The sequence below is a fragment of the Carettochelys insculpta genome, chromosome 26 (assembly GCF_033958435.1).
Source record: "Carettochelys insculpta isolate YL-2023 chromosome 26, ASM3395843v1, whole genome shotgun sequence".
Lineage (NCBI taxonomy): Eukaryota > Metazoa > Chordata > Testudines > Carettochelyidae > Carettochelys > Carettochelys insculpta.
Genome location: NC_134162.1, coordinates 5,123,557 through 5,178,687, shown reverse-complemented (window position 1 = coordinate 5,178,687; position 55,131 = coordinate 5,123,557). Strand labels below are relative to the sequence as shown.

Below are 55,131 nucleotides of genomic sequence, written 5' to 3'. Positions count from 1 at the left end.
TCTCTTGGTGGCACACATCCGAGCATGCTTCAGGGAATATAAACTTGATTCCACACACGGGTGGAAGAAAGTGAGAGGGAATATCAGAAGGGACTTGTGCTCCCTGTACGCGGTGCACTCATGCAGCCCCCAGAAGGCATTCAAATGCTGCCCCACTGATTAGCACAGCGCCCACAGCTAGGTTTTGTGTTTCTCTTGGTGGTGTGCATTCGCACACGCCTTGATGCATTTGGGATGTAAAATCCTCGTTAATTGGTTAACCGGTTAGCCAATGGGGGAGGGGGAGGAGGCTGTGCCAGGGACAGGGCTGCCCTAGTCCAGCTGGAGCTTCTCTGCCCATTGCATTGCTGTGAGTAGGCACACCCCAGCACAACTGGAGCAGCCCCTGTCCATGGCAGGAGGGCTGCTCCGGCATGGCTGGGCTGGAGTGGCCTCTCCAATGCCCCCAGACACACACCTGCAGCACCCCACAGGGCTGGAGCAACCCACTGCTCATGCCGAGCTCCAGTCCCTACCAGTTAACTGGGGCCAGTAAGCCTCCTCCTAACTGGTTAACCACTGACATCCCGATTGTGCACATAAAAAATTATTCTACATATGAATGGAAAACATTAGCGGCCACATTGGTAGGGTCCAAGAAGAGAAAGCTACATCCTGGAGGTGAATGCTTGGCTGAGAAGCATGGGGCCATTAGGAGGACTTCAGCTCCCACAAGATGCTGTTGTGCAAGGGATTGCTACACAGATATCGGATCCACCCACGGAAGAAGAGGAGCGCTGCCTCTGGATTACAGACTGGCTAACCTAGTGAGGAGGGCTTTAAACTAGGGGGCAAGAGACAAAAGCCCAATGGTATGCCAAGAACTTGGAGCACTGGGAGAAGGGTCAGTATCTGGAGGAAGTATGGGCCAGTGTAGCAGGGGAAAGGGAGAGGCAAGAGGGAATGCAGAAGGGAAATCAAATCAGTATTTTAGATGTCTGTATACTAATGTGAGACATATGGGGAACAAGCAGGAGAACTAGACATGCTAGTCAATAAACGACTGTGCAATGGTTGGCATCACAGAATTTGGTGGGTTAATACACAACTGGACTATTGGTACAAATAGTACCACTTGCTCAGGAAGGACAGGCAGAAAAATGGAGGAGGTGTTGCCTGATATATCAAAAAGGTATATATTTGGACTGAGTTGGAGCTGGAAATACCAGACCGACTTACAGAAAGTCTCTGGGTATGTCTACACTACAGCCATCATCGACAGAAGTTACTGTTGGAAGATATCTTCTGACAAAACTTCTATTGACAGATTGTGGGAACACACGAAAGCAGATCGTTCTGATGATCCACTCTGCCAACAGGCAGCAGCAGACTGCCCAGCTGCTCTTTTGACAGAACAGCCAACCAGAAGCACAGCAGCTAGGGCTGCCTGGTGACCCAGAAGCCCTGTCTGTCGACAGAGGACCCCCCTGGACATCCACACAGCTTTTTTGTTGACAGATTGTCGTGGAGGAGAGGCAGAATTCTGTCAACAAAAGTGCTGCCTTCTGTTGCATTACTATCGAAAGAACACATTTTTAGCATGGACGCACTGTCCACCAAATTCTCCAGCGTAGGCATAGCCTCTGGGTAAGGATAAAAGGGATAAAAAAAATCAAGGGTGATGTCTAGAGTCCTGGGCAGGTACAAAATTTGTATCCACATCTGTATATGTGAAAATGAGCCGTGGATATCTGCATCCATATCCACCTATGTGGATAACGGTGGATATACTGAGGATATTGGTGGATTTGTAGGGCTCTAGTGATGCCATAGCAAGAAGATGAGGCTTTTTAAAACAACTAACTAAATCACTCAAAGCACAGAACTTAGTCGTCCTATTGGAGACGGGGAAGTTGGGGGAAGAACCACTGAGCCCAGGCAGAGAACTTGATGATGATGGGGGACTTCAACTACTCAGACATTTGTTGGGAAAATAATCAGTGCCTTGCTGTGTTACCCAACACATTTTTGGAATGCACTGGGGAGAATTTCTTATTTCTCAAGATGGAGAAAGTTTCTGGGGAGAGGCTGTTCTTGATTTAATTTTGACAAATCAGGAGGAACTGGTTAAGAATTTGAAACATAAGACAGCTTGACTGAACATGCTTACGAAATGATATGGTTCATGATTCTAAAAATGATAGGAGGGAAAACAGCACAATGACAATAATGGATTTCAAGAAGACAGACTTCAGTAAATTCAGGGAGTTGGTAGGGAAGATCCCATAGGAAGCAAGTCCAAGGGGAAAGAGAGTTAGCAGTTTTGCAAAAAGACATTTTTAAGGGTACAGGAGCAAACTACCCTACTGTGTAATAAAGCTAAGAAGTATTATAAGAGACTGCCTTGCCTTAACCAGCAGATCTTCAATGATTTGAAACTCAAGAGACCCACAAAAAGTGGAAGTTAGGTCAAATTACAATGTATGAATATAAACAAACAATACAAGCTTGTGGGGATAAGAATTTGAAAGGCCGAGGCACAAAACAAGATTAAAATATCTAGAAACATAAGGGGTACCAAGAATACATTCTACAAGTACATTAGAAGCAAGAGGAAAACTAAGGACAAGGTAGGCTTGTTGCTCAGTGAAGAGGGTCATTGGGTGGCTGGGGAACAATAACAGAAAATGTGGAAGTGGCGGACATGCTAAATGGCATTTTTTCTTTCAACTTTAATCAAAAGGGTTAGTAGCGATTGGACATCTACCATAGTGAATGCTAGTGAAAATGAGAGAGGATCTGAGATTAAAATAGGGAAAGAACAAGTTAATTATTTAGACAAGTGTGAAGTCTCCAAATCACCAGCATGAAAGACATCCTAAAATACTCAAGCTGAGTGAGAGGATATCTGAGCCATTAGTGATTATTTTCAAAAAGTCATGGAAGGCAGGAGAGATTCCAGAGGCTGTGAAAAGGACAAATATGGTACCAATCTATAAAAAGGGGAACAAGGACAACTGGAGGAATTACAAACCAGTCAGATTAACTTCAGAACCTGGAAAGATAATAGAGCAAATAATCAAGCAAACACCTAGAAGAAAACAAGGTAATAAGTAATGGTCAGCTTGGATTTGTTAAGAACCTTATGGCTTTCTTTGAGAGGGGAAGGCTGGAGGAGAACACCACTTGCCCCCCGTTCCCTCACCCTTACTCCCAGAGTCCTGTGGTCATTTCTTCTCTGCTCAGTCACATTTCACAGTATCTTTAGTGTGCACATGGATGAGTAGCATGGGATACGAGTCAGAGGCTCAGATGCTCCTCAACAATCCCTCCATAACTTCTCAGATACAGGCCCCAAGAAGGCAGCATATCTCCTGGGAGGGCCATGTCAGGCTGACAAATGACATCACCGCATACACGTTACAGGGGTCCTGCAGTAAGATGGCAGGGTGTATAACAGCGATGGGTAACCTACGCTAGTGAATGGGCCGCATGAGTGGCCCTTCTTCATCTCAGTGGGACGCAAGATTGTCTTAACCATGATGGTCTCCCAGAACAGGGGGGTTTTGTTACCTGATCTTGCATATGTAGAATATGAAGAGTGTGCTGATTGAACTGCTTTGATTGGATGCAGAGGGAGTGCATGATTATTACAATCAATGTTGCATGCAGTCAACATGCACCTCACGTCACAAGCCCGTGGTTTGCAGAAATGTCACTGCACTAACCCGGGTAGGAAACAAGCTATCTGAATGGGAACCAATGGAACCTGGCAACCCTGCAGGGCTCCTTCCCCACTGGTACACCGAGTGCAGAAAGTGGGGGCCTGCAAAAACTTAAAAACACCTTGCCTATATATAGGCTTTACTTGAAAGCTGCCCCAGGTCGCAGATCCCCTGGACCCTGGAAGATAAGATGCCACCATCCCAGTCCTCCGAAACCCCTTTAACTCAGGCAAGCACACTGGGGAATGCCCACTGTGGGGAAAATTCCAGCCCCATTCTCCCCTCCACAGAGGGCTTGAGAACAGCAAGCTAACTTGATAGCTATGTGGCTGAAGGCAGACAGATCCTTCTCAGTACACAGGTATCAGATTAGCATCAGAGAGGTAGCTGTGTTAGTCTGTAGCTTTGAGAACAACAAGAAGTCTTGTTGCACCTTACAGACTAACAGATATTTTGGAACATGAGCTTTTGTGGGCAAAGACCCACTTCATCAGATGCATGAGTGGGTATCAGATTGTTTGCTTAAAAAAAGAGATAGAGAGATTAGTTCACAAGAGAAAATAAATGATAGGGTTTGACACAGACAAAACTATTTCCCTAGGATTTAGCTTAAAAGCTACAGAAGGAGAATCATCAAGTCAAATCAACAAAAAAGAACAGAGCAGCAAACAACAACACAAAGCAACAAGCAAACAGCAGACAGCCAGTCCAACCGAATTCAAAACAGCCATAACCTGATTGCACGTAACTATATATGACCCTTTTACTTACACCTCTATGTCTGATTTTGAGACAATCAGAGTATTTATGATCTTCATTACAATTACCTGAGAAACATCTCCTCTTTCTCTCTGCCATCCCAGCACACAAAAAATCCCCCAAACTGCAATTGTTCTCAGTTCAAAAAATGTCACTCCACTCTCAGTTGTCCACCTGGGCTCAAGTTACCTCAGGAAGAGCTTAACCCCTTTCTTATTCATTCATGACACCCGCACATGGGCAAAGGAAAACAAAATATCTCCAAGGCCACACCCGGAGCCCTTAATGCAATTTAGATAGAATGTGAATACTGTACGTGACTCCCTATTTTTCAGCTAATGGCTGCTGCTCTTTCAATTTGGCACAGATGAAAGCCCTACGGCCTTCCAATATGGCTACAGGCCATATCCTTACAAACCAAGATAACCTCATGGTCCCTTTTGACTTTAGACTCTCTTAATCTATGTATATGTTATGTTACAGTAACACAGAGATGGAGTTAGGACATAGGCTGGCACTGCAGCCACAAGGCAGGGCATAAAGGTTATGGTAGGACCTACAATAACACACAGGTAGGGACAGGATATAAATTGGCACTGCAGCAAGGAAGCAGTGGGTGAAGGTTATGGGAGGACTTACAATAAGAGACAGGTGGGGACAGGGGGATGAACGTCCTGCCGCAGGTATCCAGTGCACTTGTCATGCGTGGGCCCTTGGTGTGTGCATGTTATGGAGACCCTGCAATAAAGAGCTTTCCTTCCATGGAAATATGCCCCCCCTGCAATCTGTGCACAATGGTATTTCCCGCCACCTCCGTGTTCTGGATTAGGCCGACTCCCCTTTTCCTTTAATGATGGTTCCTTCCCCGTCGGCTTTGACGCCAGACAACGTGATGCTCATAACCGTCCTGTTCCTAGTCACGTGCCTCCAGGAACTTCCGGCCCGGGCCCTGACCCGGAAGAGCGCCCTGTCTCTGGGCAGCCCCTGCCCCGCTGTTGTTGCCGTGGAGATGGCAGCTGCCGCCGCTCGCCCCGGAGATCCCCGCGTGGCCTCCTGCGGCACGGAGCCGGAGCCGCAGCCGGAGCCGCTGGAGGGAGCCGAGTCCCTCTTCTTGGTGTTGGGGGCCGGTTTCACGGCGCTGAGCCACCCGCTGCTCTACGTCAAGCTGCTGGTCCAGGTCCGGGCGGCATGCCGCCCCGGGGTGGCGGTGGCGGTGGCGGTGGCGGGGAAGCCTGGGAGGAGGAGGAGGAGGAGGCAATGGGGGGGCAGTAGGGATGAGGAGGGAGGGGAGCCCGTTGTCAGGCTAGCTGGGGCAGGCGGGGAGGCCCTGCTCGAAGGGTGCTGCTGGGCGTGGGGGGAAGCAGGGGGACTCCCAGTGGAAGGGGCTGGAGCGGGGAAGCCCTGGAGTGAGTCGGGGACACCAGTAGCGTCTTTGAAACACTCACTGGGAACTCGGCATGTTGGTGGCAAGGGGGCTGAAGGCATCCTGGGCTCTGTGGCAGGGAGAGTTGCAGTGGGTGACTGGGCAGGACGTCAGTTTTGGGGGACCTTGGGATGGCACCCATAGGCTCCTCTCCAGGGCTGCAGCGAATCGAGGATGGGGAGAGGCCTTTGAGGGGACCTTGGTGCACAGGGGTGGATCTGTGGCATTTTGTAGGAGTACTGCGAGTGCCTGGAGAATTCAGGATCATGCAGATAGATTTCTTTGTCAAGGGACTCTCTGGGGCTTAGGCTTACAAAGGGGAAGCAGGCACATTCAGGGCCACATGACTGAACAAGATTGAGGTATAGGGTTTTTCTGGGACATGTGCGGAGAGTGAGACAAGATAGTGGTTTGAATTGGGCATGTGCAGGGCTCTTTGAGCGTCTTGAGAATTGGCGAGCAACTCCAGAACTCGGTGCACGATGTGTGCAAATACAGGAAGGCAGCAGCGGCATGTAAAAGTTTCCAAGCTTGCTGCATGTAAGCGTTTCTAAATGTACTTCTGCAGGAATCTGTGGTACATGTGGAGGGGGCAGTGTTCCCTCTAGTTTTTTTTTCATTCATGGGCAGAATGAATTTTGTTATGTGCACCAAGACATTTACAGATATGCACCACCAGTAGAAACACATGCTGCCAGCTGTGGGTGCCCAGATTACAGGCAACACTGCTGGGTGGGAGCATGACCTATGTTTCAGCTATGTAAGGGTGAAAGCGTTGTAATGCTGTGTGGAATGGGTAGATGAGTGCCAGAGGTCTGTGAAATGTAAGGGAAAGAGTGGATCTTTCCCATTCGGTTGCACTGGATCTGGGTGGAGATTAATACCTGGGCCGCATATCAGAAATATGGCTTATAATATTCTTGAATAATACTAATATTGGTGTCTTGGCTTCATTCATGCATTTGTTCAAGAAAATGAGATGTTTCTTTAAGCACAGGGGAACCCTTGGGGAAGGAGTTTCGGTATGGACAGTGGGACACAAGAGTGGCCATACTGGGTCTGACCATCTAGTTTAGTATCCTGTCTTCGACAGTGGCCAATGCCAGGTGCCCAACAGGAATGAACAGAACAAGTAATCATAAAGTGATCCCTTCCCTGTCATCCATTCCCACCTTCTAAAGCTGTGTCTACACCAAGTGTCTGCAACCTGCATCTCTTTAAGGACTTCTTTGTGACTCCCGATGCTATAATTGCACAGTTTAAAAAACAAAACAAAAAACCTTCTTGACTATTTTTGATAAACGATGAACGTCTAAAAGCCCAAAAATAAACAACTTATATCTAAATGGCAAACAACACTTGATACCAAAATGTAGGATAACTCCTTCTAATGTCCTCCAGAGAGAGAGAGAAGGTTTGGGACTGAAAGTTAGAAAGAAGATGGTAGAAACACACATAAAGTGTAAGGAAATAGAATATGTGAAAAGTTTTTGCACATTCTGCAGTGAATATGTATCACATTACAAATCATTGTGTGTGCACTGTTCTTAAAATAGAGGTTAAAAAAGTACCATTTTCATTCTTTATTAAGAACCATCTTGTATTCATGTGCATCGCGGCTCTTTAGTTATTGAGTTTTTCACCGAATTGGAAAAATGGCTCTTCTTCCTATTTTGGTTGCCAACCCATGGTCTATACTATGAAATAAAGCTGAATTTATTGAAGTTGACATTTTACCACTAAATTTTATAAAGTCGAAGGTGAGTATCCACACACATCCAGAAAATCAACATAGAGTGTCTCCATTGCCTTAGTTAGGTTCAACTGTCTCAGCAATGCATTGTGGTTACCTGTCCCACAGTGCCTGCAGCTCCTTTGCATTCTTGGGTTTTTTTTTACCAGTGCATTGTGGGGAAAAATGTGCTTGTGGGTGTTTGACATCATCATCCCAGAGTTTAATCCCTCCCCTCCCACCCTTCGCCATTGGAAAACAAATGTCCCAAGGAATTTCATGCCATTTTTGGGCCATTGTCCCAAAGCATGCCCCTAGTGCACACTGCTGCATGGTGCTCGCATGGATCCCAAACAGCTTAGAGCCATTGCACTCTGTGTTATGGCCACTTCCCAAAGCGTCGTGTGGAATGTTATTAGACAAAGCCAGTGGGAGGATGAGGGGATGTGGATGATTTGGGTGACATTGAAGGACTGGGGACCAGAAATGCAGAGCTGCTTGCTGTCCTGGATGCAATGAAAAACAGATCAGCCTCTTAAGAATAACAGAGGGAAAAAGAAAATATGCTCTTACTGCGTGAGCACAGGGCTGGAAAATTTTGTAGAATGCTGTGTGGTGCCATGATGCCAGATTACACACTGGTGGCTTGGCATGGAAAGATTGGCTATTGTGGAAGCCACAATAGATCAAGCTTCCCCAAAAACCTCCTGCAAAGAATAAAATAGTATCTGACTGACTGAGACCTTTATGGAGCTCCCCAAAACAGGATAAGCACTCCAACCCCAGATCCACCTCATCCCACTTGCAACCCACCTGTAGCAGTTTAAAAAAATGCACTTAACAGAAATAAACCTATACCCCAACCCAGACACAACCCACTTGTAGCCATTTAAAAAAATATACTCGCCAAAGAGCCCACTCGAGCATTGGCGGACTCTGGAGCATCAGGTGTCAATGAGGGAACTGGCTTCAAGGTGAGAAGAGCTCCTGGCTGGCAGGATCAGCTGCCTTGGGGGTGTACTGGCTGGCAGCATCTTTCTCTTAATCAGCCTCTGCCGCCTCCTCACCCTCTTGGCTCTCACTGGAGAGCCAAACGCTGTCTCCTGAGGAGTCCAGGCAATTTTTGGCTACCATGGTTGGGTCTTTCCCAAGAATCTCATTGAGCTGCTTGTAAAAGTGGAATGTTTTGGGACATGTCCCAGATCACCCATTGGCTTCTTTCACCTGGTAACTCTCCCTGAGCTCCTTGATTTTGACTCAGCATTGCTGAGCATCTCTGGTGTACCCATTCTCCATCATGCCCGGGAAGAGCTTTCCATAAATGTCCATGTTTCTTTTGCTGGTTTGCAGTTTGCTCAGCACAGATTCGTCACACTACACAGAAATGAGATACTGCATCTCCTGGTGGCTCCATGATAGGGCTCTTTTGTGATCCTGAGAACTCTGATCAGAACTAGAACCATGAGAACTCAGCATGGCTAGATGTGATCACTCCTGAGGTGCGCTGAGGTCGACACTGGTGAAAAATAAAAAGAATTCAAATTCCTGGGCTTCCTGATGGCTAGCAGTGAAGGTGAAAGTGGCCAGAACAGACACCTGTGGGGTATTGTGGGATATCTCTGGAGGCCAATAAAATCTATTTAATGTTGTTCCCACACTAGCATTAATTCAACCTTTTAAATTTGAACTTAGAATTACGCTGCCTGGGAGGGGCAGGGTGTGAAAGTTGACCTTACCGCCCCTTAAAATTGACCTAATGGTATTTGCAGTGAAGACAGTCACATTGTAAAATTGAGCTAATTGCCTTAAAATCGACTGTATGCTCTAGTGTAGCCAAAGCTTAACAAGCATAGTTTAGGGGCATCATTCTTACCCATCTTGCCAATAGCCATCGATGGATTTATCGTCCAAGAAGTTATCTGGCTTTTTTAAAAAGACCTGTTGAAGTCTTGGTCTTCACAACCTCCTCTGCGAAAGAATTCCATAGCTTGAGTTTGTGTTATGTCAAGAAATACTTCCTTCTGTTTGATTTAAACCTGCAAGCCACTCATTTGCTTTGGTGACCTGTAATTCTTCTGTTATGGGAAGAAGTAAATAACTTTTGCTTATTTATTTTCTCGATACCAGTCATGGTTTTATAGACCTCTGTCATGTCCCCTGTGTTTTCTTCTTTTCTAAGCAGAAAAGTCCCAGTTTTTGTAATCTCTCCTTATATGGCAGCAGTTCCAAACCCCTTATCATTTATATTGCCCTTTTCTGAATGTTTTCCTATGCCAAGAGATCTATTTTGAGTTGAGGTGACCATATCTGTATGCAGTATTCAAGATGTGGGCATAGTATGGATTTATATAGTGGCAAATAGATACACTCTATCCGTTTGTAATGATTCATAACATTCTATGTGCTTTTTTGACTTCTGCAGCACATTGAGTGGATGTTTTCAGCGAACTATCCACAGTGACTCCAACATCTTTCTCTTCAGTGGTAGTAGCTAATTTAGTCCCCATCATTTTGTGCCAGTATTTGCGATTGTTTTCCCACATGCATTACTTTGCATTTATCAACATTAAATTCATCTACCATTTTGTTGCCCAGTCATCTAGTCTTGTGAGATCATTTGAAGCTCTTCACAATCTGCTTTGGATTTAACGATCTTGAGCAATTTAGTATCTTCTGCAAATTTTGCCACTTCGCTCTTTATCTGTTTCTCCAGATCATTTATGAATATGTTGAATAGGATAGGTCTCGGTACAGACCTTTGAGGACACCACTAGTTACTCCTCTCCATTATGAAAGCTGACCATTTATTCCTACCCTTTGTTTCCTTCTTTTAACCAGTTATCAATCCATGAGTAGTATCATTGCATTGAGCTCAGTACAGATGGGAGATTTGGCAGGACATAGCTCTCCTATAACCCATAATTCAGGTGATCATGTTCTTGTGATCCAATGACTTCGGGGAGTCCTTGTGAAAAGTGAATATTAGGTGACTGGTGTTTCTTTTGAAGGTCGGGCATGAACCTCTACCCCCAACCATTGGGAGAAACGTTCTGGGAAGAAAAGTATTGTACCTACCTGGCTTCTTCACGTATGGTGAGTATATCTCAGTGATAGCTTGAGACCCTATTTTAAAGGGAAAGATGTGAAAACTGCCCATTCGGGACCTATTTAAACTTACTCAAGTGACCATTCTCAGTTCCACATACAATATAGTTATGTCTTGATACAACTGTCTTACCTCTGATGCATTCCCTAGGGTTCTGCGTCTTACGCTTTGGCAGTTCACACTCAACATACAGTTTCATTTTAATGGTACTGTTGAGCTCAGCTGCAAGCAGAGGTGGAACCAGAAATGTGTTGGCCAATTGATGCCTCAGTCTTTAGTCAAAGCTTTTGGCTAGATTTCTGTAACATTTGTTGCAAAGAAGAGAAAACTACAGGTTGACCCTCTCTAGTCCAGCATCCTTGGGACCGGGCCGGTCCCAAGCAAGAGAATTTGCTGGACCACAGGTAGTCAGTATTGTCTAGCAGCACTACCAACATGTCCGCTGCTTACTGGGCTCTTAGAAGACATTTAGGGGTAAGTTAGAGCTAAATAACAGCACAAAACATTGAAAGCCAGGACTAGTGACTGCAAACAAACTTTATCGGACCACAGGAAACTTGGCCACACTCATAAGTGGTTGTCTGTTCAACTAAAATAATGCTGGATTGCAAATGTTGCTAGATGAGAGAGTTCCAGACTGAAGAGGCTCAACCTATAGTTGTTGGGATGAGCTTAAATCCGAAGCATGCCACTGCAGTTTACTAAGCTCTTAGATATTTATGATTTTACTAATGAGTCGGGGTCAAGATTGTTATGGCGATGGCTTTACATTAAGATTTGCTCTGCACATTTAACCACGTCACCTAATGCTGCTTTTCCCTGGGCCACTTAACAGTCTGTTTTGTAGGTAGAGAATGGAAATTGAGCATATAGCTGAGCCAAATGGAACTTTGATGAAGGATTTAGCCTGTTTTAAGGGAGAGTGAAACTCTTCCGTACTGTACAAAATATGGCTTTTTTGTAGCTTGATCCACTAGACTGCATCTGCCCTACATTTCCCCTTTTGGAGAAGGAAAGGAAATGAGGGAGATTAAAAATGCAAATGAAGCACTCGTTTACAAATTTTGCACATCATTTGCATAATCTCACACAAATTGTGTTTCCGGAAGAGACTTTTCCAAAAACAAAAACAGCAGTGTACACAGGGTTCCTTGGGGAAAAAAATAGTTTTTGAAAGAACCCTTATTTCTGAGGGGGGGGAAGGGTTCTTTCGAAAATTGGTTCGTTTTCCGAAGGAACCCCATCTACACTGCTGTTTTGTTTTCAGAAAAGTCCTTTCCAGAAATGCAATATCATGAGAATATGCAGATGAAGTGCAGTATTTGTAAATCAGCACTTTGTTTGCATTTTCGATCTCCCTCATTTGTATTCCTCCTCCAAGAGGGGAATGTAGTGTAGATGCGACCCTATCATGCTTTATTAGTAGCGTGTAGGTAGTCTGTCGTGTCCAACGATGACATCTTGAGCTTGCACTGGCTCATCGGTTGCGGACTCGCATGTGGCTGAGGAGTCCAAGCTTTGAATGGCATGGGTGTTCACAGTGGGAGCAAGGGAATTGTCCTGGCTCTGTTGGTGCGGCTGCTGCTGCTGTTAGTGTAGTTTAGGCCTTAAAGGGAAGAAGCAAAGGAGGGGAAGAGTTCAGAAGAGAAGTGCTTTAATTTCTCTTTTGAGGAGAAATTCTCTTACACCTGAGCAATAACTCCAGTGAAATCAATGCTGTTACACCAGGGATCAATTTGATGTGCTTTTTAAGTGCATCAAGGAAATGTGGGAGTCATAAACTTATGGACCCTGTGCTGATAGTGAGTTTTGCTGTCCTTAGGTACATTGCTTTGCCCCCTTTGTAAAATCCTGAAGAGGCAGGGAGTGACAAGTATGGAGAAAGGATCTGTAGAGAGGGCTGCATTAAAAGGGGAGAGAGGCAGCTCTAAAAAGCAGAATGGGCCCTGGATATTTAAGAGAGGGTTACTTCAGGGCATCCAGGAGCCGCTGACCTGGAATTATTGGGGCAGAGTGTGAGCAGCTGACTGGCTGCTATAAATCAATCGGGAGCGCTGATCTCACTTCAGGCTCCCAAGGGGCCCCTTAAAAAGCCTCCCCTGCTGGGGGGAAGGTGTGGAGAGTGGGAGAGGAGCCTAAAATGAGGTGGAGGGGATTAGAACAGAGGGAGAAAGTCAGAAAGCTGGCAGGAGAATGTCAGCATTGCCGGAGAAAGCAGGGGAGGTGAGGAGCACCGACAAGGAGTATTCGGGCTTCCTTCTCTAAGTAGCCTGCGAGCTCGGCCCGTGTCTGGGGAGGACTATTTACCCAGCCCAGGAAAATCAGCGGCAGCTACTCCAATGCCTTTCTAGTCGAGGGACCCTAGCAAGGGCAAGTAGGGCACACGCCTCAGTCCCTAAATTGTCTGTGAGATTTAAACTAACCAGGGGTTCTGGGGCCCAGGAGTGGGCCTGACCTTACTCACACTATGTAAAGCTCTTTTAAAATGAGAGGGCAGGCATGGAGAGGGTACTAAAATCAGGTTGAAATATCCATTAAGTGATGGGGAAAGGAATACAAAATGCAGTAGCAATCAAGTAACTTGCAAATCTGTTCTAATGACTTTGAAGTTGTGAGAGTTCTACAGTATCTCCCCTTGTTGTCAGAAGGTCTATTTTGATAAAATTTGTAGTGATTGGGGTCATGTGGTTTAAGGAATCCATGCAGTGTGGCACTAAGGAACAAGCAGAGCCTTGTAGGAAGCAAGGAGTGGGTGGGCAGGAACGCTGTGTTCTAGTGCTCAGCACATATTGGGTCAAATTCACCTCTGCTGTAATGCCACTGAAATCAATGCTGTTACACCAGGGATAAATGTGATGTACTTGTTTTTCCTCTCTTTCTCTCTCTCTAGCAGTCTTTGTAATGACTGAAGTTTTATACAGCACCTTATTCAAAGAGCTCAAAGAACGGAATAAATTATTGTTTCTGAAATCTATTTTAGGTATTTAGTTGTTCCCCGGTTACTGTAGGATCAGAGAGCAAATACAAGTTTAAATGTATTTATCCTCAGAATACTCATGTGAAAGAGGGAAGTACTGTTATAGTTTGCCGGGAAACCAAGGCAAAGACTAAATGACATGCGCAAGGTTGCGTAAGAACGCTATGGGAAATCAAGAAATTGAACCTGGGTCTCCTCTCTTCTGTACTAGCATCCTGGCCATCCATCCTCTCAAACTAACTCCCCTGGGTAGGAGGAGGAAGAAATCCCATGAACAGATAAGGGATTCTTCACTTCCTCGCTAGGTACAGTTAAATTGTCTTAACTGTTTTACTTAGGCAGAACAAGATCAAGAGGTTTAATACTACAAGACAACAGAGGTAATGTTCCATCTTTACCCACCCTGCAGGAAAAAAACCCCCCCAAAACTAAGGCATCTTTAGCAAATAGAAGCAGATGAGAGGTCCTTTGTATCTCACCTGAAGCATCCATGGGCTTTTATGCTCAGTCACAATAAGTATTTTACATTATTTCAAGCAGATGCTTTAACATGTTTGTGTCCTAGTGCTGTTTATGTTGGAAGCTGGGGACTCTTCACACTGTGTTCCAGATGATTTGTGAAATGACACCAATGTGATGTTTTCTGACCTAGCTAGACACATTGTGGAAGTGGATGGGAAAATGGGCCTCTTCCGTGGCCTTGCTCCTCGAATCATCTCTAGCACTTTATCCACCGTCACCCGGGGGACTATGAAGAAGGTAAAAGAGCAAGCGTGTTTTTAATAAGGGACTTAATGTGTCTAATGCTACATGGTTGCACAGTGGTGATGGAACAGAATTAAGTAGTATTTACATGTGATTTTTGCAACATCGGTATGTGGAGAATTAAACCCAACTCAGTGTAGGTGCTTTGCTGAGAACCAGTGATATCTAGTCATCTTTAAAATTGTCTGGAAGCAAGATGGGAAGAGCTTCAGCCTCCAGGCATTCTCTCTGGATGTGCCCATTGTTTAAATTGGTGATTCTCCAGATGTTTCTTGGGTGATAATTTTGTGAGAATACAGTCCTATGCACCATTTCTGTTCCCTCTTTTTTCTGTTCTCTTGAATGTCCCCTTATGTTCTGTGTCCATGTGGCTTTATGGACTACTACAAATAGTCCATACAGCCATAAAGGCTGGTGATCCTTTTGGCTATTTTGAGAGCAGGTTATTCAGTTATGACCAAGTTGCTTTAAAAAAGTCCACATGCTCAAATTTTAGCTGGTGGGAGCTTGTCTGCCATGAAGGATCAGTAATATATAAAGGGCTGACCCCAGTAACGTTAAAATTCCTTATCAAGCCAGTTAGTCTTATTATGTGTGGATGTTCTTCTAAATTTGACTGAGATGATATTGTTTTACTGTCAGCCATGAGCACAAATCGGTGATTATTCACATCTGTCTTTAGCTGTCATGAATTTCAGTGTGTGTTTGTTTTGTTTGTTTGTTTGTTTGTTTGTTTGTTTTTTTTAATCTCCCAGGTCTTTCCTTTGGAGGACATGGAGCATGTTTCTAACAAGGATGATGTGAAAACTTCCCTCAAAAAAGTGGTGAAAGAGGTTAGGAGCATTTTCTCCTCATCGAACCGTTATCAAGTGCAGATACTGGGAACTACCTCAGGGTATGACTATTGCATTTCGCTGAATAATCTCAGGCGCTCACAATGAAGCCAGCCACCTTGGGGGCTGAAAACACTGGGACGAAACATTCAGCTAGCATGGGTGAAATTGGTTGGAAAAATACATAGTGAGTACCAAGATATTAACGCTAAGCAGGAGGTTCACCAAAACCTGGCTATTAAATATTTCATACAAATATTGTTGAGAAGTTTATCATGAGAAGTTTAGTGTAAACTAAGTCTTCTGACACTTTTCAACTGACCTTTAATAAGAGGAGGTGGATGCCAGTATCTCACCCAGTTTCCAGGCCTTTGGCATTCAGGAAACCAAGGAGTGAACAGATGACAAATGCAAAAGTAGATGAGGAATAACAGCAACCTAGACACAGCTTAGTAGGAAATGACCAGACGTGGAATATTTTGAGGCAGTGTACTATGACACCTTTGTGGTAAGGACAAGGTATTTCTATGAAATTATTTCTTTATAACCCTCTTTTGGGACCACTCCCTTGGCTCCAGAATATACCATGTAACTCAGCAATATTCATAGAATCATAGAACACTAGGACCGGAAGGGGCCTCGAGAGGCCATCGAGTCCAGTCCCCTGCCCTGACGGCAGGACCGACCACTATCTACACCATCCCTGATAGACATCTATCTAATCTGTTCTTAAATATCTCCAGCGAGGGAGATTCCACAACCTCCCTTGGCAACTTATTCCAGTACTTGACCACCCTGACAGTTAGGAACTTTTTCCTAATGTCCAACCTAAACTTCCCTTGCTGCAGCTTAAGTCCATTGCCTCTTGTTCTGTCCTCAGAGGCCAAGAAGAACAAGTTTTCTCCCTCCTCCTTATGACACCCTTTAAGATATCTGAAAACCGCTATCATGTCCCCCCATAATCTTCTTTTTTCCAAGCTAAACAAGCCCAATTCTTTCAGCCTTTCTTCATAAGTCATGTTCTCCAGACCTTTTATCATTCTAGTTGCTCTTCTCTGGACCTTCTCTAATTTCTCCACATCTTTCTTGAATTGTGGTGCCCAGAACTGGACACAATATTCCAGCTGAGGCCTAACCAGCGCAGAGTAGAGCGGTAGAATGATTTCTCGTGTCTTGTTCACAACACACCTGCTAATGCATCCCAGAATCATGTTTGCTTTTTTTGCAACAGCATCACACTGTTGACTCATATTTAACTTGTGATCTACTAGAACCTCTAGGTCCCTTTCTGCTGTACTCCTTCCTAGACAGTCTTTTCCCATTCTGTATGTGTGAAACAGATTATTCCTTCCTAAGTGCAACACCTTACATTTATCTTTATTAAACTTCATCCTGTTTACTTCAGACCATTTCTCCAATTTATCTAGATCATTCTGAATTATGACCCTATCCTCCAAGGTAGTTGCAACTCCTTCCAGCTTGGTATCATCTGCAAACTTAATAAGCGTACTTTCTATGCCAATATCCAAATCATTAATGAAGATATTGAACAGAACTGGTCCCAAAACAGACCCCAGCGGAACCCCACTTGTTATGCTTTTCCAGCAGGATTGAGCACCATTAACAACTACTCTCTGGGTACGATTAGCCAGCCAGTTATGCACCCACCTTATTGCAGTGCTATTTAAGTTGGACTTGCCTAGTTTGTCGATAAGAATATTATGCGAGACCGTATCAAATGCTTTACTAAAGTCTGGGTATACCACATCCACTGCTTCTCCCTTATCTATGAGTCTCGTGATCGTGTCAAAAAAAGCTATCAGGTTGGTTTGACATGATTTGTCTTTTACAAAACCATGCTGGCTGTTCCCTATCACTTTACTACCTTCCAAGTGCTTGCAGATGACTTCCTTAACTACCTGCTCCATTATCTTTCCTGGCACAGAAGTTAAGCTGACTGGCCTGTAATTTCCTGGGTTGTTCTTATTCCCCTTTTTGTAGATGGGCACTATATTTGCCCTCTTCCAGTCTTCTGGAATCTCTCCTGTCTCCCATGACTTTCCAAAAATGAGAGCTAACGGCTCAGCTACCTCCTCTATCAGGTCCGTGAGGATTCTAGGATGCATTTCATCAGGCCCTGGTGACTTGCAGACATCTAATTTTTCCAAATGGTTTTTAACTTGTTCTTTTTTTATTTCAAAAACTAACTCTACCCCTTTTCCACCAGCATTCTCTATGTCAGGCATTCCTTCAGACTTCTCTGTGAAGACCGAAACAAAGAAGTCATTAAGCATCTCTGCCATTTCCAAGTTCCCCGTTACTGTTTCTCCTTCCTCACTGAGCAATGGCCCTACCCTGTCCTTGGTCTTCCTCTTGTTTCTAATATATTTGTAAAAGGCCTTCTTGTTACCCTTTATGCCTGTAGCTAGTTTGAGCTCATTTTGTGCCTTAGCCTTTCTAATTTTACTCCTGCATTCCTGTGTTGTTTGCCTATGTTCATTCTTTGTAATTTGTCCTAGTTTCCATTTTTTATAGGATTCCTTTTTTAGTTTGAGATCATGCAGGATCTCCTTGTTAAGCCAAGGCGGTCTTTGCCCATATTTACTATCTTTCCTACATAGGGGAATAGCTTGTTTTTGGGCCCTTAATAATGTCTCTTTGAAAAACTGCCAACTCTCCTCAGTTGTTTTTCCCCTCAGTTTTTCCTCCCATGGGATCTTACCTACCAGCTCTCTGAGTTTACTCAAATCTGCCTTCCTGAAATCCATCATCTCTGTTTTGCTATTTTCCCTCCTACCAGTCCTTAGAATTGTGAATTCTATGATTTCATGATCACTTTCACCCAAGCAGCCTCCCACATTCAAATTCTCGACCAAGTCCTCCTTATTTGTTAAAATCAAATCCAGAACAGTTTCTCCCCTGGTGGCTTTTTTCAACTTTTTGGAATAAAAAATTGTCTCCAATGCAGTCTAAGAACTTATTGGATAGTCTGTGCCCCGCTGTATTAGTGTCCCAGCATATATCTGGATAGTTAAAGTCCCCCATCACCACCAAATCCTGGGCTCTGGATGATTTTGTTAGTTGTTTAAAAAAAGCATCATCCACCTCTTCCACCTGGTTAGGTGGCCTGTAGTAGACTCCTAACAGGACATCACCCTTGTTTTTTACTCCTCTTAAACTAACCCACAGACTCTCAACATGTCCATCTCCTATGTCCATCTCCACCTCAGTCCAAGTGTGCACATTTTTTATATATAAGGCAACACCTCCCCTCTTTTTTCCCTGTCTGTCTTTCCTAACCAGGCTGTAGCCTTCAATACCAACATTCCAATCGTGTATTATCCCACCAAGTTTCTGTGATGCCAATGATATCATAGTTGTATTTATTTATTAGCACTTCCAGTTCTTCCTGCTTATTACCCATACTTCTTGCATTGGTATATAGGCATCTTAGATATTGATTTGAACTTTCCCCCCAGTTTTTTCCTGGCCCTCTTTTTACTCTGACATTGTTGCCCATGCTCCCTCCTACTTCCGACCCATCTCCCAGGTTTCCATGTTCTCCACTTGCCTGTGGGCTTTGCTCCCCTGTCCCCGGCAAACCTAGTTTAAAGCCCTCCTCACCAGGTTAGCAAGTCTGTGGGCATAGGAGTCACGTCATATGTGAAACTGGTTAATTTAGCCCTCTGAACACATGTTTTGGTGGTAGATGAGCTTAAATAGTGAGGTGGTGACTTTAGAATCAGTTCGGTAAGCAGGCTTGTTCCGAGTAACACAACTAGCTTTAACAGCAACGAAGGGTTCTGTGGCACCTTATAGACTAACAGGAAAGTTTTGAGCATGAGCTTTCATGAGTACAGACTCACTTCATCAGATGCTGGTCTTGGAAATCTGCAGGGCCAGGTATAGATAAGCCAGAGCAAGGGTGGGGATAACAAGGTTAGCTCAGTCAGCAAGGGTGAGGCTTACTACCAGCAGTTGATCTGGAGGTATGAACACCAAGGGAGGGGAAGCTGCTTCTGTATTTAGCCAGCCATTCGCAGTCTTTGTTTAAGCCTGAGCTGAGGGCATCGAATTTGCAGATGAACTGTAGCTCAGAAATTTCTCTTTGGAGTCTGGTCCTGAAATTTCTTTGAAATTTCCTACAGCAAAGAAATTTCAGGACCAGACTCCAAAGAGAAATTTCTGAGCTACAATTCATCTGCAAATTTGATGCCCTCAGCTCAGGCTTAAACAAAGACTGCGAATGGCTGGCTAAATACAGAAGCAGCTTCCCCTCCCTTGGTGTTCATACCTCCAGATCAACTGCTGGTAGTAAGCCTCACCCTTGCTGACTGAGCTAACCTTGTTATCCCCACCCTTGCTCTGGCTTATCTATACCTGGCCCTGCAGATTTCCAAGACCAGCATCTGATGAAGTGAGTCTGTGCTCATGAAAGCTCATGCTCAGAACTTTTCTGTTAGTCTATCAGGTGCCACAGGACCCTTTGTTGCTGTTACAGATCCAGACGAACATGGCTACCCCTACAATACTTGACAACTAGCTTTGTTAGCTTTGATGCAGCTTTTACTGTTTGTTTTTTTTTTTTTTACCCCAGACTTCTCATGAGATGCTGATGCAGTGTATGTCCCGGGTTATCTCACACCCTCTTCATGGTGAGTCCTGTTCCTCTCACCCCTGGCATGCTCTTGAGACATACTGGATAGCCTATTCTAGTCACAGACTTCGATGTGTTTGTAGGAGTAGATGGTACCTCAAGGGATCTAGTCCAGTTCTCTACACCCCAGGCCTGACTAAGTATTCCATCCCTGACAGGTGTTTATCTAAGCTGCTCCTAAAAACTTCCAGTGACTGGAAACTCCATACTCTCCCTATGCAATTTGTTCCCACACTTAACTACCCTAACAGGAAACTTTTCCTTAATATCCAACCTAAACCTTCCTCGCTGCAATTTAAGTCTCTTGTTTCTTGTGATTCCTAGCCTCTAACTCTATCAGAAGAGCATGAGCTACCAACTAACACTAGAAAAGGATAATATTCAGAACCCTAATGATGGGCTGTTCAGAGCTTGTGCATGAGGCCAGCTCTTACACCTTGCTTGCTTGCTTGCTTGCAGTAGGCTTTTTACAAGCATGAACGTAATAGTTAGGTGGTCAGAAAGAATTTGAAAAGCAACAAATAAAAGACAGGCTAACAGCCCGATTTTGTTTTAAGTACATCAGGGGCAGGACACCTGTCAGGCGACGAAGGTGAGCACTCCTCACTGCTATTAGGTTTCTTAAAGGCGGTCAACAAACATGAACATAGGTGATCCTGTTCATAGGAGTTCTGCTGCTATTGGGCAAAGACACAGAAGCCATCACTGCTATTGGGAGTGGATGGGGATGCTTGGTTCACTACTCAGGATGATGATAGGATGCTGTAGCTGGTTCAAATTTCCTGTCATTTCCACCACTCTGGACAGGTGCCTGTCCATTTTTAAAGAAGTTATTGAGCTCAGTTCGCTTCCTTGTAAACCCCTTTGTTTCTTTTCTCCCAGTAATCTCTGTGCGCTGTATGGTCCAGTTTATAGGCCGGGAGGTCAAGTACAGGTGAGCAGCTCTGGTGTCTTGGAGTCAAGAGTCTTAGGGTCTGTTCCTTCTTCAGTCAGAATGGAGGAGCTGAAATAATAATGCTCAAGGTCACACACAGTGATTGCTGAGCTGGGAATATAACTGAAACCTGTGCTTCCTCTGAGGGCTGGCTGGCTTTGTGGCCAGCAGTGTTATGCTGGGAATGTTGCATTCTGGTTTGTTTCCTGAGTCTGTTATCCTGCCTCTGGCTTTCACCACCTACGATGCACCCACCTGATTACACAGGTGTGTTCATAAGTTCGCTCAGGACCTTTGTTTGTTTCTTGGATCACTGTCCTGACTAGACTTTGAAAAGAGCAAGGAGGCAAATTGGGCTGACAAGCACATTGTTCACAAACTGCTGCTCCTGTTGCTTGTCTCAGGGCTGCTTTCCCAGAAGTCTGTTGCAACAGGGACATAGCAGAGCAAGAGCCAGCTGGGATAGTTCAGTAGTTAGGAATGTAGCTGAGAAATTGGGAGGCCGTGGTTGAAATCTTGGCTCCACAACAGACTTCTTTTGTGATCTTGGGCAAATAGCTCAGTCTCTCTGTGCCTCATTTGTGTAAAAGCACCACCGTGCCTCACAGGCATGTGTAAAGATGCTGAGGCACTTTAAGATCTACTGCTGAAAGTGCTAGAGAAGAGCTAGGTGGTGCCAATATTGTATTTTCATCCCAAAAATGTCATAGGCTCTGAGGACTAGCTGATACAGCTGTGTAGTGTTTTTTTTTTTTAGCATGGCTTCCCACAGAAGAGAAGACAGGTTCCTTTCCTAAGAAGATAGATGTCTAAAAGTCTACCGTACCACACTTAGAACATAGGCTGAGTCACATATGTAATTCATTCTGATCCCAGTGTGGATGGATCTCAGGATTTAACATGAGCTAGGAGACTGTTGCAGAATTGGTGTATTTTATATACAGTTCCCTCAACCCAGGTAGTATGGATTTTTCACAGAAAGTGGGACATTCCCAGCTGTTCATGCAGTAGAATTGTTCCCAGGCAATGGAGGGTGGTTCTGTCTGGTGTTAGAAAATATCAGTCATGTGCAGTGATGCTATTAGACAGAGATTTGTGATTGGGATTATACACTCTGCTTGCTTATAATTACTTTCCTCTCCCGACAGTGGTGTGTTGACCTCCATTGGCAGGATTTTTAAAGAAGAAGGGATCTTGGGCTTCTTTGTGTACGTGAGTTTTAGTTTATCTCATTTATCCAAGTGACTAGCCTGTAACTGTCTTTTCCGTTACGTGAGCACCAGTTTGGCCGGTAGACTTAAGGATGCGTGTATGCAATTCTTACAATTTATTCAATGAAAACTTCAGTGTGTAAGGGAAACCCTCTTTTAGAGAGAACTTCTTTGTTAAGTCCCAGTGATGTAAACAGGCATTTAATGGATTTGATTGTACAGGGCGTACTAAGAGTAGATGAAGTAAAAAAATGGAAGAGGTGCGCTATTGAAATAAAAATAAGTAAAACAAAGGAAGAGGCACATTTCAGGTACTTGACACACTCTGGATGGGAATTAGCATGTGCTTCATGCTGTGAGTACATTTGATTTATCCATAGCAATACAAAATTCTGAAGACAGCACTCCAAATTAAACAGCGGCACAACTCAGAGGAGCCTCTCTGTCTTATGAAGCAGGATGAATTGACAATGTAACCGAAGGGGAAGTCTGGCAGATAATTAAGGATTTAAACCAAAATTTCACATTCTTCTCCTCTTGACATCTAATAAAATAGAGCCACCTGCTGCCAAAGTTGGATAAGCTATTTTCTGTATTACATCAAATCATAGCGAGAGAGTCTTGGTTGGAACTGCAGGAGGGGATTTTCGTCAGGAGCCTTTAGGTTGGGAATTGTCTGCCTTGGGAAACTTTGCTGTCACGTTGTGGTGAAGGCATAGTGTCTAATCTTAAATGCTCACAGGTTGCCAGGGCTGTGTTTCCCAACTATTTATTAAATGCTGATGATAGTCTGAATTCCCAAGTGCAAATGGTCTGATGCTGGGAAAGGCCCACACTGTTGGAGGCTGAGTCAGAAAGGTTCTTAAGCACACAGTGAACTTCTGGAATACAGAAGATCTGATCATTCGCACAAGTCTTATTGACTTCCAGAAGCCAAATATGCCTTGAAACGCTATCCTGAATCAAGATGCTTTCCTGAATCAAGGATTTGGTCCCAGCTGTGTATTGTATGGCACCCAGATTTCAGTAAAAACAGATTTTGGCTTGTCATGAGGCTACCTGCATCTTGTAGGAACTCTGCCATGTTTGTGCCTGTCTTGTTGCATTCTTGTTCAACTCTTCAGTCTCCTGCCTCTTTCCTTGCTTCTGAATTGCAGGATTCTCTTTGGCCTTGAGTCCACAGTCCTTGTGTCTTAATTGGCTAAAGGAGGAAGCTCATTGATTCTGCTTGCCCTTGGGATGGATCTTGATGTTACATGGTGATGCAAGATGCTGTAGATCTTGGGGGGGTGGGAAATGTTTGAAAGCCTATCTAATCACTTACAGGCTACGTCTACACGTGCACGCTACATCAAAATAGCTTATTTCCATGTAGCGACATCGAAATAGTCTATTTCGATGAATAACGTCTACACGTCTCCAGGGCTGGCAACGTCGACGTTCAGCTTCGACGTTGGGCAGCACCACATCGAAATAGGCGCTGCGAGGGAACGTCTACACGCCAAAGTAGCACACATTGAAATAAGGGTGCCAGGAACAGCTGCAGACAGGGTCACAGGGTGGACTCAACAGCAAGCCGCTCCCTTAAAGGGCCCATCCCAGACACAGTTGCACTAAACAACACAAGATCCACAGAGCCGACAACTGGTTGCAGACCCTGTGCCTGCAGCATGGATCCCCAGCTGCCACAGCAGCAGCCAGAAGCCCTGGGCTAAGGGCTGCTGCACACGATGACCATAGAGCCCCGCAGGGGCTGAAGAGAGAGCGTCTCTCAACCCCTCAGCTGATGGCCGCCATGGTGGACCCCACTATTTCGATGTTGCGGGACGCGGATCGTCTACACGTGCCCTACTTCGACGTTCAGCTTCGAAGTAGGGCACTATTCCCATCCCCTCATGGGGTTAGCGACTCCAACGTCTCGCCACCTAACGTCGATTTCAACTTCGAAATAGCGCCCAACACGTGTAGCCGTGACGGGCGCTATTTCGAAGTTGGCGCCGCTACTTCGAAGTAGCGTGCACGTGTAGACGCGGCCACAAGGGCCAGAGCCATCCATGCAAAGCATCTCTGTCACTCTGTTTCAGTGTGTCCCTGATGCTGTCTGCAAACAGGATAGGAAAGCTGTGTCAAAGAATAAAAAAGAGTTATGGAGGGTGCTTCTGTGCAAAGGTAGAAATACTCCGTCAGAAGTTCTGCACCTGAGACTATTTTAAAAACCATTCAGAAGAGCGTGTGCAAAATCTTACACCCTGGAGGGACAGGAGTTTTGGGTAAAGGTGACTGGGAATAGAGAGCACCCAGTTAGACTACCTCCACTTTGTTCTGCTCCTTCCCTGCCCAGAAACTCCTCTGCTAAGCACCAGTTCCTCCCATTGCTCACTCTTCAGATTCTCTGTTTGGTAGATCCCAACAATGTTGAACCCAAGAGGGTGATGACATTGGGGGACACTCAGCCCAGAAGAGGGAGCCATGTTTCCCTCCAACCTCTTCTCATATTCTACCTTCCTTAGAACTTGTATAGAGAGATGGAGACACTAGGAAATGTGGTGTGAAGAAGCAGAATGTTTGCTCCTTACCCTGTTGGTAACCTGGGTAAACTTCATTGCTTGCAGGAAGCACATCAATGCAAATCCAAATGTCCCTGGAGGGCTCTGAAGGTATATGTGCTCTACAACTTCACCAGGAAATGCAGTGTAATGGGGAGACTAGCAGCAGCCTCTGCAGGCCCATAGCACTGATGTTCTGTTACCTGCTGTTTAAACCCACGGTTTTTAACTAAAACCTGCTGCCTTAAGAACGTAAGTTCACCTGTTTCTAATGTAATTCAGACTGGTACGTGGCCATAACATCAGAACATTCACGTTCTGGGGGAACACCCGACTCTCACTAAATTAATTAAATGCAGCCGGTTCTGGGTTGCATTCTATGGAGCCATGGAGGCAAAAATTCTTATCTTCCTTATCCTGTTTCCATCCTGTCAGTAGCATCCTGCCTGCCACTGTGTCCAAGTGATAGTTTAATCTCTGCTCTCTGAAATTAAGTCCTTAAACTGTTAGGTCTGCTGTGCTCAGAAGTTTTCTTTTTTCAGATCCTTCTTGGAGAGCTATACCTGATTCTTTCCTAAGGCTCTAAGCAGCATAATGCTACTTTTTGCGTAACAGCCATGTTGCTGGATTTTGAAACGTCATGTAAATTTTTCTTTTCCATGTATGATTGAGTAAGTATAGTAGAGCATTATAGTTCTTATCAGATATATAAAACTAGAGATCCAGCTCTGTACAAAGAAAATGGGGGAAAAGTCTATTTACAAAAGAAGAGACTCAGTGAACACTATTTCCGGACTAGTAACAATGTCAGGAACCTTCCCATCTTCATTAGCTTGAAGCACAATTGCATTGTATTTGCAACTAGTCAGGGCACTGGCTTCCAATATTTTCTTGTGAATTATGCTCAAGAAAAGAATTGTTACACTAAATGAATGTTTTAAAATTATAAATCGAAACCAAATCATCTGAAGAGTGAGAACCTTCTCTTTCTCTGTCGTATGCCATGTGTGTGTTACTTCACTGTATAGCTAATTCTCAGTTATATATCCCCATCTACACCATTTCTCTGGCAAAACTATTTGCAGTCTCCAAAGCTGTTCAGTCACTCACAGCACAAGATTCACTTAAATGTAAAGCAAACCATTAATATAATCAAGATGGACTAGACCATGTTCTGATAAAGTTTACCTTGCTTCAACAAATGAAACAGGAAATCTGTTTTTTTTTTCCTTTCCCAAAAAGACAACATGTTTGGAGGGGATGGGTGGAAGGGGAATGAACTCTGTGAATAAAAGTGTCAGAGGAGGTCCCATCAAGCTCTGATAACCCCGATATTTAATTGACTGTAAATATTCTAATTTGGGGAGGAATGTTCTCAATGTCTACTTTGATTACAGAGATAAAGTCCAATGCCTTTGTCATGGAGGAAGTACAGTATATGAATAATAACTGTGTGTAGGACCTAGACCAAAGCAAAGAGTTTGTGCTCTGTTGGCATGGAGGAAGCATAAATTTACTACGTGACTGTTCTGGCGGGCATGCCAGTGTGATAGACATGATGTACAAATAAGGAAATTTACTGTCCCTCCTCCCCCAGGCCTCATTAATTTATAAATACCAGTAGAAACAGAGGCCCTGGTAGTTCTGCTCTGAACATTGGCCCACTCAATAAAACGAGAAGTGAAGATGAAACCATAGAGTCTACCTGCTTCCCAGTTCTTCACCATGGATTTAAATGTAATACTTCCAGTTACAACAGTCATGCGGGAGTGGCTGGCCGTGCCCCAGTCTGTGTAGGGAGCATTTCATTAGGGAGCTCCAGAGCAGAAGAACTTCACTGGTGGTGCACTAACGCTGGCTTTGCCCAGATGGACCCTTTAATGAACCTTTGCAGCTAAAGAGGGCTGCAAACACCCTGTCTGAAAATAGTGCTAGTGACAGGGAATTCATTCCCCAGTTGATAAAGTGGGATAGATAACTCTGAAGAGGAAATGGGTTTCTCTCACCTTCTAAGAGGGCCTTGTGCAAAGGCTGAAGAAATGGCAGGCAGAAACAAACTTATCAACAGGAAATTATCAAGCAAAGAATCTTGCTGAGACTTAAAAATAGAGATTAAACCAATGAGATGGGATTTAAGGAAGGACAAGGGGGATGGGCTGATAGTGGGGTTTGATGCCTTTTCCTTATAGATCACTTGTTCTGATCCACCCTAGGTCGGTAGTGGCCCAAAGGCATCATGCAACATGGAGAATAACAAAATTATTTATTTATTAAGTTGTTTTTTTGGTAGATCTTAGTCTAGTTTGTGGTATTGCAGGTCCGTTCCATGGCTAATACCTGTTAGATCATCTCAGTCCATTGCCCTTTAGTTGGAGAGTCTTCCTAGTGAGACGCTGTTGAGGGGCCAGTATTCAGAGCAGAACTACCCTGACCTCTGTCTTTGCAGCCCGTGGGATGCCTAGTATGTGTTAGTTATTCTGCTGTAAACCAAATCAGACTTCCTTTGCAGGGAAGAGAGCCCATGTTTCAGAACCAGCCACCACAGCTGATAGTGATTAGTTCCCTTGTTGCCACTTGCAGCAAGTAGACCAAGGATTGAATGTGTATGAAGAATCTATTCTCTATCCCTTGCAGAGGTGACCTCTGCAGGTCTGGTTAAAGCCAATTTGTGTGTCTTAGTTGGGGAGAAGCTGGGGAGAGCTTTTATTGCCACCACCTGAGCTGTTCCTGCCCTGGGATTTCTGTTTTCAAGCCGATCAGTTTGGCATATTTAACCAGCAATACATGGCTTAAATATACAATCAAGAGCCAGACAGTTTCCAAGGCTATGTTCTCTTGCATCCTAGCTGTGGGATTTTGAAGGGAGCACAGGAGACTTATGCTGCCTTTTTTCATGTTTCTGTTCCTTCAGTGGTTTAGTCCCTCACATCCTGGGAGATGTGGTGTTCTTGTGGTGCTGTAACATCCTGGCTCATTTCATCAATACCTATGCAGTGGATGACAATGTAAGTGTTGCCCTCGAGCAGCAGAGTTTTGACACTCTAGCTCCGGCATCAGATGGTTCGTAGTCAGACCCTGAAGTAGAGGGGATAATGGGAAGTAGGTGGGAAACTTTGAATACACAAAAGAGAAATGCTGGCTGAACTGTTAATCTCTTCCCCCTCTCCACATGCACAGACCCGCCTTATACACTTTACGTTGCTGATATGGCATGTCCACTCCTTCTCCCCTAGGTTCCTGGAGCAAACATGAGCCAAGTTGTGAGCAACCAAATGTTACTGTTGTGTAACCCATGACTGGTGACCTGTATAAACAGGAAAGGGGTAGCTTTTGTCCTAGTAAAAAGAGGTCACTTTCACACCAGCTACTTATGGTTGGCCTTAAGGATGCCTTTATCCATATCTTGTCTGTTTCTGGTTTTCTGCCATTTTATTTACTTTTTGTTCAATACACTTGAAACCTCAATGTGCTAATGCTTTTGCCTGAGGTGGATTTAACTTAATGACAGAATGAGATGTTGATATCAGCTGCCTTTTCTATGAACTGATTGGTTTCACCCTTTCCTCTCCATTGCAGTTCAGCCAGGCATCTGTGATAAGGAGCTACACAAAGTTTGTGATGGGGGTATGTAGGCACTACTTCACATCTTTCTGCCTTGCATTCCCTGGTGTGTAGACCTCCCAGGCTCCAAGTGCATGTGCATGCACTATGTCTGGGTGCCGCTGTGGGTGTGGGTAAGTTTTTGTGTGCTTCCCTTCCTCTTTGTAGGTAAATGTTTGGAAGTTCACATCTTGTCTCCATGTGCCCGATTATCTGGAATGCATGGGTCCTCGTGACTTAAAGTTGAAGATGTTGGTACTTCTTATTTCTGTAAACTGGGTCCAGTGTGTCACTTACCCATTCTGATTTGGAATGCTTTAGATTTAAGATCAGAGTAACTTCACTAAAATCCAGAATATTATAGAAGTGGCTCATAGTTTCCATGTATTAGTTTGCAAACAGATGCAACACCTCTTTTTTGTCTTATTGAGTAAGTCAAGCAGCACCATTAAGCTTTCCTCTTCTTGTATACCACTCAAACTTATAATGTAGCAGCTCTGTAGAATGGTTAGAGCAGAGAAGACAGATCTCTGAGGAACGTTGGCTCCCAGCTGAAGAAATACTATGGGTTGAAGCTCTCTAATCTGGCATCCTCAGGACCTGACCAGTGCCAAACCAGAGAGCTTGCTGAACCACGGGAGGTCAATGTTGTCCAGCAGCGTTACTGACACTTCCACTGCTTACTGGACTCTTCAAAGGAATTGAGGGGTAAATTAGAGCTACATAACAGCACAAAACACTGAGAGCCAGAACTGGTGGCTGGAAACAAACTTTATAGGCTCTCAGGAAACTTGGCCACACCCATTATAAGTGAACATCCAGCTAACTAAAATCATGCCAGACCCTGGATGTTGCTGCCCTAGAGAGTTCTGGACTAGCAAGGAGATGCTACAAAACTTTCTATGAACCTTTGTCAGAGCAGAGGTTAGAAGTTAACTGTTGGCATCTTGTTGGTTTATTATTTTTTTTACAGCACCAAAAGTGCGCTAGGCACTTCCAACCTATCCTATTGTTGCATGAAGCCTTCCTGCTCAACCATATTGTTTCCTGCTGCTTTTAGAGTTGAGTAGTGCAGAAGGGCGAAGCTCAGTTTGATGATTATTGGTTTCAGATTGCTGTGAGCATGCTGACATATCCCTTCCTGCTAGTGGGAGATCTGATGGCTGTGAACAACTGTGGGTATGTCTCTAATTTGAAGTCCTAATGTTTTTTGTTCTCTGTTCTGAGAGCTTTTTTCTTTTGACAGAGATAAGCAGTCAATAGTTTTCAGTAACAGCCTTAACACTTCCACATGGAACCGCAACTTATGTAGTCTCTGTCCCAGAGACTGAGGTTGGAAGGCATGGGAAGGATGCAGAGATCATCAGCCGTATGGTCCAATAGGAAAGAGACTAGAGAGGATACTAGGCAGTAGCATCAGAGAGAGTGCAGTAGGACCAGGGGCAACATGCTCAAAGACAGCACACCAAAGGGATCAAGAGGAGAATGGAAGCATGGAAACTGGCAGAAGGAAGAAATGAGAACAAGCAGAGATGTGTTCTCTAGCTCATCTAGCATTGCCATCCCAAACACGCACACTTCGCATTGCTTTCTCAGAGGTGGCAGACTGAATGGGGGGAAACCTTAAGGAGGAATGGGCAATGACCCTTTGCTATTACATTTTCTGAGTAACAGCTGGTGCCCTCGCGTGCAGAAGGGGCTTGGGATGCAGGTTTATAGTGCCCTGTTTTAAATCTGTCTAGGGACCTTCCAGTGTTTGCACACTTGAGTCGTAATTGAATTCCACTGTGTGTCATGGTGTGAATTATTTATCAGTAACTTGGCCTTTCATCTGCTGCTGACGTTTTCAATAGTCCCACTTACACCTAGTCCTAGAAGATTGCTCTCCCCTGGTTTGTGTCCCTGCCCCTCTCTGATGACCCCTCTCTTTGCCATGCAGGTTACGTGCTGGCCTACCTCCATATTCTCCTGTGTTTACATCCTGGATTCATTGCTGGAGACACCTCAGTGCTCAGGTGAGGGCTCTTTTACTTCGTTCAATTCATAGTCAAGAGCAGGATTTCCTTGGCAGCGTGGGAATGGCCCTGTTCACACACAGGCTGTAAAGAGCTCCTGGCCTGCCTAGAAGCCCAGTGCTAGGTGCCAGCAGCTTGTCTTGTCTAATCTGATTTGTAGCCTCAAGTTCAACTCTTTCCATCACTGTCATTCCATCTCTCTAAGGTACTTACGTGGCTCCCTTGATTCCCTCACAATTTCTCGTGTGTTTGGCTTCATGATACCCACATGAGATAGGGCAATGCTGCTCTCACTTTTGCACAGATGGGAGAAGAAGGCAGAGACAGACTTGCCCAAGATCTCAGAGGAAGAGGAGCAGGGAATCAAATCTGTCTGTCCTCATTCCCACCCTGTTTCCCTCTCAGCACCGGCTTATCCTTCCTCCCTCTCACTCTGGTCCCTTACCACTACAGGGAGGATGCCACCTGTGCAGGACAGTTTTGGAAGGTCTGAGTCCAGGTTCCTTTTGTGTTGCGTTCCTATGTAACCTTGCAAGCTGTGCTGCTGGGTTTAGATAATTCAGCTGGATGGGAGACTTCCATCAAATGTGCGTTTATTCCAAATAAAAATTCCAGGACACTTCTTCGAATGGTCCAAGAGGACCCTGCCAGATCCCAGCTCTCCCTACGTTCAGCCTAAACAAGCTCATCATTCCTGTTGTATAGCAAGCTGTCTGTGTGAAAGAGCCCTTTTCTCCTATAGATACATATCCATTACTGAGCTCCCTGGGTACAGACGGGCTTTGAGCTCCTCAGCTGAAAAGTCCTATGGAAGGGTAAATTATTAGACAGACAGGAATGAAAATATGCAGGCTTGGATTCAGTGAGCAGGCAAGAAGATGAGCAGGAGTCAGTAATGTTCTAAATCAGGACTGTGAGGACTACGTGGGTAACTTCCATGAAGCCTGAGGTTTGTGCCCAGTTTTCGTACCTACTGAACGTAGCAAGTGCCTGGTACATGCCCATGTTTGATTCTCTTTCTGTTGTACCTGTCGGACAGAAGTTGCTTGAGCTCTCTAGTAATTACAAAGATGAAGTTCATCTGAATCCTCAAATGGATGCACTGAGACACTACAGTCGTGTGTTTTGAGAGTCATTCCCTGCTGTACAGTTCAGGGCTTAAACTTCCAGCTTCCTGTTCTGAATGCAGCATTGCCCTTGGCAAGGGGGAAGTCACTGCAATCCTGGTGCCTGAGAGCCAGAGGCTCCTCCGCAGCCAGTCGGTCCCCAGCGTAGCTGCCTCTCTACCCTCTTCCCCTAATCCCTCTGCTCTTCTCTCTCCTAGGGGCAGTTGTTCCGAGGCTCCAGCCTGCTTTTCCGCAGAGTGTCTGCCGCAGCCAGTTTCCTCATTGATTAATCCTGCTTTCACTTTATTAACTCGTTACCTCGGCTGAAAGAAAGGGACAAACACGGACTCTTTGTAAGAAACCCTTTAGAGCCTCTCTTGATATTTTTCTTTTAAGGTGGAAGAGTAAGATGCGGGGGGCAAGCCACCTCCTGTCCAGCAAAGCCGGAAATGCATCAGCCCATGGAGAGCTGGCTTCTCAACTGCAGCTGGGTTGAATTCCCATTTCTAGTGGTTGGTTTGACCATGACGCACCAGAGAGGAGAAGGGTGTTGGCTCTTTGGCTCAGCTTGTCGGTCTTGAGTCAGAAGGGACAGTCTGTTTAAAAGTGGAGCATACCGACATATTTAAACAGCCCAGCCCAGAAATACTATGAGGTTCCTGGTGCAGAGACAAGGCGCTGCTTTAGGCAACCTGTGCTTGGGAGACAATAAATGGAAGGCGGCATCGTGGGAATTTGCCCTGCTGACCAGACCATGCTGAAAATGGCCCTCCCTCCTTGTGTTGCATTGTGATTAAAATAAGTGAGCCTAAGGTGCTTAGCACTCTCCTCTCCAGCCTCCACCTTAGTTAGTATCCTCTTTGTGAGTCTCTTGCCCTAGCAATCTACTGAAACACCTTCTTGATGTGAATGTGAGTCGTCAGAGCCTGGAAGGCTTAAATGGAGACAGAGACCAGGCTGGGATGAAGATGGTTTAAATCACTTTCCTGGTGAAGAACCGCCGCCAGACAACCAGTAATAGATCCTTCACTATGGAGGACATGTAATCAGCCAGACACGTCACCAAGCAGATCCATCCTGGGTTTGTGTTCCCCACCCCCCAGCTCTTGAATGAGTCTGAACACCAAGGATCAAGTTACTTTCCGAGGGGATGTGATGGGAAATCACCTTACCAAATTAAAAGGAAATCGGGTCTGAGACAAGAGCCATGAAGTCACAGTGAGATTAATAAGAAATTAATAGTCTCACAAGGCAGTGTTGGGGCTGTAATTAGAATAAGCAGAGCACTATGGAGAAAAATACACAATTACTGCATGGTAGGAACATGAGAAGAAAGGCCTCCTTTTAACTGTGAATGTGCCGCTACAGGGATTTAAGGGACTCCCTGCTACTGTGTATTATTTAGACACCTAAACTTGGCACACATTTGTGCCGATTCCCTGACTGCTGAGTAAGAAAGGATATGGGATTAGAAGGACTACTGGTCTGAGCTGGCAAGTGTCTATTCCTGTCCTGGCTCTGAGTCACAGTGGTGACTCAAAGCCAAGCAGGACCAGACTGAGGCAACAGCACCAGTTGCTGATATTTGATACAGCTAGACCGGAAACGTGCCTTCATAGTTCAGAGGTGCCAATGAACAGCATTTTTTTTAATATTGGTTCAGTTTATCAGGTAGGGTTGCCACAAAATGATTTGGCTCCGCTTTCAGTGTGAACTTAGTTTATTAGCCACTGACTAGAGTAATGGAACAAACCTGAAGCAGGAAGAATTGAGAGAATTATCAGACAGTGAGTTCCACTGAGTCATTGTGTACGTGCTGGTGTTTCAGGGCCCAGTGCACCAGCGCTCACTTGGTTGTGGACTGGGATTTTCTGTGCAGCTTCTGAGAGTGAGGGTTCACTGCATTCTGTTCTGTTACTAAGAACAGGCGGCTCCCCCCAAACCTCCACTCTAATCCCTGTCTTGCTTGTACTGCAAAGATATCCTTTACGTCTATTCCAAACATTCATGGTCAGTAGTATCCGGAAGATCTTTCCTGGACTGTGAGCAAATGTATTAGTGATGGTCACAACATTCCTAACACACAACTGAGAGGTAACTGCCGCCATGTGGTGCTCTCCTGCATTGTCTGCCCCAGGCTGGCCAGAGAAAGCACCACATGGCTTGACTGTGGTTGTTGAAATATGCAGGGATTCATTCGGTGATTGGGACAACCAACATCTTTCTTACCCAGGGCCTTGGGGTCCTGATCTGTCTTTACAGGGGTGCCTCACTGGAACAGGTGGGCTTCTTTCACACTTCCAAGACCTGACCATGGGGTGTGTTTTGTGCACAATGTGTAACTGAAAGATTTTGCAGACTTTGGAACTGCACCTGCTTCAAGCAAGAACCTGACTTCCACCAGTATTATGGGATCAGGCCTAGCCTCCTCTTTCACCTCTCTTCACCCCCGCCCCCCCCGCACTCCATCCCTGCCTTCCTCCCCACAATCCCCTTGTTATGGATTGTTAAAGAAGAACAAGTGCATGGTCCTATTCTGTAACTGTGAGATTAGTCCAGAGGATTTCACTGTGCTCTAAAATAAAACTAAAGAACAGCCTCCCTTGGGCTTTGGGAGTTTCAGCATTGTCTTTAATGTGGTGTGTTCATTCATTATTAAATCCCAGCTCTGCCAGCTTTCCAGTTGTAGGAAGGTTCCTTATTTAAGATCAGCTTGTGTTATTACAAAGGGGAGTGGCTGCTGGAAATTCAGATTCCCCTCTGTTAAGCCTTTTAGGGACTGATGAAATTGTTTGTAGGTACATATTGTCTTGCTTTTGTTGCAGACAGGGGTAGACTAAAAGGCCTCTCCAGGTACCTTCTAGCCCCTTCATTTCTGTGATTCTGAGCCAGCCTTGCTTCATAGGAAATTGACTAGGCTGGGTACAGGTTGAGCAAAATGAATTGGGTACCCCAAATGAGAAGTCTGAAATACCTTTGTGAGTCTGGACTTGGGATTCCAAACTCTGGAAGACTTTTAGGTTTAACTTTTAGGTGCTAGTCCATTGTGGAGAGCGCAATAAGCTGCAAAGCAGGGATTGGAGGTTCCTCGGAGAGATCAGCACAGAGAATGGGATGTCAGCCTCTGTGAGAACCTCTCTGTCAGAATCTGATCCCTCTTTCCAACTTCTTCGGGAAGTGAGCAGCCAGTGTTCGAACAGCAGCTCTGTTCTCTCACCTTTTACCTGGATAGTGGAAGGGTGGAGCACTCGTGCCTTTTCTGTTGCCGTTATCAGAAGCATTCACAGGAAGAGAGATTGTGCTGATCAGTTCTCAGGTATCTAGGAAGGAGAGAAGCCAGAAATGGAGCTTCATGACTGAGATTACACACACCCGGAAAAGAAAGTAAAGGAGGGTTAGTCTGGTGCCTAACTTTGCTCTTACAAAGGACTCCAACAACGTGAAGGGGTTACTCAAGAATAAAACGTAGCCTGACTGATGGCTAGGTACTGCTGTGTGGAGCCAGGCCTGCCCAGCCACGTGCTATGTGCCTGGCACTGCTAACAAAGATTCTCCTAAGTGTTTAGAGCTTTTGCACGGGGAGGCTGAGTTCTCTCCCTCTGAAGCTCTGCAAGACTGTCACGATCATGGTTTTGCTGCACTAGTTTCAGTCAAGCTCTGATGAGTCTCTCTGAACTGCGCTTGTGTCAGTGAGTGTGTCGGATCAGCCTAAAGCTCTCCTTTAATCCCAGGGGAGGCCCCACGTATAATGGCTGGCCTCTGCGCTAGGCCCACCTAGCAGTTGGCCTAGCTTCATTCCCTCTTCCCTTTCCACAGCTCTGCTCCCTTCTGACTTTTTCAAAGTCACAGCCTCCCTTCTGCTCAGAGTCCCAGGCAGATTCTCAGGCACACAAGGACCCTGTCTGGGCTGCAGGGAAATAGTGAAGTGCCCTGTTGTGCAACCGTCCATGCGCAGAGGGTTCTCGTGGGTCCCCGTCTAGCTGCAGAGCCATGCCTGCTGCTGCCTCCAGGGTGTGCCTGCAGTTTATGCCCTCTGCTGATAGGAATGTTTGCTTTCTCCTATCCCCCGGCAGCTGCACGTAGGCAAAGAACAGCTGATTCCTGCTTTCCAGGAGGCAGAGCACCAGGTTTTAATCCTTCCTACCTGCGAGCAGCAGTGGGGACTTGGCTGTGGCTGGAGATATGGCAGCATTGGGCTGGGCAAAATGGCTTCTTAGGCGTGATCAGCCCTGAGAGGTCATCTTAGGGCACTGTGCTGCAGGGAACAGAGTGGTGATGCTGCTCAGTGTGTGCTAGAACTAGTGTTAAAGTGAGCACGATGCTCCTGGCTTGCAGTGAGCTGGAACAGAAGCCCCTCATTCGAGTGACCAGGCTGGGATGAACAGTCTGAGTCACTCACCTTGCCAGTTAGGAGTCTCGCTATTCCAGCGTATTGAAAGGGAAGCAAAAGCAGGCAGGAGGCAGCAGCGTTTTGGGTGCTGCTCTTGTATTGGAAGGAAAATCCACAGCAGGGAGGCTAGAGCAGTGGGGAGGGAGTTGGATTTCATTGCTACCTTTGTAGTTTTAATTACAGGCAGATTGACTCTGGCATAACTGGGGACAGAGGGCTCAGATCCTTCAAGCTGTGTTTAGGCACTGCACTCCCAGTCAAATCAATGGGATTTGGTATCTAAATACCTTTGAACATCTGAGTCAGAATCTCACCTGGCTATGGGGGAAGGGTGGCTGGTTGAAGAGCAGGTGTTTGGAACTGAGGGGCGGGAGTTGGAGCGAGTGGAGGAAGGGGTGGCAGCGCTTAGGTGGCAGTGGCAGACATCTTGGGTTAGCGGGTGGTGGAACATTTTTTGAGCATCCAGGCCCCTGACTTTTTTCAGCCACTGATTCCTGTTAAGGTGATCCTGCTGCACTCTAATTCATCTTCCCTGGGGGGCCTCCTCGCTCCCAACCCAAGTCACATCAAAGCACAGATGTGCCACAGTCTTCATAACTCGTGGTCCAAGACAGCAATCGCTGAGTTGAGAGGGGGTGATGCCCCTCCTCCCACGAGCATGCAAAATCCTGATTCACTGGGCCTTGTGCCATTGGCTGCATGAGTATAATCATCATATCACAGTTAGGAGAGGCAAGTGGCAGGAAGTGGACAAGCCAGGGTCATGCTAACCACTCCTTGCTGTCAGCCCAGGATGTTGCTCTCCTTGGATGGCCATGGCTGTGGGAGTAGCCCTTGAAGAGGCCTGATGTGCTAATTGACAGCCGCTAGTGCATAATTCCTCTATTGTTCCTCCTGTCTGAGACCAGCAGGGGGGTTCCGATCCCCTCTAGAACAGGAGTTGTGGTTGACTCATAGCTGAGGCCCAATGGCCTTCCCTTGAAAACCCAGGGATGTACAACTCCCATGATGTTGCGGTCACTGTTTATGAGCAGCCGAGCACCTTGCAGGAGTGGGATGTACTTATGTAGCACAATGGGGAGAGAATAAATAGCACTGGCACTTTTTGGCTTGGGACGTACATGACCATAAGGGGGGATATGATAGAGGACTCTACAATCATAACTGGGGTGAAGAAAGTGAAGAATGTTATTTACTCTTTCCCATATCACAAAAACTAGGGTGCCACCAAATGAAATTAAGAGGCAGCAGGTTTAAAACAAACCAAAGGAAGTCTTCCTTCTCACAACCTGTGGAACTCTCTTTGCCAGAGGATGTTAGGAGGGAGAAGACTGTAACAGGGTTCAAAAAAGAACTAGATAAATTCATGGAGGATAGGTCCATCAGTGGCTGTTAGCCAGGATGGGCTGGGATGGTTTCCCTAAACTTGGTTTTGCCAGAAGTTGAGAATCTGACTGGGGAGGGATCACTTGATGATTCCCTGTACTGCTCATTCCCTCTGAGGGACCTAGCATTGGCCACTGCTGGAAGACCAGATACGTGGCTAGAAGGACCATGGTTCTGGCCCAGTATACAGCTGTTCTTAAATTCTTTACGAGATCTGTCTTAAGCAACTGCCTCAGGGGCCAGTCACCTAGCAGTGGCTGACCTGGATGACATATCCACAGCTAGCTTGAATGTAAGTTGTCATGTGTTGACTTAACCGTCTAGTGTAGAGCAGGCCTAAAGTTAAGACGAAACAGTACTGGAAACCTGGGAGTCTGTCACTTGAGCCTGGCATTGCTCATTGGACCTGGGGAACAGCTCAGAAGTCCTGCAGGGAGGGTGACTGGTTTCTCTGTCAGGGTTGGTAATCCCAGTTCAGGAATTGGGTCAAAATAAGTCCCCATGCTAGCGTTGGAGGGAAGTGACCTCAAAAAAGTAACACCAAGCCAGGTGGTTCCTATTTAGATGTAGTTCCCTTGCTCTTACCTAGAAAAGCCAGCTTTAAAAGCAGCAGCATTTTGTATTGTGAGATTTAATGGACGATGTTGTCATCTATGAAAGCAGGCGACTGTTCTGTTCTGCGGCATGGAAATAGGGAACTGTGATGTGGAGGCGAAGCAAAGGCAGAGGAGTCTTCCCAGATGTGAAGGTGGCTGAGGTTTGTGTTTGCATGGGGCAGCACATCTCTCTGTCTCTGCCTCTCTGGAGATGGAAATGTCCTCCAGGAGTTTTCTGACAGGTTGCAGGATTCCCCAAGAGCTGGTGAAGGCCATGTGACTGGTGCTCACTGACTGCAGCCTCTTTTCACAGCACGGTTGAGAGGGGGGTGGGAAGAGGGAAAAATGACGAGCTCAGAACTGTTAAATAAGTCCCTTCCGCTTCTGCTTCAAACACCTCCCCCCCACGCGCCTCAAATGCTCCTGCCGTCTGTTCTGCTGCCGCAGCCTTTTATGAAGGCCGCTTGTGTTGATCCAGAGGCAACGAGCGGTTTCCCATCCCCGAGCTGGCTTTTTCTCTTGATTAAAACATCATCGTTCTTTAATCTTCCTGGATCGACTTTCTTCCTTAAAAGCTGCCTCTTCTCTTTGCTACACCAAAGCGGTTCTTGTCAGGCTGCCAAAGGAGGCTGGGTGGAGAGTCACATGGCTCAAACTTTTACAAGCTGCGAGAGCTGTCTCAGAGCAGGAAAACGAGAGAGCAAGACAGACATGCAGAGAAATCTTCGCCTGGTTTGGCTTTTGCAAGAACGAAAGGACATGGCTTTTTGTTCATTATTATTATTATCATTATTACTATTATTTTATTTTAGTGGGGAGAAGGGGAAATCATTTTCAATGCAACACAGGAATGAATTTCCCCAGCTGAGTCGAGGATCCACCTCTGGGAAACTTGGAGGAGGAAAAAGGGGGGGAAAAATGACGTCATCGGAGCCGGGGGTGCCTGCCGCGCTGCCTGTCAGATCCGAATGAAAAGAACAGGGCAATAAAACAACGGCTGCCTCTGTCTCCCTCGTTAAACACGGCGCTAATTGGATGTTAATTTCTCCTTGCTCTTCTCGCTGTTCGATTGTGTGAACTCTCTCTCTTTCCTGCTGGCAGCCACAAGAGAGCCTGTACTGTAAACTCCCTCCCGCTTGTGACAGCAATAATGCAGGCGCTGGGAATATTAAAAAAGATGAGGAGAGGGGTGAACGGATGGGGGGAGGCTGGGAGGGAGGATTGTGATCAGGGAGTGACATTCATCTCAACCTTTCCTTCTGCTTGTCCTGGACAGAGTCGGGGCTGTAATATTTTTCTCCCCTTCCCCTTGTGTTTGGATCAGTCTCATTTTAAAAAAAAGGATGCCCCCCTCCACAAAAAAATACCCACTCGCCCTAACCCTCATGTCAAAACAGGCATTTAGGGGAGCCAGCTGCTTTCTGTGCTGCCCAGATCACCCTTAAGGGGTGTGTGTGTGCGCGCGCGTTTCTTGGCTGGTGCTCTGAAGGGCATTGAATGTGTTTGGTCTCTGGCATGCCCTGTGCCAGTACAGCTGGGGGTGGGGGAAAGAGGTAAGTTAAGGAAGGAGGGGGTTTTGCCAAGGAATAGGATGGGTGGAGGAGGGGAGGGAGAGACGCGGGAGGCGGCGGGGGGGGGAATGTGGGAGTAAAGTCCTACCTGGGATCGGTGCCAACTTCCTGCACAGGGTTGCAGACCCGAGGCTGTGAGAGCCCACCAGAGGCGACGCGTCTCTCTTGTCACAGCTCCGAGGCGAGAGGAAGGCAGCGGGAACAGGTACAGCAGATGCCGAGTGGCCTCATTTGCCAGGCTGCTCGGTCGGGAGGGGGAGAGGGGTTGTATTTACACCCTTCATTTGCTTGCTTGTTCGAGTTCCCGGCAGGGCGGCCCTGTTCCTCCAGGGCTCCTGCGTGCTGAGCAGTGCCTGGGGCTCGGACTAGGAAGGAGTGGTGGGGCTGGTGAGGCTAGGGATGGCTGGGGAGCCAGTGGAATTGGCGCTCTCCTCCTCACCCCTTGGATTAACATGCAGAAGATGCGCCTGTCACTTTGCCTGCCGTCAGCGCCTGTTCAGGGATGGGTGACGGCTTTGTTCCGCGCTGTCTGGGGAGCCGTGCCAACTCTCCGACTTGGCAGCCAAGCCAGAGTGGGCAGGGTGAACGCGAGGAAGGGAGAGAACCGTTGCCGAGGCTTCCAGAGCGGCTGTAGGCCTGTTTCCCAGCACAGTCCCTTTTTCACTGCGCGTCCCTAGCTCGCCTGGGCAGGCTGGTGCAGACAAAACGAAAACGTGTTTTGTTGCGGGTTTTTTTTTTGGCATCTCGCCCGGCTGCGTGACCAGCCCCTTCTGCCCCCCATCCCTACCCCACTCTAGCACCCTTTTATTATCAGCACAGCCCCAGGTACTTAAATGCAGCAAAAAACAATTCTTTCAATGCTTCCTCCGTGGTAAGGATTTTCACTGTGGCTCTCACTCTGTTTGGGTGTGTCCTGCTCTCGCTCTCTCCTTCTAAAGGACCCCAGCACCTCCTGAAAACCAGGAAGGAGGGAATTGGGATTTATTTTCACGCGGAAGTTGGGCTGGGGATGTGGATGTGTTTAAAAAGTGGCCTTTTGTTTTAACCTGTGTTGATCTAAAGGAAGTTTCTGTCCTTTGGGTTGTTTTTGATGGGGTTTGGGTAACTCCAGAGCATGGCTCTCAGATGAACAGTCAGAACGGGTTTTTTTTTTTTTTGGTTGGTTGGTTTTTAAAACCGAGTTATGCCATAAAGTGAAACCGTCCTAAGGGCATAAGGAAAGGCAGCTCCGTAGTGCTGGAATTCCTGCCAGCGTCCCTTTGTGCCAGCCTCTCCTCGGCCTTTGGCGTCTCGTTCGGATGAAGCCTGGCATGCAGGCACCGCCCATTTCTTAGCGCCGAGCTGTTAGGAAAAGGAAAGGGGAGAGCAAGCGAGAGGAGGAGGGAAAAAAAAGCTGCCTCCCTCCAACTGGCCTTTCTCGAAAAAGGATCCTTCCCCGATGACTGACCGGATAAGCGGAGCTAAATCCAGTGGCTACTTCAACGACCAAACTGTTCTCCTCCACGGTGCGTCTCTCTCACCAGCTTGGTACGAAATCAAACCTCAGTCTTTACATTTTCTTTTTCTTTTCTTTTAAATAACGTTTCATTCGTCCAAATGCTCAGTTGCTTTCTTGTTGCTGCAGCCCTCGTCCCTCCTCTTCCTCTTTGCTCCTGCGGTCCTGGGTGCTAAAACAGCCGACTTTTTTTTTTTTTTTTTTTTTTTTTTTAAAAACATAGATTTGAAACAGGATTCGATGATCGTTTTTTCCCCTCAGCTTCCTCTGCACCTTGCAGATTGGGCCCTTCACGGCGCTTGAGAGTCACTTGGGGCTGTGTGGTTGTTCTTTTTGCCACCCCATGCAACAGAGAAGGGAAATGTTGAATCATGTCGGATTTGCCATTCAACATGGCAGCCGCAGTTACTGTGGTAGAAGCTCACAGTGCTGAGCTGGCCCCTGGATGCGTGCTCCTTTTCCATCGTGCGGGGTGGGGCAGAGGGTATCCAGCTCAGGCTGGGCCGGAGGGGAAGAGTCTTTTTTTGGCAGGGGAGGGGGATATTTAACCAAGAGTAGGGGAGAAGGAGGGAAAGAAAATGGCTGGGTTCTCTCTCTTCATTTTGTGATGCGTTAACTGTTTAGAAGCCGGCTCGTTTCTCAGCCCTGTGGCTTGCTTGGGGGAGACTGAGTAGAGCCCCACAGGCGCGAGGGCTCAGCAGGATGAGGTTGTGCCTAGGGATGGTTTGTCCAGTTGCGTTGCTGGGGAGTGGCTCAGAGGTTGTTAAGGTGCAAAGCAAAGGTGCGAGGGGAACAAGGCACGTTGGAGAGATGGTTTCTGTGGCCTTCAGAGACAGACCCAGCTGGGGCTTTACGGAGCACGTTCTCTTCCGATTACGGAGGCCTCCGGGAATGCTGGGCAGGATTACAGAGGGTACTTTGCAAAGCATGCACCTTGCCTCTCTCCTGGGAGAGCTCCTGCCTTTGTGGGGCTAGTATCCTCCCTGGTGGTCAGTGAAAATCCAGAACGAATCGACCCCAGACTGGGGGCGTAACACAGCTCAGGATTTTGGCCTGGCCTGTATTTATCTGGCCTCTTTATGTCAAATTTAATTTAGGCCTGTTGTGTACACAACAAAAGGAGATTGTTTCGATGAGAGCAACAGATTCCCACCCACCGTGCCTGCCCTCCCTCCTGAACTCTTTCTGGACTTGTTTGTAAGCAGGAAGGACATCCCTTCACCACTCTCCACCCCCAAAAGACATCCCCCCCAGAAAGCCACTGCCAGGGATTCTGCACGGATATACAGTGAGATCTGAAAATTGGCCTCTGATTTTTCTTTCAAGGAGAGTGCATGCTGAATACTAAACACCCGGGCCTCTTCCCCCCATGGTGCTGTGTGCAGGTGCAGAGATACTATGGTGATAAGCATGATGTAAGAACCTCAACAGAACAGGGTGATATGCACGGAGGGTCCTTTTAAGCACTTGCAAACCGAGCCTTTTGTTGAACAAAAAGAGAGGCCCTGTAGGTTTTCGTCTCCCCTTTTGCATTCCTACAGGGACACAAACTGGGCTGGGAAAACACCCTGCCTTTTTCATGTCTGCCTTGTCACCCACTGCCAGCAGAACTCTGCTCCCAAGAGGGAAGTATGAAAACAATCCCCTCTCCTGCCCTGGCAAAATGTGTGAGAATGTCAGCCCCCCTCTTTAAGGTAGCATTACACTGTCCAGCTGAGGGAGGAAGTAGGAATGCTTTTGTGGTCTCCTTGGATGTGAACCAGTTATTGATCGCAGTTATTGAAGTTGCGGAGTAGTAGAGTAAGAGAACTGGGTGTCAGGATTCCTGGGTTCCTCTCTGGGTAGCATACTATTTTTATTACAGTAATGAAGCTGGGACTCCATTCTAGCAAGTAGTGTAGGACGGTGGAGAAGTTATTTGGGGCCACTTTTTTAAAAGCTATTTAGATACTTGAAGAGGCAGAGGATGGCCTAGTCAGATTTCCAAAACACCAAGGTGGCTGGGTCCCATAAGTCAGTCTGGCCCATACACCCTATTCTGTACAGGGCTGAGCATTCTACAGGTTGAAGCTCTCTAGACTGGCAGCCTCTATATCTGACCAGTGCAGATCAGAAAATTTGCTGAACCACAGGAGGTCAATATTGTCTAGCACATTACCGACACTTCCACTGCTTAGAAGACATTTAAGGGTAAATTAGAGTTAAAAACAGCACAGAACACTGAAAGCCGGGACTGGTGGCTGGAATCAAACTTTCTGGGACCATGGGAAACGTGGCCGCACCCGTGATAAGTTGACATCTGGCTAACTAACATCATGCTGGATCGCAGATGTTGCTGGACCAGAGTGAGCCAGACTAGAGAGGTTCAGCCTGTACAAGTAATTAATACGTAATCAGTTTTCAAAGCCTTGGCTGCCTCGTCCGTTGAATGGTCTGAAGGGAAACAGGGTGGATCTTTGTGCTTTTTAATGCCCACCAGTGAGCGTTTCTTCAGCAGTGCTGGTGTCGCTGTTGGTGGTGACTTGAAGACAACCCTAAAAGTAATGCATTTGACTCAGAGGATGCCAGCTCCCAGTAAACCAATCCTAAGGCCTCTTTGCATAAACACAGAGAGCTGCTAAGTCCAGCTGAAGGCAGAGGAAGCTGCAGCTGCCCAGCTCCTCTGGAAGGCAATCCACGGGGTCTCACCTCAGGCACCTTTGGTGGTCAAGGCTTAATGCTACTTGGAGTAGGATCTGGACCTGTTCAGGAGCTCTCAGGATCAGGCTCGGAACAGAACTTCTTGTGCTGGCTGAAGACCTGATCCAAAGCAGCCTAGCTCAGGGCTTGAAATGGAAGTGTGTGAGCACTTTGTTGCAGACCCAGCCTCTGCCGAGGGGAGGGAGTCTGCTGTCGGCTTAGTTAATTTGTCTCCCCAAGAGATAGCAGCAGAATTCTTCCATCGACCCACCACTGTTTGCACCATTGTCTAGGTCAGCTTAGTTCCCTCACCTGGGGGTCAATTTTACACATCCCTGAGCGACATGACGTGAGTTTTCAGTTGAAGTCTATAGAGCTAAGCCAGTTGGCACCATGAAAAGATCGGATCCCTTAATGATAATGAGAAGGGGGCTCTCTACTGTCTTCATTCAACCAAGTTTCTCCCCAGCAGATTACAAATAAAGCCCAGTGGCAGGGCCACTAATTTCCCAAGCTGCACCAAATGCTTTTCCTTCCTTTCCCTTCTTAACAAGAATCAGGCTAGAGGCCACATCTCAGGACCTCAGGAGTCAATGGAACGGCACCCATTGGCTACAGTCGGCTTTGGATCAGGCCCTTGCCACGGGGTGCAAGATCTGAGCTCGAGTAGGAAATTTCTGATGTATCCTAAGCAAAACATCTGGCACTCCTGCAAGCGCCTGTCAGGGTCCTGCCAAGGGATGCAGCTGTTGTGTTGCGTACAGCGAGCAGCAAAGTAAGATTTGAGCTCCCAGGCTAGGGCTAAACGACAATAATAAACTCTTGAAATTAAGAGTGGATTTGCAATTGGATCACTGCCTTTTACAGGCCTTAAGTTTGGAGCTTGCTTAAAAAGCCCTGTGGTGTGGTGGTAGGGTTGCACTGTAACATGAGCAGGGCGTGGGGCCGAGATGGTTGAAGGTCTTTAGGCCTCTAACTCAACAGGAAGAGCAGCACCTTGGAAACAACAGTTACTGCTTCAGGAGTGGCTCTGCCCTGCTGGTCACCATCAGGTTCCCCTTGTCCTAACTTCACTAGGCTGGGCAGTGAAAAATCTAATGATCCTTAGGGAGAGGCTCCCAGGATTCCCTGCGCATCCACAAGGCCCTGTTCCTTTGGCTTGTCTGAGTGATCCGTTCTCTTTGTCAAATAGATTTGTCTGCATGGACCATCCATCTCCTCCCATCCTAGAGGACGGGGCACCTCATTCCTTCTCTCTGCCTTATAAGGCAGCACCAGGCTCAGCTCTGCCAACACTGCCCTGGAACCCAATTCCATGGGGTCCTACAGGAACCTGCCTGGGGGCTGTTCCATGGGCCAGCTGGTGAAGCACGTAAGCAACTTCTGCTCACCTGAGAACTCATCCGGGGGAAGGGTCTCACCTCTATCCCAGCCCTGGTTTGGGCTGGATCCCTAGACCCCATTGCATACAAGGTCTGGATACAATTAAGGCTGGCTAGGGTCTAGCATGGATATAGAGTCTGCCACAGTTCCTGGAATCTCAAGCTTTCAGCTGCGCGGAGCATGTGTGTGGAGGGCAGGGCCTATACCAACTACTGGCAACAAGGCTTTTTAAGGGGACTCTCTGATGGAGGAGGAAGGAGACTGCTGTGTGCACAGAGGGAGGAGAGTCCCAGCACCCCACTGGAATGCAGGCAACTCCCATTCGGGCAGCTGGTCTGCAGCAGGCAGAGTTAATCATTGAGGGAAAATGCAAAAGAGGCGGGTGGCTGCTGATTTAAGGGCAGCGGTTTGCAAGGTGGAGCTCCCTGGAATCCACCTCAGCTTCTCCTCTGTGCCCGAGGTACCCACCTGGCACCCCAGCAGGGGAACACAACAGCACTACAGTGAAAAATACCTGCAGACAGAATGTTTGCTCTTTGCAGCTGGTGGTGCAGGCAGGCTGGGCTCTTGTCTGTCTCTTCAGCAGAGCCAGGTGGGGCTGAGATGACTGGATAAAAAGGATATGGATGTGCTGGAGCAGGTTCAGGGGAAGGCAACAAAAATGAGTAAGGGGCTGGAGCACATGACCTGTGAGGAGAGGCTGAGGGATTTGGGCTTATTTAGTTTGCAGAAGAGAAGATGGATGATTTAATAGCAGCCCTCAGCTTCCTGAAGGGGAGCTCTAAAGAGGATGGAGAGAAACTGTTCTCAGTGGTGACAGATGGCAGAACAAGGAGCAATGGTCTGATGTTACAGAAGGAGAGGTTTAGGTTGGATATTAGGAAAAGGGAGGGTGGCGAAGCACTGGAATGTGTTACCCAGAGAGGTGGTGGAATCTCCATCCCTAGAGGTTTTTAAGTCCCAGCTTGACAGGGTCCTGGCTGGGATGACTTAGTTGGAGTTGATCCTGCTTTAGGCAAGAGGCTGGACTAGATGACCTCCTGAGGTCCCTTCCAGCCGTATGATTCCATGACAGAGGTTTGCAGGGGAAATTCAAAGCACTACGAGGCTAGCATTCAGCTGGTGGGGCTTTTCCCTCTGGGGCAGCGCTGTACCAATGTACCCGTGCCGAGTGAGTTGTAAAGCTGAGCTCCTGAGCAAGCATTAGAGTTCCCATTGCACATAGTTAGATTTATGTAGTGCACTGATGTTGGGCCCAAATGCCAGCCTGATCTGCTATACTCTGCCTGCACTTGGATTCCCTTGAAGTTTCAATACATTAAGGGATTCTTGACTCCATGACTACGTGGGGCTGCTGTGCACTGTTAAACACTTGCTGTATTTCACCCCAGAGGTGGCTGCATTTCCATGGAGGTTGCAGTGCTTCCTACGTCTTGCCAAAAGTATCCGCCTTACTGTACATGCCCAGAGTTATATTGTGCTGTCAATTCATATGATCGGTCTTCAGGGTGTGATGATAGGGACTATGGAAACCTCAGCCTGGTTATAGGAGCAGTTTCACCCTCTTGATTCCCAAGGGATGTAGGAATCCTTTAGGTTTCTTTGCTGGTGGAGTTTCTCCTGCGAATCCAGCCTGCCCGAGGGTTTAGGAGAAGGGAGAAAGAAAGATCGATAAAATGAGGCTCCAAACGGAAGTTTGAAGACTGTAGCATGGTGTATTTGGAAGTGGGGCCTGAAAGAGGCCCCTGACCTACACCCGGATTCAAATGGCCCTGAGCTCAGTGGGAGTTCCCATCTGGATCTCAGCTCTGTGGCACAGTGCCTATTTTGTGGAATTATCCGAGCTGGGGTTTCCAGGGGAAGGAGACTAATGCCCAGAGACATGGATGTGGATTTAGGAGGAACTCTCCACTCTCATGTCTGGTTTATGGTAGAGCCCGTTTCTCCCTGTGAAATTGACCCATCTGTCCTTACACGCCAGCAGAATTGCCCACACCTGCCCGCTGCTCAGCAGGTCAGAAACAGCTTAATGAGAACGACAGCTAATTGAGCGACAGCATCAGTCATAGTATTGCTGTTGCAAACTGCAGTAGTGACCCTGGTGAAATGCCTTCTCTACCCTTGGAAGAAGAGAGATCACATTCGTGGAGGGTGGGGCGAAAGGGGGCTCAGTCTGCTTTATGGATCACTGAGGCATCCTTAGGGCACCTTTTCTAGGTTGGTTGTAGGCTCCCAGCTTTACAGTTAGTAGCTCCTCAAGTGCTCGGCTCTCAGAAGCTCAGGCCAGGGCAAGCTTGCCGTCCATTGCCAAGATTTTTTTAAAAGAGAGACCTAACATTAGGTTCTGAAGTCCATATAAAAGGCTTTATATGGGGGAACTGATTTTCCCTAGTGGTGTGTACCAGCTCTTCCCATCAGACCTGAAGAATGGAGTTGGGAGCCAATCTTTAGGACTCCCACCCACTGTCCCTGGCTCCTGAATTCTCTCTGGACATGTTTGTAAGAAAGAAGGACATCTGTCCTCCACCCTAGCCACAAAAAATGCATCCCCCAAGCTTATCCTGGCTGTTTTTGTAGTACCTTGATGATAGGACAAGAAGCAGTGGGCTTACATTGCAGCAAGGGAGGTCTCAGTTGGATACCAGGAAAATCTTCCTCACAGTCAGGGTGGTTAAATTGGTGGGTGGAATAAATTGCCTATTGAGGTTGTGAAATCTCTGTCGTTGGAGATTTTTCAGAACAGGCTAGATAAACTTCTGTCAGGGATCATCTAGATGGTGCCTGGTACTGCCATGAGAGCAGGGAACTGGACTTAATGACCTCTCGAGGCCCCTTCCAGTTCTAGTGTTCTGTGATTCAAAGTGCTTCACAGATGCTGGGCCAGCTTCTCTAGTGGTGCGAAGTAAGTTAACGAAGGGTTTGTCCCATTAGCTAAAGGTTCTTCACCCCACTGCCATGAAAGACAGTGGGATAGTAGCATGATGGCCCCTGAAGGGTCACCTGGCAGGTCACTAGCCAAGCAGTACCTAATCCTTCTGTTTCTTACCCCTGCTCCTATCCCTCGACCATGCTACGCTTTGGTGTGTGATTATTTATTGTGTGTGTTGCAGTACCTCCCAGCAGCCCCAAGCACAGATCAGGCTCCCATTGTGCAAGGGGCTGTACAAACAGAAAAAAAGACGGTTCCTCCCCAGAGAGCCGACACTCTAGGCTCAGTGTTGTTTTAAATGTTCTGAGTCATTGAATGGCTGACATTTCCTCACTGTTCCACAACCCTTACCGAAGAGCAACAGCCAACTGGACACAATCTCAGCTGCAGGCTGGGAACTAGTTCATTTGATGTTCCAGGGGCAGCGGTAGTTTTGGCCCAAAATTTAAGTGGCTTTAACTCCTCTCATAGCTGGCGAGGAGAGTCCTCTGGATTCTCAGTCTTCGCACTCTTCCTATCCTGAAATGCGCTCCTTTGCCATCGAGGGATGAATAAAAGCCAATGGAAGTGCAGTCCTTGTTTCCATAGGCCCCACCAGTGTTCCCTGTAAGCTGAGCACTTGGGCAGCTGAGCAGGAGAGATTCTGTTGCCACCCAGCTGATTAGCACAGTGCCCACAGCCAGCGGCGTGTGTATCTATGGGTGGTGCACATTCGCACATGCTTCGGTGCATACAACAAAATGTATTCCACACATGGATGGGAACACCAGGGCCTGCCCATTCCGTGCTATGCTACCGCCAAGTCTCAAGGGACCCACCTAGTTCTCTGGACAGTGCTGGCCTCCTGGAGGATGGCAGTGTACGGAGAAGTGCATGGAAGATCAACAAGATAAGAAGCCTTGGCTTAAAAGCCATCGGTGTTGTCCAAACAGCTGATGGGACAAAGTAAACAGGATTCTGTGAGTTGGCAAAGAAATATGAATGGCACGCCTTGTGTGATTGTTAGACACAATGGAGAGGGAAGAGAAATGCAGTGTTTTTGGGGCTATGTTGTATGTGTGTTGCCAGAGGGAACTGACAGTAGTCCCTGTAAATACTGATTTTTGACACTTACAGGCTAGATGTTTAAATGCTGCATGTGTAACTGCCCACAGGTGGGCTCGAACGTGGGACTTGTGGAGCTTAGTGCAGGAACCTCTACAATTCGAGCTAAAAGCCACCTGGCTCTCGGCTAAGGTCTTTGGGGAGACTCATTCTTTCTCTGTGTAAGTGACCCCCACTTAGGTGTGTGGGTTACACATGCATAAGATAGAGCCAGATTTTTGAAGTGCTCACCTTGTTGGGTGCAGATCTCTTTTGAAAACCTGGCCATGCCTGGCTATGTTTGAAAATCTTGCTCTTGTTTAGTTCCCACTTAAGTGTCTGAGCTCTTTTGAAAATTCAGCCATCAGGGCCAACCCCAATGAAAGAGTTCCTTTGAGTCCAGATCACATAGCTGACCAACTGTGGAGTTCACGGTTTCACTCTAGGAAGTCAAGTTTGAAGACATGAACTATAAAAAATAACAATTATTGTCCCTGTTAGTTTCTTTCCAATCAGGAGTAACTCAGTTAAAATCCATGGAGTTACATAATTGGTAAAACTTATGTGAGAGGGGAATCAGGCGCTGCCTCTTTTATAGGGACACATACATGTGGCTGACCTCAATTCTTCAACAAGGCAAATTATCATCCACCCTCCCACTATGGCTGGCACACATGGAAAGCCCTTTGGTGCAGGATCTGTGTCCATGACTGGGAAGAGCCATGGAGAACCCACAGCAGATCTTAACTTTCAGAGATTGAATTTAAGATGTTCCTTTAAAAAATCATAAACCCAGCTCTGGGATGGGCCAAAAGCAACTGCTGAATTCACAAGGGCCACCAAAGTATGCTGAAAACTAATTAATTAAATACCTATGCGGCAAATGTCTGAACGTTCTTTAATTGGAAATGCATTTAGTTGGCCTCAGCCTGTTCAACCACCAGATGTCCATTTCTAACAGTGGAAGGGATCAAGGCTGCCATATCTGTTTTTCTTCATCAATAGATTAGATTAAATTAGATTAACAAATTCTTCAGTATCAGAAAGGTCGCCGTGTTAGTCTATGTCTTCAAAAACAGCAAGAGGTCTTGTGGCACCTTTTAGACTAACAGATATTTTGGAGCATAAGCTTTCATGGACAAAGACCCACTTCATCAGATGCTTTCTTCTTCACTAACATATTAGATGAGACCCTTTTAACCAACTCTACAAGCTCAGCACATGAGGGAAGATTTCCCTTCAAGTCACAAATACATTTTACTTATTTCTCCAGGGGAAAAAAATCTTCAGTAGAAAACTAGGTCTTTTCTCTTCTGCACTCCACACCCACCTACGTACAAAAACTCTTCAGCAGCTGCTCCGTGGAGGTGCTTGTCTGTGCAATGCTGTAGGGCGGGATTCATGTGGAATTGTTTACACGACTGGGAAAGGGTCAACATGAGAGCTTCACAATCAGCACTTTTGCTGCTTGTAACACACCCTGTCATGGTGGTTGGGTGTTTGAGTTGGACCCTATGGAACAAGGTTATGGCCTTGGCCTGCCCCTGAGATTTGAAGCTGGATTTTAGTTGCCATGCCTAAATCGCATTGCTAGGAGGCCCCCTTTAGAAAGCACGCTCAGGCATCTCTCCACTTCTAAGGCTATATAAAATGCCTTTTGATGTATCCAATGCAGGCCTATGTCTAAAGACGTTTGGCCTACAGCATCCACCTCTGCTGTGCAGCAAAATCCAATTTGGAATGTGTCCTAGTTACTTAATCCACATGAAAGCATCACTGTTTCTAGCTGGTGGAGGTCTGTCTTAGTCTGAGCTTTCTGGAAGGAAGAGAAGCTGCTGAGTGGGGATTGAGAAGTCACTGAGAATGGGGGCTGGGCCTGGTTCAGAGGTGAAGAAGACCCATGTACATGTTGAATGGGCCCTGGCTGTAGGTGACAGGAAAAGATCCTGATGGATCCTCAAAGCCACCTTCAGGAGAAGAAGAACCTCAAATACATTTCTAGGCTCCTGTTTGGTGGATCCTGGGAGGAAAAGAGTCAGAAATAGACTGATGGTTCAGTAACTTAGAATGGGCTCTGAATGCAGCCGCTCTTTAGGTTCAAGAATAGTGGAAACAGAGCTTTAAAAATGCCAACGAGACTGATTTTTTTTCCAAGGCTGGGTCCACTCTGCAGACTTCTGTAGATTGGAAGCCCAGCCTTGATGAAGCCAGTTTTGAGTTTAGAGTTTCATGGTATTGAGCACCTTAAGTGCTTGCCTTGTCCGAGGCACTGAAAGACAGTAGCTAAGTAATCTTTCCCACACTACAGGGAGCAGGTATTGCTCTTCCAGATGAAGAAACAGGCACCAATAGGCAAAGTGATTGTGAGCAAAGTGAGCCAATCGCAGATAGGACATGAGGTGAATGCAATCCAGCCTCTTGCACATACTGAGAGACCTTGTTGCCTCTTCACCTTCTCTTCGCAAATGTGAAGATATTGCTGCTATAAACTGCTGTCCATTCTAGGGTTTCTTAAACACTTGGAGTAGTGGGGGCTTAAAAAATACAATGAAAAGCGTTGGCATAAGAACCTAGACAGCTAAAACTCCATCATAGATGTCCATTTAACAAGACATATTTCTGCATCTGCGCATTCATACCTCACGAGGAGAAAACAGCCCTGTTCCTCCCCTTCCATATGGAATGCTCAAGGCGTTTTCCACTGATGAAACCAATAAAGCCCTATGTTACTTGTCCACGTGGGCAGAGGTTGTACATTACGTAAGCCAGAAGCATCGTGGGCAGCATTTGTGGGGAGAGGTCATCACAGAAGGACTTTTATGTGAAGAGACTCGATGGATGTGTCCCAGAAGACCCACAAGGCCCTGGATAAATCAGAAGGACTTAGGACAAGCCTGGGAGGGATTCCAGGAAGCCTCCTCACCGTGCAAATTCTCAGGATAAGGTTTTGATGCTGCAGCAGCCCAAAGGCTGGACCGCAAGATGGTGAGTAGCTGATCTCACTCACCTTACTCAGAGGCAGTGGCAGAGACCAAGGCTGCGACTCAGGGATTTGAGTCCCCAGTAACTAACTGGAATTACACATCCAGATCCCCAAGGCAGCCTTGCAAAGCCAGCCTGATTGTTAGGGATGAGAGCACGTATTTGCTTTCTCCCACCCCAGGTTGAGGCTGGGCCATGCTGCCCTTTGTCATTCACTTGTGTCCTCTGCCCACAACTCGCACCTACTATCTGGCAATACCCTTGTCAGTATGACTCTCCAAACTTCGGGGGAGGATTGTCTGGCCTGGTCACCACCTACCTCCATGTGGAACATTCTGGGGCTTCTGTTACTGCACAGGGAATTGACATAAATTGCCAGGGCTGTGTTCCCACTGGAGTGAAGAGGAGGCAGCCATAGGAGTGGGAAGTAGGGTGATGTTGTAGCGCTCCCAGGTTTTGCAGCTGGCTTCCCCGTGCCTGCTAGCCAGCCCCACTGCTGGCTGCTCCAGCTGTGGGTCCTGGCCTGTAGAGTCTTTCCAACCCATCCCCCACAGGGTCCTGCTGCCATAGGCTTTGCTGACCCTCGGGGTCTTGCCAGCCCTTGCGGTCCTGTCATCCACCAATTCCATGGGCCCTGCCAGCCCCAGGGTCCTACCCTGGGCCCAGGGCTATGCAGCTGCCCCCAGCTGTGGCCCCAGCCTGGGGTGATTAGAGTTGACATCCCTCCCAGACTGGATCAATCAGATCCCATTTGCAGCAATGGAGTCTGGTCCACCTGGTCCGGTAGAGTTGGCAGCCTGATGTCAACAGGTCTGAAGGTGGGGGTTGCAGCTTAGCGCATCCACCCCAAAAATAGCTCCAGAGCTGCTGGAGGCAGCTCCTGTTTGCTTTCCGTGGGATATGGCTGCCTAACTGAACCTCCTTTGAAACCCTAGCCATTGTCAGCAAAGTCTATTTAATTTACTGAGCAAAAGTCCCACTGGGAAAGTGCCGAGGCAGCCTGCAGAGCAAAGAGCGCTGAAGATATCAGGGCTCCTGAGCCACGGAAGCCTGATGCTGCACCATGCCTGGTGCATAGAGCTCATGCAGCAAACTGGAGCTGCTTGGAGCCCCTCCCGTCAGGGGAAACAAACTCAGGGCTTCCCTGATGAATGAAGAACTTGCACCAGGTTTTATTTTTAGCCTCATGTTAAATAAAAGCTTAACAGCTGCAGCCTGGGCCCAGGAGAGTTCACACTGAGGACGCGTTGTTTGCACGACAGCCTTGTTGGAGACCGTAAGCTACAAGCAGCCTTCTGTCATGGGGCACCTAAACAGATAAACAGAGAGTGTGGGGCAGAGGTGAGATTACAGTGGGGGTGAGGCTGTGGGTCACAAGGGGGAATGAACATGAACGGCAGAGACAATTAAGTGCTGGCGTCACACTCCACCCTATACTGCTTGCTGCACAGTGAGTGCCGTTTTGTCCTGGTGCTCTGTGCATGATAGGCATGTGTGTGTGTACACGAGGCAAGAGGGGCATGGATAAACCAGGAAGTCAGCCAGAAGGAGGGTCCATGCGTGTGTGAGGGATACCTAATGCATCAGTGTGTGCATGTGCCTGATCCCATCTTGGGTCATGGAGTATTTGCACGAGCAAGAAACATGTGAATGGGTGCAGATGCGAATGAACAAGGCAGGGGTATTTAATAGCTGCACTGCAACACCACTGCTTTAGGGCCTCTTTATTTCAACCTCACTAGCTGGCTTGACTCCACAGGACCTTCAGCCTTGGCACAGGGGCTGATGGTTGCAGCAGGTCTCTCACCACCCCGGAGGCTGGGGGACAGTCCCAACTCTCATCGCTTTGTCCTGCATCCTCCAATCCAAAATAGTGAGTGACTTTATAGCAGGGTATATATGAGGCACCATGGGGCCTTATTGCATCTTTCCAGTGGTGTGATGCAGCAGTGGACCATTGCAGTGCAAGAGCAGGAGGGCACTGGCCCCATGGATAGAAGCAGAGAGGGTTCTGCATCTTCCTAAGGCTTACTTGGTGGCAGGGCCTCAAGGTGAAGCTGTCTGGGGTCATCGTCGTCGTCATGGTTTGCCAGGCAAGCACTGTGTTTTGTGAGTTTAGGGAAGACCTCTAAGCTCTGATGATTTAACACTGGCAACCCCTCACGGTCCCCTTTGTGCAATCAGTCTCAGAGCAAACCTCAGCTCGAGACTGGGAAGAAGCCACACCTTGGGTGAGTTAATCCTTGAGGGCTCATTCCTCTGAGCAGGGGCAGAGATTAGTGGCAGGTGGAAGATGTGTTCCACCCCAGTTTGGGCTTGCTCTGCATGTCTCTTGTCTTCTGTCCCATAGACATGTTCCCTCCCCTGCCACCATCCAGGCCATTGTTGTCAAAGGAGACTTGTGAGCTAGGTCCCTGCACAGTGCACTAGGTTGGTCCTTAGTGTAGTTTGCATGGGGCTGCTAATGTTGCTGGAATGATTAAGCCAGACACAGGCCTGGCAACTGGAGGGGACAAACCCAGAGGTTACAGTGACTGGTGACAGATGAATCCTCTTCCTCCCTTCAGAGGGGCGTCCAGCTCAGCCTGCTCCAACCATGGTCATGATTTAACTCTTGACTTCTGGCTCTTTTTTCTTCTTCTTGTGGTGTTCAAAAGGGCAACATTCCAGATCTCTCCCAACAGGCCTGTATGTCGTGTGACATAGGCCAGGTGCTCAGACTGCAGCTTCCTGTCTAGTGTGAGGGGCCATGGATCGAGGGCCACAGCCCAGCTCACTTGGGCCCCAGGTCCGGCCCTCAGATTAGCTTTGCAGCAACACTTCAATTGCTGTCCCATCCCTGGTCTTGATGGCCTTTTGGCTGGGAGTTCGCTTCTGGGAAAGGCCAAGCTGCTTCCTCCTTGCAAGGCTGGGATAGAAAAGGCAGATGATTCCTTGTGGAACAAGTGCCACTCCTTCATCGTGGCATCACCATGATGTCCGACCGGCGCCCTCTGGCCCAGGAGAATGGAAGGCAGGTTAAAGGAAGCCAATATCCTGGGAAAGAGCCTGCTCTAGATTCCAGTCCAACAGACCAGCCTCATAAGGACCTTTGCCTGGGTGGGAATATGGAGCCTTTACTTTGAGCAGTGTAGGGCACTCCCAAGTGGACAAGTTTGCTAGCGCTGTGAGGTACTTTAATACCTATCATCGAGGGTCTGGTCCCACTGCAGGCCCTGGACTTAGAATCCAGCCCTACTTTGAGAATCTCCCCATCACTGAGGTGATAA

The 55,131-nt window shown here is 46.9% G+C and overlaps 1 protein-coding gene and 1 long non-coding RNA gene across 3 annotated transcripts; one reads left to right on the top strand and one right to left on the bottom strand.

Annotated features, from left to right (window-relative positions):
• The first annotated feature begins 5,412 nt into the window (after window positions 1–5,412).
• MTCH1 (mitochondrial carrier 1) lies at window positions 5,413–33,833 on the top strand. 2 transcript variants are annotated; one of them, XM_074977279.1, is made up of 12 exons: window positions 5,413–5,640; window positions 10,627–10,711; window positions 14,354–14,460; window positions 15,222–15,299; window positions 19,897–19,954; window positions 20,839–20,890; window positions 22,039–22,098; window positions 27,559–27,652; window positions 28,224–28,271; window positions 29,359–29,426; window positions 30,187–30,262; window positions 31,765–33,833. In XM_074977279.1, exons 1-12 carry the CDS (start codon window positions 5,473–5,475, stop codon window positions 31,774–31,776), a joined length of 906 nt encoding a protein of 301 aa, XP_074833380.1. In that variant the 5' UTR covers window positions 5,413–5,472; the 3' UTR covers window positions 31,777–33,833. The 2 variants fall into 2 exon arrangements, with proteins under 2 accessions (XP_074833380.1, XP_074833379.1); XM_074977278.1 differs by having other exon boundaries at window positions 31,587–33,833.
• A 144-nt stretch (window positions 33,834–33,977) lies between these two features.
• On the bottom strand, window positions 33,978–39,942 carry LOC142001751 (uncharacterized). Its single transcript, XR_012642562.1, has 2 exons — window positions 39,400–39,942; window positions 33,978–34,688 (listed from the first exon to the last, which is right to left on the bottom strand). It is a non-coding gene; the product is annotated as an uncharacterized LOC142001751 (long non-coding RNA).
• Between the last annotated feature and the right edge of the window lie 15,189 nt (window positions 39,943–55,131).

Excerpts from the sequence above, each read along its gene's own strand:
- MTCH1 (XM_074977278.1), top strand. The coding sequence starts at position 5,473 with ATGGCAGCTGCCGCCGCTCGCCCCGGAGATCCCCGCGTGGCCTCCTGC. Across the intron at positions 14,461-15,221 it reads CCCGGGGGACTATGAAGAAG|GTCTTTCCTTTGGAGGACAT; the intron begins GTAAAAGAGCAA and ends TTAATCTCCCAG. Across the intron at positions 20,891-22,038 it reads GGCCGGGAGGTCAAGTACAG|TGGTGTGTTGACCTCCATTG; the intron begins GTGAGCAGCTCT and ends CTCTCCCGACAG.